The sequence below is a fragment of the Hyperolius riggenbachi genome, chromosome 8 (genome assembly GCF_040937935.1).
Source record: "Hyperolius riggenbachi isolate aHypRig1 chromosome 8, aHypRig1.pri, whole genome shotgun sequence".
NCBI classification, from domain to species: Eukaryota; Metazoa; Chordata; class Amphibia; order Anura; family Hyperoliidae; genus Hyperolius; species Hyperolius riggenbachi.
Window position 1 is genome coordinate 59,278,544 of NC_090653.1, and position 72,089 is coordinate 59,350,632.

A 72,089-nucleotide genomic window follows, 5' to 3' on the forward strand; every position below is an offset into this window, starting at 1 on the left:
ACAAAAACCTGTTTATTTGGGCTATTTCAATGGTAGTGATGCTGACGTACATAAATCTCAGCCATGGCCGTTAGCAACGTCTGAATCTCACGAAATGTCTCATGCAGGTAGAAGACATATTGTTAGACTTGGATTCCAAAGATGGGGTCTCTACATCTCTGCAAACCAGAGTTACAGGGCTCCAAAATTGGTAAAATCCCCCATAGGCTTTCATTGGGCCTACTATTTACCGTTCCAAAATCTCACACCATTTCAAAGGGCAATGGCTCAGCAGTGGCAAAACTCACCAGTCATGACCCCCTTAAGAGTCCCTACAATGCTAGAAAATTTGGTACTGCTGAGCCATTGCCCTTTGAAAAGATGTGAGATTTTGGAAAGTGAAATAAGGAGGCAATGAAAGCCTATGGGGGATTTTACCAATTTTGCACCCCTGTAACTCTGGTTTGCAGAGATGTAGGGACCCATCTTTGGAATCCAAGTCTAACAATATGTCTTCTTCCTGCATGAGACATTTCGTGAAATTCAGACGTTGCTAACGGCCATGGCTGAGATTTATGTACGTCAGCATCACTACCATTGAAATTGCCCAAATAAACAGGTTTTTGTGACCCTAGGCTATGACCTCTTTGGCCTAGGGGCCCGAAACTTACCAGTCATGTTCCCCCTAAGGGTCCCTACAATGCTAGAAAATTTGCCACTGCTGAGCAATTGCCCTTTGAAAAGATGTGAGATTTTGGAAAGTGAAATAGGGAGACAATGAAAGCCTATGGGGGATTTTACCAATTTTGCACCCCTGTAACTCTGGTTTGCAGAGATGTAGGGACCCCATCTTTGGAATCCAAGTCTAACAATATGTCTTCTACCTGCATGAGACATTTCGTGAAATTCAGACGTTGCTAACAGCCATGGCTGAGATTTATGTACGTCAGCATCACTACCATTGAAATAGCCCAAATAAACAGGTTTTTGTGACCCTAGGCTATGACCTCTTCGACCCAGGGGCCCGAAACTCACCAGTCATGTTCCCCCTAAGGGTCCCTACAATACTAGAAAATTTGCCACTGCTGAGCAATTGCCCTTTGAAAAGATGTGAGATTTTGGAAAGTGAAATAGGGAGGCAATGAAAGCCTATGGGGGATTTTACCAATTTTGGACCCGTGTAACTCTGGTTTGCAGAGATGTAGGGACCCCATCTTTGGAATCCAAGTCTAACAATATGTCTTCTACCTCCATGAGACATTTCGTGAAATTCAGATGTTGCTAACGGCCATGGCTGAGATTTATGTACGTCAGCATCACTACCATTGAAATTGCCCAAATAAACAGGTTTTTGTGACCCTAGGCTATGACCTCTTCGGCCTAGGACTGCATTGAACGCGACCCACGCATTGTGCGCATTCTGGACAACACCAATTACTGGGTTTATACCCTTCTGGAGCCACGGTACAAACACAATGTTCCAAAACTGCTTGAAGAAAGAGTCAGACAGGTCAAAATGGAAGAATACCAGCAGGCCCTTGTGGAGACTTTAGAGAGGAGATTGACATCCTCCCCCTCCTCTAGCCAGTTGTACGCCGACAGACTGACTTTCGCAAACCCAGGACGACCAGGAGGGCAGCAAACAACACAAGCCGCAGCTAGTGCCCAAAAGGGAATGGTATCGGCAGTGTCCTTGGAGTGGGAAAATTTTCTGACACCCATGCAGCAGCACACAGAACAGCAAGCGTGCAGATCCACCTCCAACACTGATCGCCTGGAGAAGATGGTCAAGGACTACATGTCAGATGGCATAGCTGTGTTGAACAATCCATCTGCACCCTTCAACTATTGGGTATCGAAGCTAGACACCTGGCACAAACTGGCAATGTACGCAATAAAGGTGCTGGCTTGCCCGGCAGCCAGCGTTATGTCGGAACGCTGTTTCAGTGCTGCCGGAGGCATCGTCACAGATCGGCGTATCCGCCTCTCCACAGAAAATGCAGACCGTCTGACTCAAATTAAAATGAATCAATCCTGGATTGGAAACGACTACGCAACACTCCCGGACCCCAACCAAGTAACATGAACAATGAACATCTGTGATAGGTTCGCGTTTCCGGTCCCTGTTTATTGAACCTCTCATCTGTATTACATTTATGACTGCATGGCGACAAAATGCAAATTGCTATCCGCACGCTTCTTGTCCTCATGCAAGGCCTGGGTTGTTGTGTCTCAAAGCGTGGCCTTCTCCTCCTGCGCCACCCTCCTCCTGTTCCATCACGTGTGCTGCTGCTGGGTTAGCGTTACCGGTCCCTTTTCCTGGAACCTCTTATATGTATTACATTTATGACTACATGCCGACAAAAAGCATGTTACCTGTGCAAAGAAAACAGACATTTCCCGCATTTAAAAGACAGTTTTCCCTTTGAAACTTTAAAATCGATTTTCTCAAAAACTATAAGCTCTTTTCGCTAAATTTTTTTTCCTCTTGTACCCACTCCCAATGTGCACATACCCTGTAAATTTGGGGTATGTAGCATGTAAGGAGGCTTTACAAAGCACGAAAGTTCGGGTCCCCATTGACTTCCATTATGTTTGGAGTTCGGCTCGAACACCCGAACATCGCGGCCATGTTCGGCCCGAACCCGAACATCTAGTTGTTCGCCCAACACTACACGTGACCCGTTCGGCCAATCACAGCGCTAGCCGAACGTTCGGGTAACGTTCGGCCATGCGCTCTTAGTTCGGCCATGTGGCCGAACGGTTTGGCCGAACACCATCAGGTGTTCGGCCGAACTCGAACATCACCCGAACAGGGTGATGTTCTGCAGAACCTGAACAGTGGCGAACACTGTTCGCCCAACACTAGTCAAGAGGCCCATGGTGACTCTCGGCGAGCAGCAGAGATATACAGCTCAGGTGGGGGAATCTGTCCAAAGGACAACTATTAGTCGTGCACTGCACAAAGTTGGCCTTTATGGAAGAGTGGCAAGAAGAAAGCCATTGTTAACAGAAAAGCATAAGAAGTCTTGTTCACTGTTTGCCACAAGCCAAGTGGGGGACACAGCAAACATGTGGAAGAAGGTGCTCTGGTCAGATGAAACCAAAATGGAACTTTTTGGCCAAAATGCAAAACGCTATGTGTGGTGGAAAACTAACACTGCACATCACTCTGAACACACCATCCCCACTGTCAAATATGGTGGTGGCAGCATCATGCTCTGGGGGTGCTTCTCTTCAGCAGGGACAGGGAAGCTGGTCAGAGTTGATGGGAAGATGGATGGAGCCAAATACAGGGCAATCTTGGAAGAAAACCTCTTGGAGTCTGCAAAAGACTTGAGACTGGGCGGAGTTTCACCTTCCAGCAGGACAACAACCCTAAACACAAAGCCAGGGCAACAATGGAATGGTTTAAAACAAAACATATCCATGTGTTAGAATGGCCCAGTCAAAGTCCAGATTTAAATCCAATCGAGAATCTGTGGCAAGAGCTGAAAACTGCTGTTCACAAACGCTGTCCATCTAATCTGACTGAGCTGGAGCTGTTTCGCAAAGAACAATGGGCAATGATTTCAGTCTCTAGATGTGCAAAGCTGGTAGAGACATAGCCTAAAAGATTGGCAGCTGAAATTGCAGAAAAAGGTGGTTCTACAAAGTATTGACTCAGGGGGCTGAATAATTACGCACACCCCACTTTGTAGTTATTTTAAAAAAAATGTTTTTAATCATGTATGATTTTCGTTCCACTTCTCACGTGTACAACACTTTTTTTATTGGTCTTTCACATGGAATTCCAATAATATTGATTCATGTTTGTGGCAGTAATATGACAAAACGTGGAAAACTTCAAGGGGGCCGAATATTTTTGCAAGCCACTGTAGGATCTTATTGTTCTTATTTGTACCTATGTCATGGTTAGGTATTTTTATGGTGGTAGCACAGTTAATTTCTATTACAGAGCAAAGGTTATTGGGGAGTGTAGTATCCAGTTAATGATTTGGTATTCATTTGTATGCTTGGGCCTGCTTTCTGGCTCAGATACAAATATACTGTATGTTTTATAAGAATTAAATTTAAAATAAAAATATAAAAAATATGTCTTACCTCGAGAAAGAAAACCTCAAGAAAACCACGATGTAGTAATTTCAAATATTCCTTAAGGTCTATCAGTTGTTTAAAAAAGTTTTAATTTTTACCTTGCTAATATTTCATTTTTAAAACATCCACTTTCTGCCAATTTAAAGAATTTACATCATGGCATGAGCTTAATTGAACTTTTGTTGGCACTTCTACCATCTTCAGCTGTGTGAGCAGTGAAAAATACTTTCTAATCAGTCTTATGCTTTTTGTAATTGTCTATTTCCTCTTTCACTGTCAGTTAAGAGATCTGTCTATCGATCTCTAATTACACCAATTTTCAGGACATGAGTCTGACAACTGGTGAGAGTGAGAGAGAAAGAGAATTTGAAAAACAGTGAACACTTCGGCAAATTAATATTTCAGAATAATAAAAATTCTTCAAATGCAGTAAAAAATAAATACTATTAAATAATTTTTTTATACGCTGTTCAACTCCTTTCACATACATTTATGACAAAGTTAGATAAAGCAAATCTTTATAGAGTAATGCTGGTGAAATGTCCAATTCTAGCAAAATATTCACATTTTAAAGTTGTATGTGTGCAAATAAAGACAAGTTTTGTTTTTCAATATAACATAAAATAGCTTCTTCAAAAAAACAAAAACAAAAAAAGAATAAAAAAAAAAATCAAATATATGTATAAAAGAAAATAGATTTTTTTTTTTTGTAGAATGCAGTGAGAAATTAGTGCCATGTGTTAACAAATAGCACACTGTTAGTTGTTCTTAGATTATATTTCTGCACATTTTAAATTGTGCCCCAGTCCTTGCATACTAATTGTTGTCCATTTCTATAATATGTACTCAGTAGAGAGGAGGGCTTTTATAATCTGCTAACTCGTGTATAGATGCACTGCAGACTCAGAAAATCTCCAGAGATCAGTCCTTCTACCACCTTCCAATTAAGTTAAATGAATGATTATAATTAGCAACACTGACGCATGTCACATTCTGAATTGTTAATGTTGTGACTTATATTAAAAAAAACAAGTTATATTATAATGTTTAAATACACCTGGCAAAACGACATGCTTTGTAACTTTCAAACGTACATACAAACTGAGTATTGGGGCAGTGTATGTAAAAATAGATACATCAACAGCTAATCCTACCTAATAAAACCTAACTGTCGCTGCGTCCAGCAGCCAGCTGTCCCTGTGTCCAGGGTTTTTTGTTACTGCGCATGTGCGCAGTAATGGACAGCTGGGACCAGGGAGCTGGGAGGACGAGCAAGGTAGGCGGGTGCGGGCGAGCGAAGTGGGGAGGTGCGGGCATGTGCCTGCGTGGGGCGGGTACGGGCGTGCGCCTGCCTCAGGCGGGTGCGGACACACGCCTGCGTCGGTCGGCTTGCGGCGGTTGCATGCGCACGCATGCCCAGCCGCCAGAAAAAGACCTAGAGCCCGTTTTTAAACGGGCTTGGGTCTACTAGTTAAGTAAATAAACACTATAAATAATGTAAAAAAAAAGACACAATGCAAAAGGATCCTTGGTGGGCGGACAAAGTCAGTGAGCTGTGAAGATGGTCAGCATTAGAGATGGCCCGAACCTCCGATTTTCGGTTCGTGAACCAGGTTCACAAACTTCCGCAAAAAGTTTGGCTCGCCCGAACTTCCGCAAACCACAATAGACTTCAATGGGGAGGCGAACTTGGAAAACTACAAAAATTTATGCTGCCCACAAACATGATGGAAAAGATGTTTCAAGGGGCCTAACACCTGGAGGGAGGCATGGCGGAGTGGGATACACACCAAAAGTCCCAAGGAAAAATCTGGATTGGACGCAAAGCAGCGTTTTAAGAGCAGAAATCACATTGAATGCTAAATTGCAGGCCTAAAGTGGTTTAAAACATCTTGCATGTGTTTACATCAATCAGGGAGTGTAATTAGAGTACTGGCTTAGAAGAATACAAAAACGAAAAAACCGAGAGCCCAATATAGTGTAGTATGTTATATAAAGGAAATATGACAAAACGATTACGAGTATTATACTCACAAGTCTGGGTTACCACAAAGGCAACCACTGGAAGTGCAGGTGGGGAGAATTATGACCTGACCCCACTCAGGTATTAAGAAGTCGCTCTCTGTAGATAGAAGTGGGGATGTACCCCTCCACCAGGGGTGGACTAGATCAAAAGATAACTAATAGTAACAGAGGCGCCAAATTAGAATAAAATAATTAAAAAACCGTTTAAAAGGAGGGGGGTTGGTGGTTACCACCCTCAGATATATAATGACCAGCCAATAAGTCGTTATACATAAATAATAAAATTTATTATAAATTCTCCAGGCATGCAACGCGTTTCACGGGCACAATCCCGCTTCATCAGGCATTCACATGTGCAAGTTCAGTATACGCTTGGCACCTCTGTGCTAGAGTACTGCTTCACACTGACACACCAAACTCACTGTGTAACGCACCGCAAACAGCTGTTATTGGTTTTCAAGCCCATATGGTCGCCGGGCTGTGGTAGCTCAATGGTAGAACAACAGTGACTGTCCAGCTGATCAAATTTGGTCTGTCCACAATGAAGCAACAACCTTATTATCTTTGGTGTGCCACCCCCCGAGACACTCATATAGCCAGCGGTCATTGCTTCATTGTGATACGCAAGCCCCTCACCGCGGCAAGGTAATGATCACGAAGGGGAATGGGCACATGTACATGCCTTTTGTTTTGCTGTTGCAGCTGCAGTTCAGCCAGAAAAATTAAGCAGGCATGTACACACTTTTGTGACTTAGGCGACTTCTCTTCTCAGTGACAATGCCTCCAGCTGCGCTGAAGGTCCTTTTTGACAGGACACTTGAGGCAGGGCAAGACAGAAGTTGGATGGCAAATTGGGACAGCTCTGGCCATAGGTCAAGCCTGCGCACCCAGTAGTCCAAGGGTTCATCGCTGCTCACAGTGTCTACATCCACACTTAAGGCCAGGTAGTCGGCTACCTGCCAGTCCAGGTGTTGGTGGAGGGTGAATCCAGAAGCGCTAAGTCGAGGCGTTGGACTAAAGAATGTCCGCATGTCTTACATCACCATGAGATCGCTGGAGCGTCCTGTCCTTGCCTGTGTGGACATGGGAGGAGGATTACTGGCAGTGGTACCTTTATTGCGTTGTGCTGTGACATCACCCTTAAACGCATTGTAAAGCATAGTTGCCAGCGTGTTCTGCATGTGCTGCATCCTTTCTGCCTTCTGGTGAGTTGGTAACATGTCCACCACTTTGTGCCTTTACCGAGGGTCTAGTAGTGTGGCCACCCAGTACAGGTCATTCCCCTTGAGTTTTTTTTTTTTATATATATGGGGGTCCCTCAACATGCTGGTCAGCATGAAAGACGCCATCTGCACAAAGTTGGATCCAGACGTACTCAGTGACAGCAGGTAAGTCCTCCTCGTCCCCCAGCCACGAACAACACCACAGGAACGTCGAGCAGCACAAGCCCTCTGCGACGCCTACTGCAGTTGTTGTTCTTCTGCTGCCACCTCCTCCTCCTCCAAAGAAACGCCTTCCTCATCATCCAAGTCTGACTCCTCTTCCTCACACGACTCTTCCTCCTTCTTCCCCCTCTGTGCTGCAGCAGGTGTTGAGGAAACATCTGATTCTGATGAAAATTGCTCCCACAACTGTTCCTGCCATAACTGTTCCTCTTCACGCTCCTCCACAGCTTGATCCACCACTCTACGTACGGCACGCTCCAGGAAGTAGCAAGACAGGTGAAGTGAGGAGCACCTTAGCAAAAGCAGGTGTGCCTCGACCCCGTCCCAGTGCCTCTTGGGACAAATGCAGTAGAAGAAATGGATGGGTCGGCACCACCAAGTAGTACAAATAGCTCTTTTATTAGGTCACATAACAGCAGTAATTTATTAGGTCACATAACTGCTGTTATGCGAATTAATAAAAGAGCTATTTGTACTACTTGGTGGTGCCAACCCATCCATTTCTTCAGCTCCAGGAAGTAAGCGTATGGGATCAAATTGCTGATGATGCCTTCACTGCGACCCACCAGGTTGGTCACCTCCTCAAACAGCTGCATGAGCCTGCATGCATTTCGCATCAGTGTCCAGTTTTTGGGCCACAACATTTCCATTGTGTCCTTCTACTGTAATTGTACAGGTACTTGGTGACAGCTTTCTCCTGTTCTAGCAGGCGAGAGAACACGACCAGGGTCGAATTCCAGCGAGTCGTGCTATCACAAATCAAGCGTCTAACCAGCAACTTATTTCTCCGCTGAATGTTCACAAAGCGTGCCATGGCCGGGAAAGACCACCTGAAATGCCCACACAACTTCCTGGCCTGCTTCAGGATGTCCTCTAAGCCTGGGTACTTTGACACAAATCTTTGAATGACTAGATTCAGCACATGTTCTATGCAGGGTACATGTGTCAGCTTTCCCAAATTCAAAGCGGAAAAGAGATTGCTGCCGTTGTCACACACCACGTTGCCGATCTCCAGCTGGTGCAGGGTCAGCCACTGATCCATCTGTTTGTTAAGAGCAGCCAGGAGAGCTGGTCCAGTGTGACTCTCTGCTTTGAAGCAAGACATGTCTAAGATGGCATGACACCATCGTACCTGGCATGCAGCATAGACCCCTGGGGAGATGGGGCTGTGTAGCTGGAGAGGAGATCGCAGCACCAGTAGAGTAGAACTTCCACTCAGCCAAGGAGGAAGAGGAGGATGACAGTGAAGAGGCTGTAGTAGGAGGAGAAGAGGTGGCAGGAGGCCTGCCTGCAAACCGTGGAGGTGTCACAAGTTGGTCCGCTGCACAGCCAAGTACTCCCTACTTGCCATCGGTCACCAGGTTGACCCAATGGTCTGGTCCATGCTTGACAGACCAGGCATCCGTGGTCAGGTGGAACCTTGACCCAACGCTGTGTGCCAAAGATGACACCACTTGCCTCTCCACTTCATGGTACAGTTTGGGTATCACCTTTGTAAAAGAAATAATTGCGGCCTGGCATCTTCCACTGCGTTGTCCCAATGGCCTCAAATTTACGGAAGGCATCAGAGTCCGCCAGCTGGTATGGTAACAGCTGGTGAGCTAACAGTTCCGCCACGCCAACTGTCAGACGCCGGGCAAAGGGGTGACTGGCAGAAATTGGCTTCTTCTGCTCAAAGATTTACTTCACGGACACCTGGCTGCTGTGGGCAGAGGATCAGGAACCGCTCAAGGGCAGAGGCAGAGTGGAGGAGGGTGGCTGTGAAGGTGCAAGGGAGAAAGCGGCTGAAGATGCTGCATCTGAAGGAGGAAGAGGAGAAGGAGGGTGGCTTTTCTTTTGTGTGCTGCTTTTGTTCAGGTGCTCTTCCCATTGCAGTTTGTGCCTTTTCTCCAGGTGCTTTCGTAATTGAGCGTTGGCCTTTCCACGGCTCAATTTTTGGGGGCACAGAGAACATATATCATTGCTCTGATCTGAGCCCCCCTGAGGTGATGGCACTATGGTGGCCTCAGCAGCTAACATTGAAGGGCATGTTGGCTGGCTGTCCATAGGTGGCAATACACTGCCACCAGCTGTTTCTGATTATGAGCTCACCCTGCTTCTTTTAGGAACTCATCTCCTCCTACTCCTCTCTGACTCCCCCTCTGAACTGTCGCCTTGGTCATCTTGTCTCTTAAGAACCTATGTGGGATCTGTATCATCATAATCATCATAATCATCCTGCCCAGCTTCGCTTGCCTCAGACACCTCCAAAACTGCACCAACAGCAGGTACTTCATCATCATCCTCCTCACACGTTACGTCCATAGTGTCGCCTAACTCACGCATATTAGGTGGTGTAACTTGCTTAGCGCCTTCATCTTGTTGTTGCAGTAGTGACTGTGAATCAGTGATTTCACCACCAAATAACTCCTGCGAAGTTTCAAGTGCAGCGGATGTGGTGCTTGTAGTAGCACTGTTGGCTGCGGAAGATGAGGTGTTCTGTGTTAAATAGTCAACCATGTCCTGACAATCTTGGGAGTTGATGGCATGTGCCTTCTTCTGAGCACTGTACATTGGGCCAGGGCCACACGAAATCACATCAACACGACCTCGCACAGACCTGCCGGGTGGCCTTCCTCTGGGTCTGCTTCTACCTCTTCCTCTATCTGGTTTGTTTGTTTTGTCCATATCGGGGGGGATGAAGTGAAAGGTATGCATCAATTTGACTAATACAATGTGCAGTCACACAGGTGCAGTTAATAGGTAGGCACGGAGTGGTATATCACACTGCATGCAGTCATGTAGGTAGGTGTATATGCCACTGCGTGCACTCGCATAGGTAGGTGTATATCACACTGCGTGGACTCATGTAGGTAGGTGTATATCCCACTGCGTGCACTCACGTAGGTAGGTGGGTGCACTGAACACAACAGGTAGGTATATGCAGTGATGAGGAGGGTTCACTGAACACAACAGGTAGGTATATGCAGTGATGAGGTGGGTGCACTCAACACAAAAGGTAGATGTATGCAGTGATGAGGTGGGTGCACTCAACACAACAGATAGGTATATCTGTTGTAGTACTGTCACACACACATGTAGTCACTGATTGTGCTGGGCCTGGCAGTGGCACTCAAACAATATAAATTAGCAAGGCTGTCTATGCAACACAAGTTCAGTGGACACAAAATGTATTACAAAAACAAGATTAGCTCTCAAAAAAGCTGTTGTGGGGTGCTATTTTAGCAATAAGAAATCAGCAAGGAGCAAGCTAACAAGCCTACAACAGCCTAACTATTCTTTCCCTATGAGAGTCTGCCAGCAGCTGTCCCTTCTCTCACTAATGCAGGCACATGAGTGAGTGTAATGGACGGCGCTACCTGCCTTATATAATGGGGGAGTGGCTCCAGGAGAGAGTGTAGCCTGATTGGCTACAATGTGCCTGCTGGCTGTGATGTAGACGGTCAAAGTTGACCCTAATGGTGCACTATGGGGGCGAAACGAACTTCCGGAAAAGTTTGCCTTACATGGCCAACGCGAACCACCGGACGTTCGCCTGGAACCATTCGCCGGCGTACGCCGTTCGGGCCATCTCTATATGTAATATGTATGATAAAAAGATATAATATATTCTATTCCATGTAAAACATACTCCAACATAGGGATACTTCAACAGTCAAGTAACCAGCAAACATTAATACACTAATAAGTCATATATAACCAGACTGAAAACCAGTGGAACTGACAAAAAGGGGCAAAAAGTCCAAAAAGACGTTAGCCCATATGTAATCAACTTTTTCTCCTGAGTTTTCTCCTAAGGGATATTTTAAAACTAGTCAATAAAATACCCTTTAAACAACCAGCAAGCAAGAAAATACTTAAAGTAGTGTTTTTTCACCTACTTTTTCCTACTAGTGTTAATTGCAGTGCTGGGAAAAGTTATTCTAAATTGAAGATTAAAAATTATCTCCTAGGAGAAAACTCAGGAGAAAAAGTGAATGGCATATGGCCCCTTGTAGTTTTTCAGAAAATTACAGCTAAAGTGACAGCAGGCAAAGTGGAATTTTGCACGATGGACAGCGTACAGAAGGAAGTGGAAATATTAGTCTATGGAAGTGGAACATGATATTGAGAAATAGTAGTGCTAAATGGAAAGATGGAGTGGAAGAAAAAAGAAAATCATACTAGGACAGCCGAAATGTATTCAGGGTTAATCAAAGTATATGTAATTGAGGGTATATGTATATCCAAGAAGACTGATTTAACTGAATCAAAAGGTACTTCAGCAAAATATTAGATTGAAAGTGTGCACACTTATGCAACCAGCTTATTGTACCCTATTATTTTTACTTGTTTCTCAATCGCATGGTACAGTTTACGTGTGTGTGTGTGTGCGTGCGTGCGTGCGTGTGTGTGTGTGCCGCGATCACGCGAAAATGGCTTGACCGATTTGAACAAAACTTGGTATACAGATCCCCTACTGCCTGGGGTGAAATGTTCTGGGGGTCTCGAGGTCCCCCTGCACACATGGGCGGAGCTACAAACAGAAAATCAGATTTCACCCATTCATGTCAATGGAAAAAATGTAAAAGGCTGCCATTCTCATAGTAATCAAGCCAGAGTCCCCACACTTGGCACAGTTGGTCACTTGGTGACCAAGATTACAAATCCAGGAAAAGTGAGCGGACCATAAAACAGCCAATCAAATTTCAGCCATTCATTTTAAATGGGAAAATGTAAACTGCAGCCAATCAGATTTGTTAGATTGATTTCAGCCATTCTGTTATTGGCAGGGTTCTCAAACTTGACACAGTTGGTCACTGGTTGACTGGTACTAATATTTAGGATAGTGGGTGGAGCCTACAGCAGCCAATCAAAATTCACCTGTTTATTTTCAAGTGGAATATTTACATTGCTGCAATTCATGCACTCTTAATTGCAGAGGCCTTAAATCTGGTACAGTCAGTCACTGGGAGACTGGGGTTTAAATTCTGAAGGGGGTGGGCCAAAAACAGATTTGTTTAATTTCAATAGTAAAATACAACTTATCGATGCCAAAGACCCCACAGCTCATAAACTTGGTCATCGAGTGACTGTATGTCAAGGTTAGAAATCGTGGGCGGAGCCAAAAACAACTAACTTTTTACATGGGAAAATATAAACTGCACCTATTCTTACACTGTTAATGGCAGGGTTCTCAAACTTGAAACAGTTGGTCACTGGGTGACTAGGATTAATATTCGGGAAAGTAGGTGGAGCCTACAAGAGCCAATCAAAATTCACCTATTGATTTTAAAGAGGAATATTGAAACTGAGGCCATTCTTACACTGTTAATGGCAGAGGCCTCAAACCTGCTACAGTCAGTCGTTAAAGAGGAACGTCAGCCTAAACAAACATATTGTCATTAAGTTACAATACTTATGTTAATTAAAATAGATAGGTAATATAATCTCTTACCCACCCTGTTTTAAAAGAACAGGCAAATGTTTAATTTCATGAGGGCAGCCATCCTTTTGGTTGAAAGGAGGTGACAGGTAACATGCGACACAGTTCCAATTGCCCTGTGTGCTGATCACCCCTCCCAGTTGCTAGGCAACATGAATAACAACATAGGAAATCCTATCATGCTTTGCACAGCATCAGGGAAAAAAAGCCCAGGCAGTTTTCTTTGATGGGTGGAGCTTAGCTAAAAATGCAGCTACAAATGATGCTTTGGTAAGAAAAACAAAGTTCTAATGCTGTGAAACTGAACACCAAGCCTTTTCAGTTCTGCTGAGTAGATTTTTAGTCCAGAGGTTCACTTTAAGTGTCTGGGGTTCAAATTCAGTAATGAGGCGGAGCCAAAAACAGCCAGATTTCTTTGCTGGATAAACTGCTTCCATTAGCACAATTTTGATGCCAGGAACCCAAAAGCTCACAAACTTGGTCATTGAGTGACTGTGTGTCCAGGTTACAAAAAGTGGGTGGAGTTAAAAACAGATTTTTCTGGGAAATTGTAAACTGCAGCCTTTGTTCACTGTTAATGACAGGGTTCTCAAACTTTGCACAGCTGGTTACTGGGTGACTGGGATTAATATTCAGGAAAGTGGGCGGAGCCTAAAAATTCCAGTCAAAAATCACATGTCGCTTTTCAAGGAGAATATTAAAATTGCTTCCATTCTTGCACTATTAATAGCACAAGCCTCAAACCTGGTACAGTTGGTAATTGGGTCACTGGGGTTTAAATTCAGAAAAGGGGACAGAGCCACAAACAGTGAATCAGATTTGTTTCATTTCATGGGGAAATACAAATTATTGATGCCAAGGACCCCAAAGCTAACAAACTTGGTCATTGAGTGACTGGGTGTCCAGGTTACAAAAAGTGGGCAGGGCCAAAAACAAATTTCACTGGGAAAAATGTAAACTGCAGCCATTCTTACACTGTTAATGGCAGGGTTCCCAAACTTTGCCCACATGGTCACTGGGTGACTGAGATTAATATTCAAGAAAGTGGGTGGAGCCTAATCAAAATTCACCTGTTGATTTTCAAGGGGAATATTTAAATTGCTGCCATTTTTACACTGTTAGTAGCAGATGCCTCAAACCTGCTACAGTTGGTCATTGGGTGACTGGAGTACAAATGCTGGAGAGGGGTTCGGCCACAAACAACCAATCTGATTTGTTTAATTTCTTTGGTAATATACAAATGATTGATGCCAAGGACCCCAAAGCTCACAAACTTGGTCATTGAGGGTTTGTGCATTAGGGTTAGAAAAAGTGGGCAAAGCCAACACCAGTCAAATACCTACGCGGGCAACGCCAGGTCATCAGTGGCTGGAGACAAATACAAATTTTACTGGAAAATGTGAACTGCAGCCATTCTTACACTGTTAATGGCAGGTTTCTTAAACTTTGCACAGTTGATTACTTGGTGACTGGGATTATTATGTAGAAAAGTGGGTGAAGCCTACAAAAGTGAATTAAACTTCACCTATTGCTTTTCAAGGGGAATATTTAATTACTACCATTCTTCCACTGTTAATGTTAACCTGGTCATTGGGTGACTCAGGTTCAAATTCAGAAAAGGGGGTGGAGCCACAAACAGTTAATCAGATTTTTTTCATTTCAATGAAATTATTGATACCAAAGACTGCACAGCTCACAAACTTGGTCATTTAGTAATTGTGTGTTAGGGTTAGAAAAAGTGTGTGGAGCAGACACCAGCCAAATACATACCCGGGCAACGCCGGGCAATCAGCTAGTTTTCAATAAAAGTGGAGAAAATCATCACATCAGCTCTTCTTTTATGTATGTATAAGGATACCTCTGATTTTTTTGGAGAGGGTGTAGGGGGACAATAAACATGTATTTTGGTACGTCCTCATATAGGCCCCATTTGGATGAAAATCTGATTACAACAGTTTCGTGAGTAACGCAACCTTATACTTCTAGGCAAACCCCTTCCTGACTTCAACAAATATGGCAAAATATATTCTACTTAAAGGATAAATTAGGTAAAATAGGGCAGTAAGGCTTTACTCACCTGGACATTCTTCCAGCCCCCTATAAGTTTATCTGTCCCACCCTTAACCCTCTGGGTGATAATCCTGAGCTGAGCTCGGGGTAAGCCGCCGCAGAGGATTTCTCAGGCCCTGGTGGGCCGATTTGCATAATTTTTTAGTTTTTGTTGCACGCAGCTAGCACTTTGCTAGCTGCCTCTATATACCGATCGCCGCCGCTCCACGCTGATTCGCCGCTACAAACCTTGCTGTGCAGCCCCCCCGACCTTGGTGGAGGGTTGGATCAGGACTCCCTCTGACGTCATGATGTCGATGACGTCATCCAGATCGTCGCCATGGCGGAGGGGTAGCCAAACAGGAAATCCCGTTCTGAAAAGGATTTCCTATTTGCTTTGATAGTCGGAGGCGATCGGAGAGGGTGGGGGGATGCCGCTGCACAGCGGCTATCATGTAACTAGCGCTAGGCTAGCTACATGATTAAAAAAAACAAAACAGTGCAGTGCCGCCCCCCCTGGCGATATTATTGTATCGCCCAGGAGGTTAAAGAAAAACTCCAGTGAAAATAATGTACCAAAAAAAGTGCTTCATTTTTACAATAATTATGTATAAATGATTTAGTCAGTGTTTGCCCATTGTAAAATCTTTTAAATCCCTGATTTTCATTCTGACATTAATTACATGGTGACATTTTTACTGTTGGCAGGTGATGTAGCTGCTGCATGCTTTTTTGGCAGTTGGAAACAGCTGTAAACAGCTATTTCCCACAATGCAACAAGGATCACAGACAGGAAACTGCCAGGAGTACCACGGTCCTCAGAGTTTCTTGTGGGAGGGGTTTCACCACAATATCAGTCTTACAGTGCCCCCTGATGGTCTGTTTGGGAAAAGGAATAGATTTCTCATGTAAAAGGGGGTATTAGCTACTGATTGGGATAAGGTTCAATTCTTGGTCTTTAAGTTCTGCCACTGTCCCCTTCATAAGAGTCATGGTCTTCTGCACATGCTATGCACCTCTCGTGATTGCATTCCCAAGGCCCAGGCTGTGCGCAATTCACAAGTAGTGTTGGGCGAACAGTGTTCGCCACTGTTCGGGTTCTGCAGAACATCACCCTGTTCGGGTGATGTTCGGGTTCGGCCCAACACCTGATGGTGTTCGGCCAAACTGTTCGGCCATATGGCCGAACTAAGAGCGCATGGCCGAACGTTACCCGAACGTTCGGCTAGCGCTGTGATTGGCCGAACGGGTCACGTGTAGTGTTCGGCGAACATCTAGATGTTCGGGTTTGGGCCGAACATGGCCGAACTCCGAACATAATGGAAGTCAATGGGGACCCGAACTTTCGTGCTTTGTAAAGCCTCCTTATATGCTACATACCCCAAATTTACAGGGTATGTGCACCTTGGGAGTGGGTACAAGAGGAAAAAAAAATTAGCAAAAAGAGCTTATAGTTTTTGAGAAAATCGATTTTAAAGTTTCAAAGGGAAAACTGTCTTTTAAATGCGGGAAATGTTTGTTTTCTTTGCACAGGTAACATGCTTTTTGTCGGCATGTAGTCATAAATGTAATACATATAAGAGGTTCCAGGAAAAGGGACCGGTAACGCTAACCCAGCAGCAGCACACGTGATGGAACAGGAGGAGGGTGGCGCAGGAGGAGAAGGCCACGCTTTGAGACACAACAACCCAGGCCTTGCATGAGGACAAGAAGCGTGCGGATAGCAATTTGCATTTTGTCGCCATGCAGTCATAAATGTAATACAGATGAGAGGTTCAATAAACAGGGACCGGAAACGCTAACCCATCACAGATGTTCATTGTTCATGTTACTTGGTTGGGGTCCGGGAGTGTTGCGTAGTCGTTTCCAATCCAGGATTGATTCATTTTAATTTGAGTCAGACGTTCTGCATTTTCTGTGGAGAGGCGGATACGCCGCCGATTTGTGACGATGCCTCCGGCAGCACTGAAACAGCGTTCCGACATAACGCTGGCTGCCGGGCAAGCCAGCACCTCTATTGCGTACATTGCCAGTTTGTGCCAGGTGTCTAGCTTCGATACCCAATAGTTGAAGGGTGCAGATGGATTGTTCAACACAGCTACGCCATCTGACATGTAGTCCTTGACCATCTTCTCCAGGCGATCGGTGTTGGAGGTGGATCTGCACGCTTGCTGTTCTGTGTGCTGCTGCATGGGTGTCAGAAAATGTTCCCACTCCAAGGACACTGCCGATACCATTCCCTTTTGGGCACTAACTGCGGCTTGTGTTATTTGCTGCCCTCCTGGTCGTCCTGGGTTTGCGGAAGTCAGTCTGTCGGCGTACAACTGGCTAGAGGAGGGGGAGGATGTCAATCTCCTCTCTAAAGTCTCCACAAGGGCCTGCTGGTATTCTTCCATTTTGACCTGTCTGGCTCTTTCTTCAAGCAGTTTTGGAACATTGTGTTTGTACCGTGGATCCAGAAGGGTATAAACCCAGTAATTGGTGTTGTCCAGAATGCGCACAATGCGTGGGTCGCATTGAATGCAGTCCTAGGCCGAAGAGGTCATAGCCTAGGGTCACAAAACCTGTTTATTCGGGCAATTTCAATGGTGGCGAGTCTGACGTACATAAATCGCAGCAATGGCCGTTAGCAACGTCTGAATCTCACGAAATGTCTCATGCAGGTAGAAGACATATTGTTAGACTTGGGCTCCAAAGATGGGTTCCCTACATCTCTGCAAACCAGAGTTACAGGGCTCCAAATTTGGTAAAATCCCCCATAGGCTTTCATTGGGCCTCCTATTTACAGTTCCAAAATCTCACATCTTTTCAAAGGGCAATTACTCAGCAGTGGCAAATTTTCTAGCATTGTAGGGACCCTTAGGGGGAACATGACTGGTGAGTTTCGGGCCCCTAGGCCAAAGAGGTCATAGCCTAGGGTCACAAAAACCTGTTTATTTGGGCTATTTCAATGGCAGTGATGGTGACGTACATAAATCGCAGCAATGGCCGTTAGCAAAGTCTGAATCTCACGAAATGTCTCATGCAGGTAGAAGACATATTGTTAGACTTGGATTCCAAAGATGGGGTCCCTACATCTCTGCAAACCAGAGTTACAGGGGTCCAAAATTGGTAAAATCCCCCATAGGATTTCATTGCCTCCCTATTTCACTTTCCAAAATCTCACATCTTTTCAAAGGGCAATGGCTCAGCAGTACCAAATTTTCTAGCATTGTAGGGACCCTTAGGGGGAACATGACTGGTGAGTTTCGGGCCCCTAGGCCGAAGAGGTCATAGCCTAGGGTCACAAAAACCTGTTTATTTGGGCTATTTCAATGGTAGTGATGGTGGCGTACATAAATCTCAGCAATGGCCGTTAGCAAAGTCTGAATCTCACGAAATGTCTCATGCAGTTAGAAGACATATTGTTAGACTTGGATTCCAAAGATGGGGTCCCTACATCTCTGCAAACCAGAGTTACAGGGGTCCAAAATTGGTAAAATCCCCCATAGGATTTCATTGCCTCCCTATTTCACTTTCCAAAATCTCACATCTTTTCAAAGGGCAATGGCTCAGCAGTACCAAATTTTCTAGCATCGTAGGGACCCTTAGGGGGAACATGACTGGTGAGTTTCGGGACCCTAGGCCGAAGAGGTCATAGCCTAGGGTCACAAAAACCTGTTTATTTGGGCTATTTCAATGGTAGTGATGGTGACGTACATAAATCGCAGCAATGGCCGTTAGCAAAGTCTGAATTTCACGAAATGTCTCATGCAGGTAGAAGACATATTGTTAGACTTGGATTCCAAAGATGGGGTCCCTACATCTCTGCAAACCAGAGTTACAGGGGTCCAAAATTGGTAAAATCCCCCATAGGATTTCATTGCCTCCCTATTTCACTTTCCAAAATCTCACATCTTTTCAAAGGGCAATGGCTCAGCAGTACCAAATTTTCTAGCATTGTAGGAACCCTTAGGGGGAACATGACTGGTGAGTTTCGGGCCCCTAGGCCGAAGAGGTCATAGCCTAGGGTCACAAAAACCTGTTTATTTGGGCTATTTCAATGGTAGTGATGGTGGCGTACATAAATCGCAGCAATGGCCGTTAGCAACGTCTGAATCTCACGAAATGTCTCATGCAGGTAGAAGACATATTGTTAGACTTGGATTCCAAAGATGGGGTCCCTACATCTCTGCAAACCAGAGTTACAGGGGTCCAAAATTGGTAAAATCCCCCATAGGATTTCATTGCCTCCCTATTTCACTTTCCAAAATCTCACATCTTTTCAAAGGGCAATGGCTCAGCAGTACCAAATTTTCTAGCATTGTAGGGACCCTTAGGGGGAACATGACTGGTGAGTTTCGGGCCCCTAGGCCGAAGAGGTCATAGCCTAGGGTCACAAACACCTGTTTATTTGGGCTATTTCAATGGTAGTGATGGTGACGTACATAAATCGCAGCAATGGCCGTTAGCAACGTCTGAATCTCACGAAATGTCTCATGCAGGTAGAAGACATATTGTTAGACTTGGATTCCAAAGATGGGGTCCCTACATCTCTGCAAACCAGAGTTACAGGGGTCCAAAATTGGTAAAATCCCCCATAGGATTTCATTGCCTCCCTATTTCACTTTCCAAAATCTCACATCTTTTCAAAGGGCAATGGCTCAGCAGTACCAAATTTTCTAGCATTGTAGGGACCCTTAGGGGGATCATGACTGGTGAGTTTTGCCACTGCTGAGCCATTGCCCTTTGAAATGGTGTGAGATTTTGGAACGGTAAATAGGAGGCCCAATGATTTTACCAATTTTGAACCCCTGTAACTCTGGTTTGCAGAGATGTAGGGACCCCATCTTTGGAATCCAAGTCTAACAATATGTCTTCTACCTGCATGAGACATTTCGTGAGATTCAGACGTTGCTAACGGCCATTGCTGCGATTTATGTACGCCACCATCACTACCATTGAAATAGCCCAAATAAACAGGTTTTTGTGACCCTAGGCTATGACCTCTTCGGCCTAGGGGCCCGAAACTCACCAGTCATGTTCCCCCTAAGGGTCTCTACAATGCTAGAAAATTTGGTACTGCTGAGCCATTGCCCTTTGAAAAGATGTGAGATTTTGGAAAGTGAAATAGGGAGGCAATGAAATCCTATGGGGGATTTTACCAATTTTGGACCCCTGTAACTCTGGTTTGCAGAGATGTAGGGACCCCATCTTTGGAATAATTAACATGTATAAATACATTAGAGGGCAATATAATAGCTTGGCGGATGAGCTTTTTGTCCCTAGGCCTTCTCAAAGGACTAGAGGACATGAGCTGCGCATGGAGGAAAAACGTTTTAGCCATTTATTTAGGAAAGGGTTCTTTACAGTAAGAGTGGTTAAGATGTGGAATGCATTGCCACAGGAAGTCATTATGGCAAACTCTATACCTGCATTTAAAGGGGGCTTAGATGCTTTCCTTGCGTTGAAAGACATCCATGGCTACAATTACTAGGTTATGCCTAATGATGTTGATCCAGGGATTTTATCTGATTGCCATCTGGAGTCAGGAAGGAATTTTTCCCATTTGGGGCTAATTGGACCATGCCTGGTGGGTTTTTTTTCGCCTTCCTCTGGATCAACAGGGGTATGTGGGGGACGGGCTGGAGTTGTGCTTTGTACTGGTTGAACTCGATGGACGTATGTCTTTTTTCAGCCAAAATAACTAAAAGAAAAAAGGAAAGAAAAGGAATCCAAGTCTAACAATATGTCTTCTACCTGCATGAGACATTTTGTGAGATTCAGGCTTTGCTAACGGCCATTGCTGAGATTTATGTACGCCACCATCACTACCATTGAAATAGCCCAAATAAACAGGTTTTTGTGACCCTAGGCTATGACCTCTTCGGCCTAGGGGCCCGAAACTCACCAGTCATGTTCCCCCTAAGGGTCCCTACAATGCTAGAAAATTTGGTACTGCTGAGCCATTGCCCTTTGAAAAGATGTGAGATTTTGGAAAGTGAAATAGGGAGGCAATGAAATCCTATGGGGGATTTTACCAATTTTGGACCCCTGTAACTCTGGTTTGCAGAGATGTAGGGACCCCATCTTTGGAATCCAAGTCTAACAATATGTCTTCTACCTGCATGAGACATTTCGTGAGATTCAGACTTTGCTAACGGCCATTGCTGCGATTTATGTACGTCACCATCACTACCATTGAAATAGCCCAAATAAACAGGTTTTTGTGACCCTAGGCTATGACCTCTTTGGCCTAGGGGCCCGAAACTCACCAGTCATGTTCCCCCTAAGGGTCCCTACAATGCTAGAAAATTTGGTACTGCTGAGCCGTTGCCCTTTGAAAAGATGTGAGATTTTGGAAAGTGAAATAGGGAGGCAATGAAATCCTATGGGGGATTTTACCAATTTTGGACCCCTGTAACTCTGGTTTGCAGAGATGTAGGGACCCCATCTTTGGAATCCAAGTCTAACAATATGTCTTCTACCTGCATGAGACATTTCGTGAGATTCAGACTTTGCTAACGGCCATTGCTGCGATTTATGTACGTCACCATCACTACCATTGAAATAGCCCAAATAAACAGGTTTTTGTGACCCTAGGCTATGACCTCTTTGGCCTAGGGGCCCGAAACTCAACAGTCATGTTCCCCCTAAGGGTCCCTACAATGCTAGAAAATTTGGTACTGCTGAGTAATTGCCCTTTGAAAAGATGTGAGATTTTGGAACTGTAAATAGGAGGCCCAATGAAAGCCTATGGGGGATTTTACCAAATTTGGAGCCCTGTAACTCTGGTTTGCAGAGATGTAGGGAACCCATCTTTGGAGCCCAAGTCTAACAATATGTCTTCTACCTGCATGAGACATTTCGTGAGATTCAGACGTTGCTAACGGCCATTGCTGTGATTTATGTACGTCAGACTCGCCACCATTGAAATTGCCCAAATAAACAGGTTTTGTGACCCTAGGCTATGACCTCTTCGGCCTAGGACTGCATTGAACGCGACCCACGCATTGTGCGCATTCTGGACAACACCAATTACTGGGTTTATACCTTTCTGGATCTACGGTACAAACACAATGTTCCAAAACTGCTTGAAGAAAGAGCCAGACAGGTCAAAATGGAAGAATACCAGCAGGCCCTTGTGGAGACTTTAGAGAGGAGATTGACATCCTCCCCCTCCTCTAGCCAGTTGTACGCCGACAGACTGACTTCCGCAAACCCAGCACGACCGGGAGGGCAGCAAACAACACAAGCCGCAGCTAGTGCCCAAAAGGGAATGGTATCGGCAGTGTCCTTGGAGTGGGAACATTTTCTGACACCCATGCAGCAGCACACAGAACAGCAAGCGTGCAGATCCACCTCCAACACCGATCGCCTGGAGAAGATGGTCAAGAACTACATGTCAGATGGCGTAGCTGTGTTGAACAATCCATCTGCACCCTTCAACTATTGGGTATCGAAGCTAGACACCTGGCACAAACTGGCAATGTACGCAATAGAGGTGCTGGCTTGCCCGGCAGCCAGCGTTATGTCGGAACGCTGTTTCAGTGCTGCCGGAGGCATCGTCACAGATCGGCGGCGTATCCGCCTCTCCACAGAAAATGCAGACCGTCTGACTCAAATTAAAATGAATCAATCCTGGATTGGAAACGACTACGCAACACTCCCAGACCCCAACCAAGTAACATGAACAATGAACATCTGTGATGGGTTAGCGTTTCCGGTCCCTGTTTATTGAACCTCTCATCTGTATTACATTTATGACTGCATGGCGACAAAATGCAAATTGCTATCCGCACGCTTCTGGTCCTCATGCAAGGCCTGGGTTGTTGTGTCTCAAAGCATGGCCTTCTCCTCCTGCGCCACCCTCCTCCTGTTCCATCACGTGTGCTGCTGCTGGGTTAGCGTTACCGGTCCCTTTTCCTGGAACCTCTTATATGTATTACATTTATGACTGCATGCCGACAAAAAGCATGTTACCTGTGCAAAGAAAACAGACATTTCCCGCATTTAAAAGACAGTTTTCCCTTTGAAACTTTAAAATCGATTTTCTCAAAAACTATAAGCTCTTTTTGCTAAATTTTTTTTCCTCTTGTACCCACTCCCAAGGTGCACATACCCTGTAAATTTGGGGTATGTAGCATGTAAGGAGGCTTTACAAAGCACAAAAGTTCGGGTCCCCATTGACTTCCATTATGTTCGGAGTTCGGGTCGAACACCCGAACATCGCGGCCATGTTCGGCCTGTTCGGCCCGAACCCGAACATCTAGATGTTCGCCCAACACTATTCACAAGGCTTGAACCGTTCCTGTCAACAAGATCAAGTGTGATTCCTCTCTTAGGCTGGGTACACACGGTGCGTTCCTGCACTCGACGCCCCGCTCGATTCCCGGCCGCTCGATTATTTCTGTCATGTCCGATTCCCGTTTCGATGGATCGTTCGGTCTCTTTGGCATACTTTACATGGGAATCGACCTAACAATCATCGAAATGCACTCACAAATGCTCGTAAATAATCGAGCGGCCAGGAATCGAGCGGGGCATCGAGTGCGGGAACGCACCGTGTGTACCTAGCATTACTCTTTAATACACAGTGTAGTAATGTGGTATGACATAAAAGCAGCATTTTAATGCAGGCTTTCACACAGCAATGCACCACCTTTGTGACGTTTACAGTGCAACCGGTGTGATATAAAGGCCTGCGTTATCATCCTATTGTATTACAGATAGGCCTCAATTCACTAAGCTTTATCAAACACTTTATCGAACGTTTGATTCGAACGTTTGATAACTGACCTCATGAGTAAAATCTAATTTTGAATTCACTAAGGGGTTATAGATTTATTGAACATTTTATCGATAAAACGTTCAATAAATCTATAACACCTTAGTGAATTCAAAATTAGATTTTACTCATGAGGTCAATTATCAAAGGTTTGATAAAGTGTTCTACAAAACTTAGTGAACTGAGGCCATAGTGCGTTACCACAAGATGTGCATTCACTGTAGGCCTCACTACATGTGATGTAACGTGTGTATAACACACAGTCCAACTTTTTTCTTTGCATTGTTTTCCTGCTCTTTCAGGGAATGCAATAACTACTGTGAACATGGCCTAAAACGTTTACCCCTTAATAGAAATAATGCAGGACACAAAAAAAAAAAGTCGAATTCTGATCAGTGTTGAACCCCATACAGTATGCTCTCCAACCTTACTAAATGAACCCAACAAAAATTGATGTGGGGTGCAAAGCAGAAATATGCAAATTATCTGGTGCGTACATAAAGACAGAACTTAGATACCTTTCAAGAAGTACAAACAGATAAGAATGTGTTGCATTATTTTAACCACTTCAGCTCCACAGGGTTTTTTGCTTAAAATCCAGAGCAATTTTCACATTTCAGCGCTCCTCCCATTCATTCACCAATAACTTTATTGCTACTCATCAGATGTAAATGATCTATATCTTGTTTTTTTTTGCCACAAATTATGCTTTGTGAGGGTGATATTTGCTTTAAGTAATTATGCTATTATCTGTGCATTTTAAAGGGAAAAATTAGAAAAAAAAAGAAAAAATACACTATTTCTCCATTTCCATGCACTATAGTTTTCAAATAAACAATGTTACCATAGGTAAAACCCACACATTGTATTTGCTAATTTGTCCTGGTTATCTCAACATTTAAATAATGTTCCTAGTACAATGTATGGCGATAATATATTAGTTTCTGGTTTGTGTTTCTTGTTTTCTCATTGTACTCTATCAGTAATTAAAAAGCCCTTATCTTCATGATTAACAGTAATACACTCTCATGGCATACATATTTTAAAAGCTAAGTCCCTAGGGTAACTATGTATTCTCTTTTCAATGCTGTCACTTTTGTTTTTTTTTACTAGTATTTATTTAGGGGTATAGAGTACATGTAAATAACAGTTTTATTGCTTTTCATTCAGTTTTCTGGTAAAAAAAATCACATGACTTATCCCTCAGTTGTCAAACACCACAAAATCTATTCTCTCACTTGTCACGGTTAAAATGATACCCTATATACATAATCAGATAGCTTATTGGGCATACAGCACACTGTTTACCACAAGTACGCCTATCTACTCCCCTGAGATTCAAGTAAAGTTTTGTGGGGAGTAGATAAGCGTAGCAAGGGAGGTAAAGTGGTTAATTGCTTATCATTAGTATTGTTGTTGTTGTTAGTAACCATATGAAGCTGGCTTTATATCTTTATTTTTTGACTGTAGTAAAATGATTTCCTTTGAGGATATAGTACAGTAGTGCAAGCTGCATTAATCTTCTTGCACTCTCTTTCAGCCAAATTAGGGTTCAAATATTTATTCGGAGAGAACTGGTTTTTATCCCATAGGAAAAATGTAACTTTTTAAAGGCTGACTTCACATCCTTATTTTTCAGGCTATAGATAAGAGGATTTAATAGGGGGACAGCAGCAGTATTAATCAGGGAAAGAAGCTTATTGTACTCTACACTATCTGCTGAGATTGGTTTCATGTACTGGTAGATTAAAGTGGTATGAAGAAGACCGACAACTGTCAGATGGGAAGAGCATGTATAGAAAACTTTACGTCTTCCAGTTGTTGTACGAATCTTTAGAATGGTGCTTATAATAAAAATGTAAGGTAGAATGGTTAGAAGCAATGGACCAAGACCCACTATTAACATTCCTTCAACCAAGAATACAGTCTGAAGAGCACTAGTGTCACTGCAAGACAACTGTGTGATAGGTATGGCATCACAGTAGAAATGGTTGATCGTATTGGATCTGTAACAAGATAATGCACTCAACAGTACAACATAAGGAATTACTTCTATGAAACCAAGCAACCAACAGACAGCAGCAAGAAGAATACATAATCTCTGATTCATGATAGCTTGGTATCCTAAAGGGTTACAAATGGCCACATAGCGGTCATAACTCATAGCTGTAAGGATCAACATTTCATGATTAGCAAAACATGCAAAAAAATAAAACTGAGCCAGGCAGTCCACATATGAAATGACATGATTCCTGGTTAGAAAAATGAGAAGGATCTTGTGTAGAGTAGTAGTCGTGGAGCTCATATCAATGATGGAGAGATTTACTAGGAAGAAGTACATAGGAGTATGGAGATGAGGGTCCAGACAGACCAAGAGGAGAATGGTCAGGTTTCCACCAAGAGTGAAGAGATAAATGAGAAGAATCAAAAGAAATAATGGAACCTGTAAGTTTGGAACATCGGAGATTCCTTTGATAATGAAAAATGTCACCGCAGACTGATTGGTTTTGTCCATGTTATAGTATTTTTTGTAAGAGGTCTCTGCGTTTAAAGAAGTTTGTGTATATTTTTTTCTTGACTAAACTGATCCTAATGCAACAACAAAAACCTATATAAATTAAAGAATTTAAATAAAATAGGTAATTGTCCACATTTTTTATTCTGATTATGTAAAAGTAGAAGGGCCTATTCTTTGCAGAAAGTAGGTGAGAATGTTGTCTTTCCTTTTCTTTCCCAACCATGCTTTTATACTATAACTAGAGATGGCCCGACCGTTCCCCCAGCGAACGGTTCCCAGTGGTTCTAGATCGCGGAGAACCGAAAACTTTTCAGGAAGTTTGGTTCGCCCCCATAGCGCATCATGAGGGTCAACTTTGACCCTCTACATCACAGTCAGCAGGCACATTGTAGCCAATTACGCTACACTTCCTCCTGGAACCCTCCCCCCCCCCCCTTATAAAAGGCAGGTAGCATCAGGCATTGGACTCACTCGTGTGCCTGCATTAATTAGAGAAGGGATAGCTGCTGCAGACTCTCATAGGGAAAGCTTAGTTAGGCTCTTGTAGGCTTGTTAGCTTGCTCCTGGCTGATTGTAATTGCTAAAGAAAAAGGCATCCCTCAACAGCTCTTTTGAGAGCTAATCTTGTTCTTGTGATCTTTTCTTTCTTTTTTTTTTTTTTTTTTGTGGCCCACTTGCATTATATACAGCTCTGTCAGTCAGTCACAGCTGGCCTTTGGACCCTTGGTGGTATAACTACTGCTGTGCCAGGTGCACATTGTAATACCCATCACTGCATACACCTACTAACTGTTGTTCACTTCAGTGCACCCACCTACCTACGTGAGTGCACGCAGTGTCACTGTGCCTGTCTGGTACCTGTGTGTGTGTGACAGGTGCACATTTTAATACCCATCACTTCATATACCTACTACCTGTTGTTCACTTCAGTGCACCCACCTACCAACGTGAGTGCACGCAGTGTCACTGTGCCAGTCCAGTACCTGTCTGTGTGTGACAGGTGCACATTGTAATACCCATCACTGCATATACCTACTACTGCATATACCTACTACCAGCCCGGCCACAGCATCACCACAAGGCCTTTCAGCCCACACATCATACACCATTCCAGCCAAAAACAGTATTGCCAGGCACAGCAGCCAGTAGAGGAGAATTCAGAAGCCAGGTGAGAGGTGTCTACCATATTAAGGGGGCATTCTGCCTATTTATGTGAAATGCTGTCTATTTATGTGCCTCATGACTGCTGAATTTGTCTTGTTGGGGGCCTCATGATTGATGAATTTGTCTTGTTGGGGGTCTCATTATTGTTGAATTTGTCTTGTTGGGGGCCTCATGATTGCTGAATTTGTCTTGTTGGGAGCCTCATGATTGCTGAATTTGTCTTGTTGGGGGCCTCATGATTGCTGAATGTATCTTGTTGGGGGCCTCATTATTGCTGAATTTGTCTTGTTGGGGGCCTCATGATTGCTGAATTTGTCTTGATGGGGGCCTCATGATTGCTGAATTTGTCTTGTTGGGGGTCACATGATTGCTAACAGCGAGACTATGGGAAAAGCTAAATCATCATAATGTGAGAAAACAGCATTAAACCTACTTTTTTAGCTTTTTAAAATAGAAAATAAAACTGGGCGGTTCTAAAAAAATGAATACATTTTTCAGGAGTAGGATGGATGAAATTGTTTATCTTCACAGTTTATTCTCACCTTGGATTTTCCATAATGTTTATGTATTGTAACGATTGTGGGATAATCTCCACGAACAGCACACAACGTGTACGCTGACACTGAGGAGATCTCCCACAAGCGCTCAGACAGAGGACCCCAGTTATGGTGCAAATACACCTGTGGAGGAACAGACCAGCCAGGAAAATAACAAACTCTCGAGTATGCATAAATATTGGCAATGAACCAATATTTGACGCAACTACTAGCAAAATAACAAACGCTAACTAAACGTGGTCTCCGCACGTTAAGCGCAACACAGACAAGCTCGTTGGAAGTACGGTCACCGCACGTTAAGCGCAACAATGACAAAGCGTACCAACTGACTAACAGATGAACACGGAAAATACAAACAAACAGATAACAGGAACGCTTGCTAATCGGTTACCTTACCTCAGGCAACAGCAAGCATTTGCTCCAGACAGACAGACAAACAGATAACAGGAACAGGTCAGATAGGATCCACTACTCTTCCGCAAGAGCGAGTGTGAACCGTACACAGGAACATGACTGATAGGATCCACTGCTCTTCCGCAAGAGCGAGTGCGATCCGCATGGCAAGACAGGCCGAATGAACGCTTGCACAGCAAGCATTCACAAGCAAGACAGGTAGGAACAAAGTAGCCAATCGCAACAGCAGCGATGGTTTCCTTCGCAAAACAAGACTGGAAGGATCCACTGCTCTACTGCAAGAACTAGTGCGATCCACACGGCAAGACAGACAGAATGAAGGCTTGTGTAGCAAGCGTTCACAAACAAGACATGCAGGAACGAAGTAGCCAATTGCAACCGCAGCAATGGCTTCCTTTGCAAAACAATACTGGAAGGATCCACTTCTCTACCGCAAGAGCTAGTGCGATCCACACGGTAACACGGAATCAGGGACAGGGGTCCAGAAGCAGCAGCCAGACAAGCTAAGTCTGAAACTATGTCGGACAAGGAACACAGCAGGAAGCAACTCTTTATGCTGAGGTCATCCAGAGGGAGTGGACATGCAAATTCCCACACAGGTGAATGGTAATCAATCACAGGCTGACAGCAAAGAAAGGCAGGCAAGACTAGGCCATTTGCATGAAAAGACATCAGGCATTGCTTGGCTGCAGTACACTTGCAGCCAGCAATACATGCTGCAGAGGAGATCCTAACATGTATGAGTTAAAACGTTTGTATTTAGTTTAAATTGCTGTTGCCATTTTGCGATAGATAAGTGACTTTTGGGTTGCAGTTTGGGCACTCAGCCTCCAAAAGGCTACGAGCGCCGCACAACTTCAGCCTCATATTTTTTGGCACTGCACAACTTCTCCTAGAATCTTGCAATGGGATGACCACCTGAGGGAAAGCAGCACACAAAAGCAAATCCACACACTGCAGTGGAAGTTATGCAATTATTTCTCAAAAAATGCGATACCCAAACTGTACCGTGATGTAGAAAGGCAAGTGGTGTCATCTCTGGCACACAGGGTTGGGTCAAGGGTCCATCTGACCACGTGGTCTGCAAAGCACGGTCAGGCCTGCCCGAAGAAACTAAGTCAGTCCCCACACACAGCATCTCTGCCTGCACGCCATTTGACTGCCTGCCCCAAGACTAAGTCGCTCCCCACACAGCACCTCTGCCCGCAGGCCGCTTGACTGCCTTCTCCGCCACCACCAACAGGGTCCAGGACTCCAGGCGGATTCCTGAATTTTTAAGCGGTTGCTACTGTATACTACTTTTTCTTGTGCATGTACATGCCTGCCTATTTTTTCTGGCAACAACAAAACAAAAGGCATGTACATGTGCCAATTCCCCTTCGTGATCATTATCTTGCCGCGGTGAAGAGGCTTGCATATCACAATGAAGCAATGACCAACGGCGATATGAGTGTCTCGGGGGGGGGGGGGGGGGGGCACACCCACGATAATACGGTCATTGCTTCATTGTGGACAGACCAAATTTGATCAGCTGGACAGTCACTGTTGTTCTATCATTGAGCTACCACAGCCCAGCGACCATATGGGCTTGAAAACCGCCACGGCCTGCACTCTCGCCATGGTGCGCACCAGTCTAGCATGGCCGTCACTACACAAATAGCTGCTTGCATTGCATTACACAGTGAGTTTGGTGTGTCAGTGTGAAGCAGAACTCTAATTACACTCCCTGATTGATGTAGACACATGCAAGATGTTTTAACCCTTTAAGGACGGTGCTGTTTATGTCTGATCTGTGCTGCATGGGCTCTCCAGCCCACAACACAGATCAGCAGGCAGGCAGGGCGATCAGACTTCCCCCCCTTTTCTCCCCACTAGGGGAATGTCCTGCTGGGGGGTCTGATCGCTGCCGCTCTGTGTGGTTGAGCGGGGGTAGGGTCTCCTCAAAGCCCCCTCCGCAGCAATTCCCAGCCTCCCAGTCCTTCCCTCCCCTCCTTCGTATGGGCAGCACAGGACAGAGATCCGTCCTGCGCCTCCTCTGACAGACTTCAGGCTCACAGGTGGTTCACGGAGACACCCTCCGTGAATTGACATGGAACGGCCATTTCCATGTAAAACCACAAACGACCAGCTGCCGCCTATCGGCGTTAGGCAGTCGTTATGTGGTTAAAGCACTTTAGGCCTGCAATTTAGCATTCAATGTGATTTCTGCCCTTAAAACACTGCTTTGCGTCAAATCCAGATTTTTCCTCAAGACTTTTGGCATCCATGCCACTCCGCCATGCCCCCCTCCATGTGTTAGACCCCTTGAAACATTTTTTTCATCACTTTTCTGGCCAGCATAAGTGTTTCTAATTTTCAAAGTTCGCCTCCCCATTGAAGTCTATTGCGGTTCGTGACAGTTCGCGGAACCGAACTCGGAGGTTCGGGCCAGCTCTAACTATAACATCCTAACTAGCCTAAAGTGTACCTGAGACATTGAAAGTAATAAGATTTATACTTACCTGGGGCTTCTTCTAGCCTCCTGTAGACTATCTGCTCCACCGCAGTCCACCTGGTTTCTTCTGTTGCACTGCTGTCAGCTCCGGTAAACTCCACAACTGAGCCAGTCAGGGACTACTGCAGGAAGGGGGTATTGGGCCTAGCGGCGGGGAGGGGGGTCGGACCCCCCCCTCCCTCACCTGGGTCCCTCGTCCTCCGCTCCCCTCCAGCTTTAAAAAGTTACGTCGCTGGCTGCAGCTATTGTAAGAGGCAACGGGCGGGGATCACTCACCTCTTCCTCGTTCCAGCCTGCGCTCCACTGACATCACTTCCTGCTACGTCGCAGGAAGTGACATCAGTGGAGCGCACACTGGAACGAGGAAGAGGTGAGTGATCCCCGCCCGTTGCCTCTTATAGCTGCAGCCAGCGACGTAACTTTTTAAAGCTGGAGAGGACGGGGGACCCAGGCGAGGGAGGGGGGGTCCGACCCCCCTCCCCACCGCTAGGCCCAATACCCCCTTCCAGCTCGCTATCCCCTCCAGCTCGGGTGGCCCCCCACACCCACGGCTTGGGGGCCGGTGCCGCCCGCCCGCCCCAAAAGTGCCGCCTGAGGCAAAAGTTTCACTCCGCCTCATGGGCGGGCCAGCCCTGCATAAATCCTTTTACTTTCAATGTCTCAGGTTTACTTGAATGGAGAAAATGTGTGCATGCTGCTGAGTCTGACAAGCTCCAGTCATCTTACCGACAGGAAGGCAAGCATCAATCTCCTTTCAGCAGTGAGATTTGCTGCTGTAGGTGAAAAAGCATTTTGAAACTGGAGACTGTCAGCAGATTTGCATATCTGTCACTCAATAAAAACCCAATCTGATTGGGACTGAGATAAGGCCAGTAGGTCAGGGAAGAAAACATGCCATGCTGGATGCTGGGAAGGTCAGGAGAAACTGTAACAGTTATTCAGTGAGATTTTGGCGGAAGGAAAGGAAAGGGACATCTATGTTTCATTATTTTTTCATTTGTTAGAATATATTCTTGTATTCTTGTGTAATGCCGCTGCTTTATACGTTGTACTTATACAGATTTGGCTTTTGACAAATATATAGTAGGTGGAGCTTCAGAGTAAGAGTACATTAATCATTCTGTCAGGAAAGGGTTCCTTTTATTTTTCACACAATGTTGCTTTACTGCTGTTTGTAAGCTTGTTCATTGGCTGTTCCCTACCTTTTTAGATGTGCAACCTAATCCATCTCATGTGTAAATGAATGGAGCCTGGAGTTATTAACCAGTTAATGTTTACAGTACAGTGTATCTACTCCCCTAAAAGCTTTATCTAAAGTCCAGGGGAGTGGATATTCGTACTCCTGCTGTGCGCGCTCTCGCTCACTTGTGCACATGCTCACGCACTGGTTCTAGCCACTGCATGTTAGCTTGGAGATCAATGAATGGGAACACAGTTCCCAATCTTTGTTCTAGTTCCCCGTGTCAACGATTGCAGCATCAATTAGATGTCTGAGGTCATTTGTAAACATTAGTTCCTGTTTGTGTAATAAAAGCATGCACAGGAAGCTAATAACTGAGAACATCTTGTGGCCATATAGTAAAATTACATCTACATTCATTTATTTTAATAAAAAGACCTACACATAATTTAAAATTAACCCCTTACCCCCCACACTCTCCAATAAATACCTAAATAAAACGTTTGCATAAAGAAAAAAATTCAATAAAAAGGAAAAAAAAAACATAAATAGTTACCTTAGGGACTGAACTTTTTTTTAATATGTATGTCAAGAGGGTATATTACTGTTATTTTTTAAATTATGGGCTTGTAAAACTGAACAAATGCACCTTTATTTCCAAATAAAATATTGGCACCATACATTGTGATAGGGGCATCATTTAAATGGTGTAATAACCAGAACAAATGGGAAAATAAAATATGTGAATTTTAATTATGGTAGCATGTATTATTTTAAAACTATTATGGCTGAAAACTGAGGAATAATGGTTTATTCTTTTCTTAATATTCCCGTTAAAAGGCATTTAGAAAAAAAAAATTCTTACCAAAAGGTACCACCTAAAGAAAGCCTAATTTGTGGCTGAAAAAACAAGATACATATCTTTTTGTTGTGATAAGCAGTGATAAAGTTATGCATTCAAAACAGGTACAGCAAAGGAGGGCGTTAGCTTTAGTATAAATAATATGTGCACAAATTATTTCCTACTAGACTTCCCCACATCATTGACAGGCCCTCAGGCTTAAGTCCTACCGCTAGTCTAACAATAAAAACAAAATGTTTTAACCTAGTGCAGCTACTCATAAATGGTATATACATTTCTTCAAACAGACATCAAACAAATGGCAGCGCTCCAGCCTGCAAACTGAAATGTAAGCCAACAGAAGCATGCAGAGCCCGGTAGGTCTTCCCCTGAGGGCCTGTCAATGCCATAGGGAAGTCTAGTAGGAAATAATTTGAGCACATATTATTTATACTGCAAGAAGTTTTGAATCAGGATGATACCATTTATTATTTATATTGAAACATTATTTATACTGAAACTATCTTTACTGTACCTGTTTTGAATGCATGTTGTATAATAGTGTCCATATTGTGGAGCTCTGCGCATCATTGAAAAACAGCTAACTCAGGTACAGCCATTGTCTGAAATAGAGATGGCCTGAACCTCCGATTTTAGGTTTGTGAACCTCCCGCGAAAGTTTGGTTCATGCGAACTTTCGCGAACCGCAATAGACTTCAATAGGGAGGCAAACTTGGAAAACTAGAAAAATTTATACTGGCCAGAAAAGTGATGGAAAAGATGTTTCAAGGGGTCTAACACCTGGAGGGGGCATGGCGGAGTGGTATACATGCCAAAAGTCCCAGGGAAAAATCTGGATTGGACGCAAATCAGCGTTTTAAGGGCAGAAATCACATTGAATGCTAAATTGCAGGCCTAAAGTGCTTTAAAACATTTTGCATGTGTATACATCAATCAGGGAGTGTAATTAGAGTACTGCTTCACACTGACACACCAAACTCACTGTGTAACGCACCACAAACAGCTGTTTGCGTAGTGACTGCCATGCTGGACTGGTGCGCACCATGGCCAGAGTGCAGGCCATGGCGGTTTTCAAGCCCATATGGTCACCGGGCTGTGGTAGCTCATTGATAGAACAACAGTGACTGTCCAGCTGATCAAATTTGGTCTGACCACAATGAAGCAACAACCTTATTATCTTCGGTGTGCCCACCCCCGAGACACTCATATAGCCGGCCGTTATTGCTTCATTGTGTTACGCAAGCCCCTTCACTGCAGCAAGGTAATGATCACGAAGGGGAATGGGCACATGTCCATGCCTTTTGTTTTGTTGTTGCAGCCGCAGTGCAGCCAGAAAAGTTAGGCAGAACCTTTATTGCGTTGTGCTGTGACATCACCCTTAAATGCATTTTAAAGCATAGTTGCCAGCTTGTTCTGCATGTGCTGCATCCTTTCTGCCTTCTGGTGAGTTGGTAACATGTCTGCCACTTTGTGCCTATACCAAGGGTCTATTAGTGTGGCCACCCAGTACAGCTCAATCCCCTTGAGTTTTTTTATACGGGGGTTCCTCAACAGGCTGGACAGCTTGAAAGATGCCATCTGCACAAAGTTGGATCCAGACGTACTATCCATCTCCTCTTGCTCTTCCCCAGTGACATCAGGTAAGTCCTCCTCCTCCCCCCAGCCACAAACAATACCACGGGAACGTCGAGCAGCACAAGCCCTCTGCGACGCCTTCTGCGGTTGGTCTTCTGCAGCCGCCTCCTCCTCCTCCAAAGAAACACCTTCCTCATCATCCGAGTCTGACTCCTTTTCCCTACGCGGCTCTTCCTCCTCCTTCCCCCTCTGTGCTGCCGCAGGTGTGGAGGAAACATCTGGTTCTCCCACAACTGTTCCTGCCGTAACTGTTCCTCTTCACGCTCCTCCACAGCTTGATCCACCACTCTACGCACGGCACGCTCCAGGCAGGGCCGGCCTTAGGTTTCACAGCGCCCTGTGCAAAACCGGATTTTGTTGCCCCCCCTCCCCATAAGTAGCATAGTTGTCCCAATATAGGTAGCATAGTTGCCCCCAGTGTAGGTAGTATAGTTGCCCCATATAGGTAGCATAGCTGCCCTCAGTGTAGCTAGTACAGTTTCCCCCAGTGTAGTAGCATGGTTGCCCCCAGTGTAGGTAGTATGCCCCCAGTGTAGGTAGTATGCCCCAGTATGCCCCCAGTGTAGGTAGTATGCCCCCAGTGTAGGTAGTTTGCCCCAGTATGCCCCCAGTGTAGGTAGTATGCCCCCAGAGTAGGTAGTATGCCCCCAGTGTAGGTAGTTTGCCCCAGTATGCCCCCAATGTAGGTAGTATGCCCCCAGTGTAGGTAGTATGCCCCAGTATGCCTCCAGTGTAGGTAGTATGCCCCCACTGTAGGTAGTATGCCCCCAGTGTAGATAGTATGCACCCAGTGTAGGTAGTTTGCCCCAGTATGCCCCCAGTGTAGGTAGTATGCCCCCAGTGTATGCAGTTTGCCTCCAGTGTAGGTAGTATGCCCCCAGTGTAGGTAGTTTTCCCCCGGTATGCCCCCAGTGTAGGTAGTTTTCCCCCAGTGTAGGTAGTATGCCCCCAGTGTAGGTAGTTTGCCCCCAGTGTAGGTAGTTTTCCACCAGTGAAGGTAATTTGCTCCCAGTGTAGGTAGTTTGCCCCAGGCAACCCCCCCCAGGCAGGCCTGACTCACCTGACATCCAGCTCCAGCGCCGACGTCACTCTTCCCTCCCCGCCTCCGCTCCATCTTTAGTTAGAGCAGGCTACAAGAAAATGGCCGCCGTTTGTCTGCATTTGTGGACATCGGCGGGCATTTTCTTGTAGTCCTGCTCTAAATATAGACGGAGAGGTCACAGGGAGACAGCGGGGCGGCAAGGGGCGACAGGGCGCATAAAGCCCTTGAGAGCATGGCACCCTGAGCGACCGCACAGGTCGCTCATAGCAAAGGCCGGCCCTGGCTCCAGGAAGTAAGCGTACGGGATCAAGTCGCTGATGGTGCCTTCACTGCGACTCACCAGGTTGGTCACCTCCTCAAACGGCCACATGAGCCTGCATGCATTTCGCAGCAGTGTCCAGTTCGGGGGCCAGAACATCCCCATCTCCTCAGTTGATGTCCTTCTACTGAAATTGTAGAGGTACTTGATGACGGTGACGGCTTTCTCCTGCTTTCAAACTCCAGTGAGTCAGGCTAGGCTATCACATATCAAGCGTCTCAACCTCAAGTTGTTTCTCCGCTGAATGTCCGCAAAGCGTGCCATGGCCTTGTAAGACCGCCTGAAATGTCCACACAACTTCCTGGCCTGCTTCAGGACGTCCTCTAAGCCTGGGTACTTTGACACAAATCTTTGAATGACTAGATTCAGCACATATGCCATGCAGGGTACATGTGTCAGCTTTCCCAAATTCAAAGCAGAAAGGAGATTGCTGCCGTTGTCACACACCACGTTGCTGCTCCAGCTGGTGCGGGGTCAATCACTGATCCACCTGTTTGTTAAGAGCAGCCAGGAGAGCTGGTCCAGTGTGACTCTCTGCTTTGAGGCAAGACATGTCTAAGATGGCGTGACACCGTCATTCCTGGCATGCAGCATAAGCCCTGGGGAGCTGGGTCTGTGTAGCTGGAGAGCAGTGTTGATCGAACAGTGCTCGGCACTGTTCGTTATTTCCCGAATATTGGCATGTTTGGGTTGAGCACAGCCGAGCACCACATGGTTCTCGGCCGCTCTGTTCGGTCTCCTTCCCTCGCTTATTGGTGCCTTTTCAGGCAGCCAATAAGCGGCAACAATGCTTTTTCCACAGCTATGGTCACACAGCCTAGATCGCTGTGACCATAGCTGTGATTTGCCGAGCGGGTCACTTGTTCAGGTATATAAATACCCGAAAACGCGGCTGGCTCCGCCATTCGCATAAGGGTTTAGCTTGGGGTAGGTAGGAGACAGAGCTAACGGTTAGGTGCCAGCACTGCCAGCCAGGCCAGCCACAGTGCCCCAGCCTCACCACCACTGCCAGCGGCAGCCACAGTGCCCCAGCCTCACCACTGCTAGCAGCAGCCACAAAGCCCCTGCCTCACCACTGCCAGCAGCAGCCACAGAGCAGGCATGCTCAGGTCCCCATTGACTTCAATTAGGCTCGATGTTCGTCCGAATATCCCGAACATCTGGACCATGTTCGGCCGAGCCGACCTGAGCCCAAATAACTGGGTGTTCGATCAACCCTACTGGAGAGGAGATCGCAGCACCAGTAGAATTGAACTGCCACTCAGTCAAGGAGGAGGATGACAGTGAAGAGGATGTAGCAGGAGGAGAGGAGGTAGCAGCAGGCCTGCCTGCAAGCCGTGGAGGTGTCACAAGTTCGTCCGCTGCACAGCCATGTACTCCCTGCTTGCCATCGGTCACCAGGTTGACCCAATGGGCTATGTAAGTAATGTAGCGGCCCTTACCAGGCTTGGCAGACCAGGCATCCGTGGTGAGGTGGACACTTGCCTCTCAACTTCACGGTACAGTTTGGGTATCGCCTTTTTAGCAACCTGGTATCTTCCATTGCGGTGTCCTAATATCCACAAATTTACAGAAGGCCTCAGAGTTAGAGATGTCGCGAACCTCCGCGAAAGGTTCGGTTTGCGAAAAAGTTCGCGAACCACAATAGACTTCAATGCGGAGGCGAACTTTGAAAATTTGAAAAAATTCTACCAGCTGGAAAAATGATAGAAAACATGTTTCAAGGGCTCTAATACCTGGAGGCCCTCCCTCCTCCCCTTCTACCCTTCTACCTATTCCCTCCTAATACTGTTGTGGTACAGCAGTTAGGGTGCTTACCCACCACACAGTAAGACCTGGGTTCGATTCCCAGCCAATGTGAGTTGGCTTTTATGCTACAAATCCTTAAAGGGAACCTAAACGGAGAAGGATTGGATTTTTCCTTTTAAAATAATACCAGTTGCCTGAATCGCCTGCTGATCCTGTGTCTCTAATACGTTTAGCCACAGCCCCTGAACAAGCATGCAGATCAGGTGCTCTGACTGAAGTCAGACTGGATTAGCTGCATGCTTGTTTCAGGGTGTGATTCAGCCACTATTGCAGTCACAGAGATCAGCTGGACTGCCAGGCAACTGGTATTGTTTACAGGAAACATCCATATCACTCACAGTTAAGATTCCCTTTAAGCAACCTAATGTTTTTATTGCATTGAGCATAAATAGTAAATGCTAGGCCAGCTTCAGTTAGTACGGTTGTGGTACAGCGGTTAGCCCACCACACAGTTAGACCTGGGTTCAATTTCCAGCTATGGTATGTAAACTGGTTTTTGAAATAGTATAATTCCCTGGCAGATGAGACCCTCCTCCCTCGTTTGGAGGGAGGAGGAAATAGGTAGAAGGGAGGAAGTAGCAGCTGTCCCTTAACTAATTAGTGTAGGCAGACAAGTGAATGAAATAACATATGGACCTTGCTTGGAGGGGGGGGGGGGGGGGGGGCTCGAGCAGTGTGTTTGGCAATAATGTGACTGCTGACTGTGATGTAGAGGGTCAAAGTTTTGCTCAATAGAGCTTTATGGGGCGAATCGAACTTCCGCAAAAGTTTGCCTGGTGCAGGCGAACGCGAACCCCCAAAGTTCGCATGGCCGGCGAACAGTTCGCTACATCTCTACTCAGAGTCCACCAGCTTGTATGGTAACAGCTGGCGACTGGCGAGCTAACAGTTCCACCACGCCATCTGTCAGACGCCGGGCAAGGGGGTGACTGGCAGACATTGGCTTCTTCCGCTCAGAGATTTCCTTCAAGGACACCTGGCTGCTGTGGGCAGAGGAGCAGGAAACGCTCAAGGGCAGAGGCGGAGTGGAGGAGGGTGGCTGTGAAGGTGCAAAAAAAAAGCGTCTGAAGCTGCTGCACCTGAAGGAGGAAGAGGAGAAGGAGGGTGGCTTTTCTTTTGTGTGCTGTTTTTGCTCAGGTTCTCTTCCCATTGCAGTTTGTGCCTTTTCTCCATGTGCCTTCATAAGGCACTTGTCCCTACGTGAGTGTTGGCCTTTCCACGGCTTAATAGAGATGGCCCGAGTGGTTCGCCAGCAAACGGTTCCCGGCAAACTTTTGTGAACCGGGGACTTTTCTGGAAGTTCGGTTCGCCCCCATAGTGCATTATGAGGGTCAATTTTGACCCTCTACATCACAGTAAGAGGGCACATTGTAGCCAATTAGGCTACACTCCCTCCTAAAGCCCCACCCTCCTTATAAAAGGAAGGCAGCGTCAGGCAATGGACTCACTCGTGTACCTGCAGTAATTGGTGAAGGGATAGCTGCCGCAGACTCTCATAGTAAAAGCTTAGTTAGGCTTGTAGACTTGTTAACTTGTTCGTGGCTGATTGTTATTGCTAAAAAAGCACCCCTCAACAGCTCTTTTGAGAGGTAATCTTGTTCTTGTGATCCTTTTTTTTTGTGTGTGTGGCCCACTTGCATTATATACAGCCCTGTCAGTCAGTGTCACTGTGCCTGTGTAACGGTTAGTGTCAGCTGATGACAGGATTCTGATTATTTAGTGATCTGCAGTATCATCAATAATGCAGAAGCTATATCTGATTATGTGGTGATCTGCAGAATCACCAATAATGCAGAGATAGTGACAGAACTGTCAGTATTTTAATCAGAGTGATCACACGTGATTAGGTGCACAGTGGTTCAGGAACACTCCCAAGTGATAGTCCCTGGCTGTGGGACTATCACCAGAACAGGAGAGGTCGTACAGGCAGGGTCGGTAACTGATCGGTCAGGCAGCCGTACAAAATCTGCAAACAGTACGTAGTCAGAGGATAGCAAAGGTCGGCAGCAATCAGATATGCGGAGGTACAGAATCAGAAGGCAAGAGCAGAGTCGAGGTCGGGCCGAGGTCGGCAACTAAACAGATAGGCAGAGCACAGAATCGTGAGGCAAAGGATAGTCGAGTTCAGGCAAGGTTCATACACATTGAGACAATAATATCAATTATAATTATAGCTATCAAACAATTCCTATCTTGTGTGCAATCCCCGGATCAAAGCACACCGGAACTATCTAAGGTCTGAGAGCTTAACCACAAAGTTTCAGCAACAGCAGACAATGTTGAACTGACAGCCCGGGACTTAAATGCAAGGGTAATCCCCGCAGTTCTGCCCACACCTCTCAACCAATCAGGCGGCAGAGGTTAGTTCCCAGGCATCAGCTGACCGGCCGGTCAGCTGACCTTTCCCCCCAGCGCATAAAGGTCCTGTCTCTGTGTGTGTGCGTGCGTGCGCCCTTCTGCTGAGATGCGCCCTTCTGCTGAGATGCGCCCTTCTGCTGAGATGCGCCCTGGAGAGACCTGACCTGGTAGGAAGCAATGCCGAGGAGGTGGTGGCGGTCGCGCCGCTCTCAGCTGCCGAGGTAATTTTGCTACTACTGACAGCCTGTCTGTGTGTGACAGGTGCACATGTAATACCCATCCTTACATATACCTACTACCTGTTGTTCACTTCAGTGCACCCACCTACCTACGTGAGCGCACGCAGTGTGAAATACCACTCAGTGCATACCTGCTAACTGCACCTGTGTGACTGATTGTACATTGTATTAGTCAAGTCAGTGCATACCTTTCACTTCATCCCCCCAATATGGACAAAACAAAAGGCAATGGCAGGCCACCTGGCAGGTCTGTTCAAGGTCGCATTGTCGTGATTTCATGTGGCCCGCGACCAAAGTACAATGTTCAGAAGAAGGCACGTGCCATCAACCCCCAATATTGTCAGTACGTAGTTGACTATTTAACACAGAACACCTCATCTTTCTCAGCTTCCGCAAGGAAGTGTGACATATCTTCCTCTTCCTGCTCTGATTCTGGCACCCCACTTAACACTCAGTCGGCCGCCACCACCAGAGTGCCATCACCCCAGGGCTCAGCGGTGGGGACATTTTTTTGTTTGTCTGCCTCAGATGAGAGCAATGCCATCTGTACTCTCTGCCACCGAAAATTTAGCCATGGAAAGACCAAGATCCGCATAGGGACAACTACCTTACGAAAGCACATGATTACAAAGCACAATCTGCAATGGGATGACCACCTATGGGAAAGCAGCACACAAAAGCAAATCCACAAACCGCAGTGGAAGATATGCAATTATTTCTCAAAAAAGGCGATACCCAAACTGTACCATGATTTTAAAAGGCAAGTGGTGCCATCTCTGGCACACAGCATTGGGTCAAGGGACCATCTGACCACGTGGTCTGCAAAGCATGGTCAGGCCTGCCGAAGACTGAGACAGTCCCCACACACAGCATCTCTGCCTGCACGCCGTGTGACTGCCTGCCCCAAAACTAAGTCGCTCCCCACACAGCATCCCTGCCTGCAGGCCGCTTGACTGCCTTCTCCACCACCACCAACAGGGTCCAGGACTCCAGGCGGATTCCTGAATTTTTAAGTCCGCTGCTAGAAGCAGCCGCTATAATAATTTTTCTGGTGCATGTACATGCCTACCTAATTTTTCTGGCTGCACTGCGGCTGCAATAACAAAACAAAAGGCATGTACATGTGCCAATTCCCCTTCGTGATCATTACCTTGCCGCGATGAAGGGGCAATATATCACAATGAAGCAATTACTGCCAGTTATATGAGTGTCTCAGGGGGGGCACACAGAAGATAATTAGGTTGTTGCTTCATTGTGGACAGACCAAATTTGATCAGCTGGAAAGTCACTGTCCTGTCACTGAGCTACCTCAGTCCCGCGACCATATAGGCTTGAAAATCGCCACGGTCTGCACTTTGGCCATGGTGCGCACCAGTCCAGCACGGCCGTTGGTGTTGTGTTTGTGTTGTGTTACACAGTGAGTGTGCTGTGTTAGTGTGAAGCAGTACTCTAATTACACTACCTAAATGATGTATACACATGCAAGATATTTTAAAGCACTTTAGGCAGGCAATTTAGCATTCAATGTGATTTTGGCCCTTAAAACGCTGCTTTGCGTCCAATCCAGATTTTTCCCTGGGACTTTTGGTGTCTCTCCCACTCCATCATGCCTCCATCCTGGTGTTAGACCCCTTGAAACATCTTTTCCATCACTTTTGTGGGCAGCATAAATTTTTCTAGTTTTCCAAGTTTGCCTCCCCATTGAAGTCTATTACGATTCGCGAAAGTTCGCGCAAACCCAGAGTCCCAGACTCCCAGAGTCTTCAGACACTCCCACTGAGGTGTATACTAGGAACTGCACTGTCTTCTTTTCTCCTCCAATACCTGAGTCAACTCAGCCTTGCTTGAAAACACAAGTGAGCAGGGGATCGTGTTTCAGATAGGCTAGGCAGGGAAATACATGGAAGAGAAGGAATATCATATGTTATAGATAAAAAGAACCCCCAGCATTTAACTGTTTTGCACTGACTACTAAAGGGTCAGTGCTCCTAAAGTATGTGATTTGAATCCAAGAGGTGGCACTCACGGTGTATATTCACAATAGTAAACACAATTACATTCACAATTCAGGTTAATAATCAAAATATATATTCATAGCACAGAGATCCAATCCTAAAATGTCCCTTAAAAAGTCCACAATAACTTCCAGGCTCCTTCAGATTCTATTAATTGCGTTAGCAGATGTATTGCTTCATAACACAAGGATAACCACCACCAGCACCCTTTGTGTGCCACACTCACCACATCCACTGACCAAAAAGCCAGTATAAGCCTTGGGACAGTTCCCGGGTCATCCCCCACCTCTCACATCAAATCAGCAGTAAACCTCCTCACAAGGAATATGCTTCTGTATTGAGCCACCTCAAAGAAAACTCCACATAGTATAATACCGTTTTAAAACTATTTATTAAAACATCCATTTACATTCACATGTTCCAGCAGAGTAAAACAGCTCAGAGTTTTTAAACGGGCTCTCCCCCGTATGGGTGGCCTAGGCTGGCAGGCTTCAGTCCCATCGGGCTCACTTCTACCACTGCCGCGCGCTCGGTGTGCTGAGGATTCCCTTCCGAAGCCCGCCTCGCCACCTCCACGGCACTCCGTTGTACACTAGTCCCGCTTCCGCATCAGGCTCCGCCCTATCAATTTCATCACACAGTGACTCATCAGGGGCATGTAAATGGGGAATTAATAAAATATGCATAGCTGACACAGGGGGTGCAGTCACGGCTAAGCACGACTTCTGACATGTACCAGGCCAGGGGAGACAGCAAGGGAGTGATTGGCCTGCAGAGGGCTGGAGGAAGCCCTAAGAAGTATATCTTAGTATCATTAGCTAGCAGGTTGAAAAGATAGTGTGTTGGAAACAAGAAACAAAGGGGGACGTGTATCAAGAGTGTCTGAGACAAAATATTAGTAGGTTTTTAAAAATCTGTGCAGAATTGTCCCACATAGTTTGCACATATTTTACATTTTACAGTTTTTCGCTGTAGTGCCCCTTTAATCTGTTAGGAGTAGGATGAGTTAGGGAGGTCTCTCAGGCAGTGCAGTGTGAGGGAAATTACTGTTGCTGAGGTAATCAACACATCTGATATCAGCAGGCTCTGAGTGAGGGGGAGGAGCCTTTCACAAATCATATATAGCCTGCACTGTTGCACAGGAGAACTGCTATGAAGCACTTCTTTAATCTGCCATGGTTTAGGAATGGATTTTCCCTTTTCTTAACTGTAGTGCAGCTCTAGAAATTCCTGCTAAACTGCCGCTATTACGTAGTATTTGAGAAGTTTCCTACTATCATGCAGAACTGTTCATCTGCTGGATAGAACAGTTTTAGAAGAAAACAACTGTTGGTAATGCTTTGACAAATCTAGTCCAAAGAGCTGAAATTATAAACATTCCTTTTATTTAATGCTCAAAGAAGTTAGACCTCTCCTTTAAGTTAACTGATGACATATTTACAGTGAGCAATAACTTTGTCAAAGTAAAATATTACTTTTGTACTACCTGATGGTGAAATTTGGTTTTCAGGAAGAAAAAGAAGGGGCTGTAGAAATGTACTTGTGAAAAATAATACACTTTTTTGCAAGAAATTAAAATGTTAAGCATATAGATAAAACAATCAAAACTAAAACCAGATTCTGGAAAAAAAAACGTATGTTCGTTAAACATGCTGTCTTCATAATAGTAACTCTAGATGTTTTTAGATATGCTGTGCTGCTGTTGTTGCACACTTGCTGTCAGCCATCTCTGTATTGTCATACTCATTGCAGAGCTTTTATAGTCTGCTAACTCATGAATAGATGCATCACAGATTCAGAAGATCTCTAGAGACTAGTTTTCCAACCAACCTCCAATTAGTTTTAATTGATGGATGACTAATTTCTTACTAGACATACTGATGTCACATTTTAAAATGTAAGCTTCTCAGACTGTAATGTGTTGACAAATTCAATGTAAACTACAATGTAGCTATAACATTTACTGTACAGTATATGCTCATGTGAGGTCTGGTAAAGGTCACAACAGGTAAGCTTTTCAAATAATGGAAGCAAGACATTTGGGCATCTGGGACTAATGGACTATTTGGGCCCCCCATAGGCTCTATTACAAAATATCGGCTATTGGGTGCTAAAAGCAGAAACCAGGGTGCCCAAATAGCAGGCACCCGGCCCGTCCAAACCAATTTTTTTGTTTTGAGAAATATCTTATAGTAGAAATTTGTTTTGAGAAATATATTATTTTAAAGCATTTTTTGAAATTCCTTGATTTTGAAATCTAATTTATTTGTATTTACGTTATTTGCTGAAGAGAAGGAGAGTTTTAGGGATTAGGCGTATGAAAGGGGGGGGGGGGGGTTAGGGTTAGGCATCAGGAAGGGGGTTTTAGTGTTAGGTGTCAGGAAGGGGGTTTGTAGAGTAAGGCATCAGGAAGGGGGGGTCTTAGGGTTAGGCATCAGGAAGGGGGGTCTTAGGGTTAGGCAACAGTAAGAGGGGTTTTAGGGTTATCATCAGGAAGTGGGGTCTTATGGTTAGGCATCAGAAAGGGTGGTTTCAGGGGGTTAAATGTTAGGCATCAGGGTGGAGGGTTCTGTGTGAGAGTAGGGTTAGGTTTATTTTGTAGTACAATATTGGTAATATTAACCAATGTGTTACTATCATCATTACGACTGCAAGTATTTTTTTCTTTGCAGCTTATTGCATGTGACATGCATTGAAAGCTACATGATGATTGGCTGCACAGTTCCAAGCTATACTGAAGAAGTGAGGAGCATGTATCCTGTCATTGGGAGCAGGTAATTTATGATGTGCCACTGCTGCTCCACACGCTAATAAAGGAGTGGGCCTCCTTAGTTCCTGCCCCCCCACCCTCCGCCATTGGTATGGGTTGCATAGGCTGTTGTTAGGCCCAGATAGTGTTGGGCAAACATCTAGATGTTCGGGTTCGGGCCGAACAGGCCGAACATGGCCGCGATGTTCGGGTGTTCGAGCCGAACTCCGAACATAATGGAAGTCAATGAGGACCCGAACTTTCGTGCTTTGTAAAGCCTCCTTACATGCTACATGCTCCACATTTACAGGGTATGTGCACCTTGGGAGTGGGTACAAGAGGAAAAAAAATATTTGAAAAAGAGCTTATAGTTTTTGAGAAAATTGATTGTAAAGTTTCAAAGGAAAAAATGTCTTTTAAATGCAGAAAATGTCATTTTTCTTTGCACAGGTAACATGCTTTTTGTTGCCATGCAGTCATAAATGTAATACAGATAAGAGGTTCCAGGAAAAGGGACGGGTAACGCTAACGGTTTCACGCCCTCTTGAACTACTATTCCCAGCAGCGACACAGAGCACAATGCTATACAGTGGTGGGTGAGCGGTGTACTACTATTCCCAGCAGCGACACAGAGCGCAATGCTATACAGTGGTGGGTGAGCGGTGTACTACTATTCCCAGCAGCGACACAGAGCACAATGTTATACAGTGGTGGGTGAGCGGTGTACTACTATTCCCAGCAGCGACACAGAGCACAATGCTATACAGTGGTGGGTGAGCGGTGTACTACTGTTCCCAGCAGCGACACAGAGCACAATGCTATACAGTGGTGGGTGAGAGGTGTACTACTATTCCCAGCAGCGACACAGAGCACAATGCTATACAGTGGTGGGTGAGCGGTGTACTACTATTCCCAGCAGCGACACAGAGCACAATGCTATACAGTGGTGGGTGAGCGGTGTACTACTGTTCCCAGCAGCGACACAGAGCACATTGCTATACAGTGGTGGGTGAGCGGTGTACTACTATTCCCAGCAGAGACACAGAGTGGCAGTAAACACAATGCTATACAGTGGTGGGTGAGCAGTGTACACAGAGTGGCAGTAAACACAATGCTATATAGTGTGGGTGAGCGGTGTACTACTGTTCCCAGCAGCGACACAATGACTGGGGGGACCCTGGCTAGCCTGGCTGGAGAGATAACTACCCTGCCTGCCTACCCAAACCTAATCCCACAGACAAATGGCGGAGAAATGACGTGGATCGGGTATTTATTTACCCGAACCACGTGACCAGTTCGGCCAATCAGAGCGCGTTCGGGTCCGAACCACGTGACCCGTTCGGCCAATCACAGCGCTAGCCGAACGTTCGGCCATGCGCTCTTAGTTCGGCCATATGGCCGAACGGTATGGCCGAACACCATCAGGTGTTCGGTCGAACTCGAACATCACCCGAACAGGGTGATGTTCTGCAGAACCCGAACAGTGGCGAACACTGTTCGCCCAACACTAGGCCCAGAGCAGAATCATCTACCAGGCAACCTAGGAAGGTTCCTAGGGCCTAGTGTCCCACCTGCCTCCTTCTGTGACCTCTCTCCCCTTTACACTCATAAGGATAAAGGAGCACAAGTGTAAAAATATCTTACAAATTGTAATAGTTAAAATAAGAATAAGAAGTAATTTCTTCCTTCTCCTAATGACAAAAACACCAGTAGTACTGGAAAAGTATTTATTCAAAACACAAAGGGCTTGATTCACAAAGCGGTGGTAACTGTTAGCACGTCTGTGAAAACCCCCTTAGCACGTCTAAACAAGCTTTTCGCGCGTAAAACTTTATGCGCGTACTGCACAGAGCGAAGGGCGCTCCGCGCGAAGTGCCCATTAAAGCCTATGGGACTTAGTGCGCGCAAAACTTTGCGCGCGCAAAGTTAGTGCGCGATCTGATTGAGAAATCCGGTGCTAACCTACTTAGCACCCTGGTTAGCGCGTCTAAAGACTTTAGACGTGCTAAGTAGGTTAGCACCGCTTTGTGAATCAAGCCCAAAATAGGCAATGCATTTCAGGGGTACTGGCCTAGGGCTGGTCGTAGTCAGCCAACTTTGCTACGCTGGAACTACGCGTAGTTCTACGCAATTACGCTTCACAAACTACGGCTATGGAGTAAGAAACTTCACTATGTTTGCATTTCGTAGACTACGCGTTAAAATATGGAAGCTTCGCGTAGTACGAAGCGTAGTTTATGGGGACGCTTATGCCCTTATGCGGAAAAATTTCTTTGCATCAGGTGCTTCATCATCCCCCCCTCACACGTTACGTCCATACTATCGCCACCTAACTCAGATGTATGAGGTGGTGTAACTTGCTTAGCGCCTTCATCTTGTTGTAGCATTATTGGCTGTGAATCAGTGATTTCCACACCAAATAATTCCTGCGAAGTGTCAAATGCAGCGCATGTGGTGCTTGTAGTAGTGCTGGTGGCTGCAGGAGACGAGGTGTTCTGTGTTAAATACTCAACCACGTCCTCACAATTTTAGGAAGTGATGGCACGTGCCTTCTTCTGAGCACTGTACTGTGGGCCAGGTCCGCACGACATCACATCAACATGACCTCGCACAGACCTTCCGGTGCCATGTGGCCTTCCTCTGGGTCTGCCTCTACCTCTTCCTCTACCTGGTTAGTCCATTTTGTCCATCTCGGGGGGATGCTAGGTATATGCAGTGAGGTGGGTTCACTGAACACAAAGGTAATTAGATACAGTGAGGTGGGTTCACTCAACACAACAGCTAGCTATATGAAGTGAGGTGGGTTTACTGAGCGCAAAGGTAGTTAGAAGCAGTGAGGTGGGTTCACTCAACACAACAGCTAGCGATATGCAGTGAGGTGGGTTTACTGAACACTAAAGGTAGTTATATGCAGTGAGGTGGGTTCACTCAACACTAAAGGTAGTTAGATGCAGTGATGTGGGTTCACTGAAAACTAAAGGTAGTTAGATGTAGTGGTGCTATCACGAATGGTCGTGATCACGGGTACGCGTGATTCACGGCCGTTTTTACGCATCACGAAGGCCGTGATCCGCATGCCGTGATCCGCATGGATCACGGCATCGCGTCAAATCCGAAACACGGCATGCGTACAAAAATACGGGTCACGACCTGTAATCACGGCCGTGATGCGGCCGTGATGCGGATTTTTCCCAAAACATGTCACTGGGCCAATCAGAGGCCCCTGACACAGGCTAGAGCAACCAATCACAGGAGGGGAGGCTATGCCCTCCCCTCCTGTATATAACCAGCGGCCATTTTCAGAAACTCAGTCCTTGCATAGAGACTGTGATCTGAGAGTATCTCCAGGCCATTCTGTCACAAAGCAAGGGCATTTTGGTGTAAAAACCCAGCGTTTTTGCTCATTACAGTGAACTCATATTGCTGATATTACTTGTATTTAGTTAGCTAGTGATTACACTGTCAGTTAGTGAGTGTAGTTCAGAGTGTACTGTGCTGCTAGTGTCTGCTGTTGTGCTACTGTGCAGGCAGGCACTGCACACAGGTTTCTGTACTGTACTGCATTAGCTAGCCAGTGATTATACTGTGTCAGTTAGTGAGTGTAGTTTAGAGTGTACTGTGCTGCTGCTAGTGTCACTGTCTGCTGTTGTGCTACTGTGCAGGCGTCAGGCAGGCACTGCACGCAGGTTTCTGTGCTGCTGTATATATTATATATGCTACTGTACTGTATTAGCTAGCCAGTGAATACTGACTGTCAGTTAGTCAGTGTAGTTCAGAGTGTACTGTCTGTGCTGCTAGTGTCTGCTGTTGTGCTACTGTGCAGGCAGGCACTGCATGCAGGTTTCTGTGCTGCTGTAATATACTACTGTACTGTATTAACTAGCCGGGAGCCACTGGCCAGTGATTACTTACTGACTGTCAGTTATATCAAAGAATGTCTGGAAGGGCACAAGGACGATCCAAGAAGAGAGGGAGTGGCAGTTCCACCGCTTCTGGGACTGTTCCACGGGCAGGAAGAGTGCGCTCAGCTGTAGGAGCACAAGGGGATGGATCCAGGAGTCAAACAGCATCATCACAGCATATGCCATTGCCAATGAGAATGGCATCCATTTTCAGCAACCGTGGTGCCAATGTGGAGAGGCACTCAGAGGCAGTGGTGGAGATGATGACGGAGGTTGATGTGCATGAAGAGCCCATTAGTTCACAGACGTCTGTGACCGCCAGCAGCAGCAGCAGCAGCCAATGCCCCCCGCTTTCTGTTGTGTCCACCCCAGCAGTCATTGAAAATCCCTCTGAGGACGACACCATTCCGCCGTTGAGTCCGGCGAGTGAAAATGTCTTGATGGGTGTGTTAGTCGATGATGCCATGATGGTTCCTGTTGTGCACGATGATGCACTTCAAGCAGAACATTCTTATGAGGAGGCGGAGGGGAATGTGATTATGTGTGTGGAGGAAGAGGTGTTTGGGTCAGGAGGAGAGGATTTGTCTATTGATGAGGAGGAACATTCACCTTATTTGCCTGATGACGAGTTCTCTGAAGGCAGCTCAGAGGAGGACGAGTTACAGCAGCGTGGGCATCGCCACATGTCAGGCACGGGCAGGTCCAGAAGTGGGCGTGGAAGGCAGGAGCCACAGCCTTCAGCTTCAGCCAGCACCACCATCACAAGCAGCAGCACCACCACGCAACTCTCAGGCAGAGCTGCCGCACCCGCTTCAAGCCAGAAGGGGAATCTTACATCCCCCATCTGGAATTTTTTTGAGGTGTCTCCAAAAGACAAGACGTTTGCAGTGTGCAACACCTGCAATAAAGTACTGAGCCGTGGGAAAAAGAGTACCACCTCATCCCTGCAGACCCACCTGAAGACGAAGCACAGAAATGATTATGTCATTTTTAAGAGGCTGCAGGAACAGAAAGCGGGTGGTGAGAGCACAAGAACCATCGTGCAGCATTTAGGAGGAGCAGCAGCATCATCCCTCCCTCATGGTCATCGGCAAGGGCAATTCATACAAAGAACATCCTCTCTCTCCAGTGCGGCCTCGGCAGCTCATGCCACAGACATTGAGGCTGGTGAGGCCAGCCAGCCCTCATTGTTCTCCTCTCCTCCTTCCTCTGCTCACTCCTCGGCAAGGCTTCGCCAGACCTTAGTAAGTGACAATTTTGGGCGTAACATCAAGCCTCTGCCTCCTAGAAACTTGCGCATCCGGAAGCTGAATGGTCTGCTGGCCCAAGCCATGTGCTCCCAACTCCTGCCATATTCCCTGGTCAATAAAGGGAGTGCTATGCGGGCCTTGCTCCAGTTTGGAATCCCAGAATGGGAAATCCCCAGCCGGCATTATTTTGCCCGAACAGCAATCCCGGCACTGCATGCTTTTGTGGTAAAAAATGTGGCCCGTTCACTCGAACACGCTGTGGGTGAGCGGGTTCACATTACTATGGATTCCTGGAGCAGCAGATTTGGAACAGGCCGCTACCTGTCAATTACTGCCCACTGGGTGACATTGATGGAAGTGGGTGAGAACTCTGCAGCAGCAGGCCAGTTAGTGGTGCCACCACGTGCGTTGAAGGGGGATGCAGCAGGCTCCTTGGATCCCATTCCTTCTACACCCTGCAAGCAAGCCTGCCTCAGCAGCAGCATGAAGCCTCAGCAGTGCCAAGCACTCCTAAAATTGGTCAGCCTGGGGAAGGAGAAGCTGACAGGGAAATATATTCTGGAAGTCCTCAAGGAGCAGGAGGAGAGTTGGCTGACCCCCAGAGGACTGAAAGTGGGGAACGTGGCGTCGGACAACGGCTCCAACCTACTGGCAGCTGTCCGCCTTGGAGACCTGGAGCACATCCCCTGCTTGGCCCACGTCCTCAATTTGGTGGTGCAGCGTTTCCTGCGCACCTACCCGGGGATGGAACAGCTGCTGGAAACGGCACGCAAGGTGGTGAGGCATGTCCGAAAATCTGCAACTGCCGCTGCAACCCTGGCCGACCTGCAGCACGACAAGGGCCTGCCATCACACCGCCTCATCATTGATGTACCCACTAGATGGAACTCAACCCTGGCGATGCTGCAGCGGCTGTTTCAGCATAGGGAGGCAGTCGACAAGTACATCTATGATGTAAATTATAAAAGGATCCCCCGGACGCAGACCTCCGCCTCCAACAGGTTGCCTGTGATTTCTGCTGATCAGTGGTCACAAATTCAGCAAGTGTGCCTGGTCTTGGGTCCCTTCCTGCAGGGAACTAAGATGGTGAGCCGAGATCGGGCATCGCTTTGCGAATGGGTGCCCCTGGTCTGCATGCTGGACAGGGCGTTGTGTAATCTGATGGAAGCAGGAGAGGAAGCTGTGAGCCAGCTGGAAGTGGAGCAGCTTCAGCAGGAGGAGGAGGAGGACTGTGACCTTCAGGCAGTGGGGGAGGAGTTGGAGGTCCCAAACATAGAGAATGAGGGGGAGCTGCAGAGTGCCGCTTCCGTTGTGCGGGGTTGGCGTCTTCAGGAGGACACTGCGCAGGAAGAAGAGGTGACTTCCAATATTATCTTGGAGGGCGACGAGCCACATTTTGCAGACACAGCCCGCCTCTTCCCCATGGCTGCCCACATGTTGCGGTGTCTTCGCAGGGACCCCCGGGTGAGACAGATGCGGGAAAGGGAGGACATTTGGATTTCCTTGATTCTGGACCCACGTCTGAAGGGGAAGCTAGGACAGTTTATGGAGCCATCCGCCACCGCAAGACGCACAAAGGAGTTGCAGGAAGCACTTGTGCGAAGACTGCAAGAAGCGTTCCCGCTGCCTTCCACCACCCCCACTGTTGCTGTTCCGCCATCCCAGCAACAGGCGCCTGCATCCACCACCACCAGCAGCAGCATCCACCGCCTTGGAGACCTGCTAAGCCTTACAAAAAGCTTATATGCAGTGGAGCTGCCCAGAGAAGAGGTGCCAGACACAGAATCCTCCTCCAACCAGCAGCAGCGACTTTCCCGCATGGTCTCTGAATACATGGGGTCATTTAGCGGGCTTGACACTGACAGCCCTGTGGAGCCCATGGAGTACTGGGTCAGGAGACTGACGCTCTGGCGAGAGCTTGCCCAGTATGCCCTCGAAGTCCTGGCCTGCCCCCCTTCGAGTGTCCTCTCCGAGAGATGCTTTAGCGCGGCTGGTGGCGTGGTCACGGAGAAGCGCTCTCGGCTGTCCACCGACTCTGTGGACAAACTTACCTTCCTCAAAATGAACCAGGCTTGGGTGGAAGGTGAGTTCCTGGCCCCTCCTGTAGGCGACAGGGGGAAATGAAGTGGCTGCCTGCCTGGGAATTTAAATTGTGTCAGACTTATAGTTACCATTACCAACTCTTAAAATTGTCTTGGTTCTTTTGAAATTTTTTATACTAATAATGGGATATATGTAGCAAACAACTGAAGAAACTTGAGGAGTTTATATGGAAAAATACAAAATATTTTTATTGAAGACAACAGTTGTGCAAAAATATTTCTAAAAAGTATCTGTCAGGAAACCTTTTCCATAGCAGAGCCAGAGAATGCCAAAAAAGCATCAGTTGTTGTTAACATCAAGATTAGTGCAGTTGTGCAAAATGAGGCGACAACGTCAACTTACTTCGGGATAGACCCTTCATCAGGCTTCCACAAATAGAGACAAATCTGTATAGTTAACACATGTTCTTAATAAACATCTGGACGAAATGAAGCCAGGTATAACCACTCAACCACTCATCCAATTTTCAAACCCGGGAACCGCACAAGGCAGGAGCTGGAGAGGAATTCCTCTCCAGCTCCTGTCTTGTGCGGTTCCCGGGTTTGAAAATTGGATGAGTGGTTATACCTGGCTTCATTTCGTCCAGATGTTTATTAAGAACATGTGTTAACTATACAGATTTGTCTCTATTTGTGGAGGCCTGATGAAGGGTCTATCCCGAAGTAAGTTGACGTTGTCGCCTCATTTTGCACAACTGCACTAATCTTGATGTTAACAACAACTGATGCTTTTTTGGCATTCTCTGGCTCTGCTATGGAAAAGGTTTCCTGACAGATACTTTTTAGAAATATTTTTGCACAACTGTTGTCTTCAATAAAAATATTTTGTATTTTTCCATATAAACTCCTCAAGTTTCTTCAGTTGTTTGCTACATATATCCTATTGTTATCAGTATAAAGTCTATGCAGGTGTTGTGGCACACCTGAAAGGATATTATTACTTTTTTGTTTCCCTGTATACGGAATATATTCAGATTTTTTGCCCGTGGTTCCTCCTGTCAGGTCCAATGGCCTCACATATGCTGCTAATGAATGCTGAACATTTTCTATTACTCAATTTTTTTGGGCAGAATTACAACCATGCTGTGGTCCCGTCAAAGGTGCCACAGTTCTCCCTTCTGCCGCATTTTCTCCTACTCAATTCTATGTTAGTGCTGACACCGCCAGGGTCCACCCCACACACAGATTCCTCCTCAATTTTTTTGGGCAGAATTACAACCATGCTGTGGTACCGTCAAAGGTGCCACAGTTCTCCCTTCTGCCGCATTTTCTCCTACTCAATTCTGTGTTAGTGCTGGACACCGCCAGGGTCCACCCCACACACAGATTCCTCCTCAATTTTTTTGGGCAGAATTACAACCATGCTGTGGTCCCGTCAAAGGTGCCACAGTTCTCCCTTCTGCCGCATTTTCTCCTACTCAATTCTGTGTTAGTGCTGGACACCGCCAGGGTCCACCCCACACACAGATTCCTCCTCAATTTTTTTGGGCAGAATTACAACCATGCTGTGGTCCCTTCAAAGGTGCCACAGTTCTCCCTTCTGCCGCATTTTCACTTACTCAATTCTGCCTAGTGGCATTGGCTACTGGCTGGGTAAGTATTTTTATGCCTACTAACCAGCCTAAATCCCCCCACAAATGTCCCCTTTTGCTGGGAATATATTGATAATTTTTTCTGCAGATTTACTGGTCGACTGATTTTCCAATCATTTTTTCAATCATTTTAATTGATCAGAAAAATGATCGAAATCAGATCGAATCTGCCAAAATTTATCTATCGAATCGATACCTAAATTTTGACAGATCCAATCTGATTTTGATCATTTTTCTGATCAATTTCCTGATAGAAGTTACTAGAAATTGATTGGAAAAATGATTGAAAAAATTATTGGTAAATCAATTAGCCAGTAAATCTGCAGAAAAAGGAGAGACATTGACAGAAATAACCACTCGGTACAACAGAAGTATACTGCAAAGCATTTATGATGCCACAAAAACAGAAATAAAATATAACTATTTACATAAAAAATAACAAAAACAAAAAAAAAATTAGTCACGCCTGCCGCCGGTGCCCCTTAGCTGGGCAATCTCCTCTCGCTGGCTCGCAGTCAGCTCCCGCAGCTCCATCACCTGCTGCTGGAGGATCGTGAAGTCCCTCGCTGGCACCGCCCGTTCATGCCTCCTCTGCCTTCGCCTCAGCCTCCGGACTTCGCGTCTCAATTGGAGGTGAGACGATAGAGAAACTGTAGAAAGAATGGGGAAAATAGGTTAACCTGATTGATACAATGATTATACATTTTACATGTAAAAAAAACAAAAAAAAACAAAAAAAAAAAACCTGTCATGTGTAAAGCTTATACAATAACATTTTGGGCCCTGTTCCACTATAGAAGTGATGCAATATAGATGATTATTTGATCAGTCTACACCGCTCCGCATAACCTGCACGCAATTGAAACTATTCCATTGAAGTGCAATGGATTCCGACACCGGCGGTGTGCCACATCGTACCGCATGTAATGGAAATGGAACTGGACTTCAGTTAACCTAATATATATGAGATATATTAATTATACAGTGCAAGATTTTTACCATATTGCAGGCTTGCAGGGCGCCTCCGCTCACTGTGGTGAGACGGCCCTGGAGAGGAGGAGCGGGAGCTGGGTCTGGCAGCGCGGCGTGGCTGTGGGCCCTGTGCTGGTGGAGGAGCATTTCCAGCTGTAATATAAAAAAAATAAATAATGTAATCGGAAGTAAATATGTCATAAAATGGGTGTGTCATAAAATAATTGTACTCAAACTACTATTATTTTGATTTTTTTTGAAAATAAGGTTTCAAAAAACCCTACTTAAAGTGAACCTTAAATGTGGCCAAAAAAAAAAAAAAAAAAAAATGAATATTTTTGTAATGGCGTCACAGTTCACTTTAAAGGGAAACCAGAGATTAAATAAACTAAAAGATTTACACACACATGGGGCTTCCTCCATCGCTTCCACGACACGCCATCCTCAGTCTCCTGCACATGGTCCAGTTACTTGGGCACGTCACGGAAAGTCTGACGTAGGACAAGTGCACTCTTGGCGTATCTCTTTGGGAGATACGTAGTGGGCAAATTTGACTTGCACAGACTTACGACTGTCCGAAGTAACGGGACCCGGTACAGAAGATGGAGAAGACTGGGGATGGTGGCGTGAGAGCAATCCGTGCCCATGGGGCTGTAGGAAGCCACAGGTGTGTCTCAAATCAATCCACACAGCAAAGATATCAAATGAGTGGCTTTGAGACAACTCTGTGTATGCCCTTGAGTGGCCCAGCAAGAGCATAAGCATCAATAAAACTGAATAACTGGCGAGATCTTAAAATGGCTGTGCACCAGAACCAAATCATCCACAAGGCAAACCTAGGCAGTTGCATAGGGCCTGGAGAAGATCTAGGGTCATGATGGATGATAGCACCTATCAAATCTTTCTAAAAAAGCCTGGTGATCGATCATCAGTGGTTATCAAAAACTAACAATTAGCAAATACTGCACAAATATCATCACTATGCCCATGCCCACACAGGAGCACAAAAAATAATTTAGGTAACCCATTTTGGGAGAAGTCCATAACAATAAAAAAATGTGGGAAAAGTGATGCGCTTTGATAATGAATACCTTACTGATCCTTTTACTGTATATACTACACAACTCTACTATTCACACAGCCCATGACATTTTTATAGGATAAATAGATGCAGCATATTAAGCCCAAGATACACGTACATCAACTAATAGTCTGCTGACTTACATCTTATTTCTTCCGTGACCCGGCGGATAAGGTCCTGGTCCCTCCTTTTCATATCCGACCACAGCATCTGGACCTGCCGGGTGGACATGACCCTGCGGTGTTCGGTCCGCAGGATCTCCCGGACCCTGCGGACTATGTCCCGCTTGGCAGGCCCAGTGCTGAGGTCATAATTTCCAATCCCAAAGTTCTGGAAAAGAAATATTAAAGTATTAAAGGGATTCCGAATTCAACTTAAAATAAAAAATTTCACTTACCTGGGGCTTCTTACAGCCCACCGTAGGCCACGAGGTCCCCCGGCGTCCTCATGGCTTCTCTTTGGGTCCTGATGTCGACTCTGGAAACCGACGACACTCGGGACTACTGTCGTCGGGACGGTTCATTCCTGGTCTGAGGCGTGCGCGGTTTTTATAACTGTAAACCCTGCAGAGTGTCAGGCCGCCAACCACTATGACGTGTCGTGTACTAGTGGCCAGCATCCTCAGAACAGGAAGTAACCATCCCAACACTAGGCCCGAGTGTCGCCGGTTACCGCAGCCGCCTGCGGGACACGAAGAGGAGCCAGGAGGACGTCGGGGGACCTCCAGGCCTACGGTGGGCTGTACAAAGCCCCAGGTATGACACACATGATACATTACACCAAGTTCAAAATGACAGTTATCGATCATTACCAGTGAACTCCCCGCTGAAACTTGAGTGAATATGCATTGGTTGGTACTGATATCACCCGACTTTCTCTGGTCCCCCATCCTTTGGCCAAATGTCATTTCCACACACTGTCATCATCCCAGTCGCAGCGGCCAGAGTGAGAGGAGAGGCGAGCCGCGAGAGGGACCGGACTTAAAGGGGCACTATGGCGAAAAATTGTGAAATGTCAAATATGTCCAAACATATACAAATAAGAAGTACAGTTTTTCCAGAGTTAAATGAGACATAAATTACTTTTCTCCTATGTCGCTGTCACTTACAGTAGGTCGTAGAAATCTGACAGAAGTGACAGGTTTTGGACTAGTCCATCTCTTCATGGGGGATTCTCGGGGATTTATTTATTTCCTAAAACACTTAGTGAATGTCAGTTGCTCTGTCCAACTGCCAAAAAAACTGTGTAGCGAACAGGGAAGCTGGCCATCATCATTGTTTAAATCCTTGCTGAGAATCCCCTATGAAGAAGAGATGGACTAGCCCAAAACCTGTCGCTTCTGTCATATTTCTACTACTTACCGGCTACCGCAAGTGACAGCGACATAGGAGAAAAGTAATTTATGGCTCATTTTACTGTGGAAAAAATGTACTTCCTATTTGTATATGTTTGCACATATTTTAAATTCCACAATTTTTTGCCCTAGTGCCCTTTAATGACGGTGGTCCGCTGGGCCTGTCCGACGCTGGTACCATTACAATATACAGTGGTGTGAAAAACTATTTGCCCCCTTCCTGATTTCTTATTCTTTTGCATGTTTGTCACACTTAAATGTTTCTGCTCATCAAAAACCGTTAACTATTAGTCAAAGATAACATAATTGAACACAAAATGCAGTTTTAAATGATGGTTTTTATTATTTAGTGAAAAAAAAAAACTCCAAATCTACATGGCCCTGTGTGAAAAAGTTATTGCCCCCCTTGTTAAAAAATAACTTAACTGTGGTTTATCACACCTGAGTTCAATTTCTGTAGTCACCCCCAGGCCTGATTACTGCCACACCTGTTTCACTCAAGAAATCACTTAAATAGGAGCTATCTGACACAGAGAAGTAGACCAAAAGCACCTCAAAAGCTAGACATCATGCCAAGATCCAAAGAAATTCAGGAACAAATGAGAACAAAAGTACTGTAATTGAGATCTATCAGTCTGGTAAAGGTTAGAAAGCCATTTCTAAAGCTTTGGGACTCCAGCGAACCACAGTGAAGAGCCATTATCCACAAATGGCAAAAACATGGAACAGTGATGAACCTTCACAGGAGTGGCCGGCCGACCAATATTACTCCAAGAGCGCAGAGAAAACTCATCCAAGAGGCCACAAAAGACCCCAGGACAACATCTAAAGAACTGCAGGCCTCACTTGCCTCAATTAAGGTCAGTGTTCACGACTCTACCATAAGAAAGAGACTGGGCAAAAACGGCCTGCATGGCAGATATCCAAGGCGCAAACCACTTTTAAGCAAAAAGAACATTAAGGCTCATCTCAATTTTGCTAAAAAACATCTCAATGATTGCCAAGACTTTTGGGAAAATACCTTATGGACCGATGAGACAAAAGTTGAACTTTTTGGAAGGTGCGTGTCCCATTACATCTGGCGTAGAAGTAACACAGCATTTCAGCAAAAGAACATCATACCAACAGTAAAATATGGTGGTGGTAGTGTGATGGTCTGTGGTTGTTTTGCTGCTTCAGGACCTGATAGGCTTGCTGTGATAGATGGAGCCATGAATTCTACTGTCTACCAAAAAATCCTGAAGGAGAATGTCCGGCCATCTGTTTGTCAACTCAAGCTGAAGCGATCTTGGGTGCTGCAGCAGGACAATGACTTAAAACACACCAGCAAATCCACCTCTGAATGGCTGAAGAAAAACAAAATGAAGACTTTGGAGTGGCCTAGTCAAAGTCCTGACCTGAATCCTATTGAGATGTTGTGGCATGACCTTAAAAAGGCGGTTCATGCTAGAAAACCCTCAAATAAAGCTGAATTACAACAATTCTGCAAAGATGAGTGGGCCAAAATTCCTCCAGAGCGCTGTAAAAGACTCGTTGCAAGTTATCACAAACGCTTGATTGCAGTTATTGCTGCTAAGGGTGGCCCAACCAGTTATTAGGTTCAGGGGGCAATTTCTTTTTCACACAGGGCCATGTAGGTTTTGAGTTTTTTTTCTCACTAAATAATAAAAACCATCATTTAAAACTGCATTTTGTGTTCAATTATGTTATCTTTGACTAATAGTTAACAGTTTTTGATTAAAAGAAACATTTAAGTGTGACAAACATGCAAAAGAATAAGAAATCAGGAAGGGGGCAAATAGTTTTTCACACCACTGTAACTGCATCATATATAACATCATCACTACCACTCTGCAATAATCACCTATTGTTACGGCCCTGCCACTCCCACAGTTAACACTCCAAAGAGTTCTGGGTCACCAATGAGCTTGCTGGTTAGTCTGTACAGTTAACATTAACAGCACCATTACAATGAAAGTGCATCATAAATCACTATCATTCAGCAATAAGCACCTATTGCTACGCCCCTGCCACTCCCAAAGTTATCAGTACCATTACAATATAAGTACACCATATATCACTTTCAATAACACTCTGCAATATGCATTATGTTAATCTTGATTACTTACAATAATCATGAGTCTCTTGATCTCTGGGGGGATCTTGGGAGCCATCCTGTCTGTCTGGGGGTCTCTGGAAGTCCTGGATCACCACCTTGCTGCCTTGGTCCAAGTTCCAGACACTTCTACGCCTGCCCACTGCGTATCACGTACGGGAACACGTACGTTTTTACGTGTACGAGCCGAACATACGCATGCGCATGCGCAGTTGGCGAGTATGGATGCAATGTACGTTCCGTACATACATGCGGATTTTCTGTGCGCATGACCCACAGATACGATTGACACGTACATTTCTACGCATGGCGGTACGCATGAAACAGTATGGGTCACGACAAACCACGACACGACATTACGGATTTTATGCCATACGTAACACGGCGAAAGACGGGTTGATCCGGTTGCGGCAAAAAATACGGGATGCGATCACGGGTTGATCCGGATGCGGCTCCAATAATAACGGCCGCATGCGGATTCGTGATTGAGGGGTATCCGAGCAACACTGGTTAGATGCAGTGAGGTGGGTTCACTCAACACTAAAGGTAGTTAGATGCAGTGAGGTGGGTTCACTCAACACTAAAGGTAGTTAGATGCAGTGAGGTGGGTTCACTCAACACAACAGGTAGTTAGATGCAGTCATACATCAAAGGTCAGCGCATGTTTAGAAAGTCATTGTATGTAGGGAATGATAAATTCTTCACCACAATATATCAAATGCTCAGAGGTAGGTATCCGCCAAACATCAAAACTAGAAAAGGCTTACCAGCTCCCAACAATACACTGTAACGAATGGGGAATTATATCCGTGGTCAGGAAATCCTCCACAAGCGTATAAATAACAGAACCCAGCTTTGGTGCAATGCACCTGTAGAGAGGAATTCCCACCAGCAGATGGAGCTGTGGAGTGCAGAGGAATAAATCCTCTGCACTGCCACAGATGCCAGATGGAAATTGTACGAGGTGAAGCAATACAAGGCCAGATAGCCCCTAGAGAGAGAGAGTGAGCACAGAGACAGAATGTATGTATGTCCACAAATCTAGTCGTCACCCGGCGACGTGAACACACAACAGCGAAAACTAAGTGAGAACGCAATCGCAAGAGTGGCGATTCCTAATAGCAACACAAGACTGAGTAAAGACAGAGCATAGGAAGAATAAAGACAAAACCGATAACAAACTGTAAACCAACACAAAGGAAGAGACAGGACTAGCTACACGCGGTCACCACACGTTAAGCGCAATAGCGACAAAGCGCGTGCCAGGCACGGTCACAGCACGAAAAGCGCAACTGCGACAAAACGTACCAACCCTAACTAACACATGAACCTAGCAATGACAACAGACAAATAACGCGAACGCTTGCTAATCGGTTGCCTCCCACCAGACAACAGCAAGCACTTGTGCTGGACAAGACATACTAAAGGAGTAACCAGTAGCAACCGCAGTTAAGGTTATACTCCAAGACAGACTAAGGAGATCCACCGCCTCTACCGCCAGGGCGAATGCGATCAAGGAACGAGACCAAACGATTTACTGCCAGCCGCCGCAGGCGGCAGTACAATCGCAGGAACAAGACAAAACAGCACAGGAATAAACAGTACAAATAATAGAAAGCATGACTGCACTATAGAGAATGCAAGATGCACTCCCCAATAATTAACTACACTAGAATATTATCAAACAATCAGCAGAGGGGCTGAAACTCAAGGTAAATCCAGCAGAACCAAACCTTTATGACCATGTAACGATCGGTGTCAGCACACAGAGAGAATCTGATAATTGATGATCTGCAGAATCATCAACAATACATATGTATACCTGATTATGGATGATCTGCAGAATCACCAATAATACAAGTATGACTAACCTCTGGACACCTAATAAAGTGTAAGTGTTTGGTGTGACAGTAGGCTAGCTCCCGAGAGGCGGGAGATACAGACAGCTTAACCAAGAACCACCTGAGGGGCAGGTGGCCCTGGGCAGTGCAGGAACTATCCCCTAGAGAGAGGGAATAGAGAGGACCTGGCAACCAGGGATATCTGGAGATTAGATATAGACTGTACTGCAGCCAGGGGACTCCAGGAGAAGAGGCCACTGGCTGCTAACAGGCCGGACTCCCTGAGGAGCAGGAGTCCTAGTTGCAACTGACACTAGGTGAAATTGTGTCACAGCTAGTACAGATAGACTGAGCACTCAAGGAGTGAGTGACAGCCTGGAAGGTCGGGCAGGCCAGGTCGGCAACACACGAGCAGATAAGGTACAGAGACAGAAGGCTGATTCGGTAACCGGGTAAAGGCAGGGTCTGGCAACAGGAAGACAGATATGCAGGGGTACCGAATCAAAAGGCAATAGAGAGGTCGACAGAGCAAATAGTCATAACAGAAATAGAGCAGAGTCCTAGTCTGGGGTGTGAGGTCTGTGGTCTCGACACCCACTAACTAGTCTAAAGTATAACACAGCAATGACACAGTAATCCTTAACTTGGGTGTGAGGTCCTTGGTCACAACACCCTGGAACTGGTCTAAAGTATAACACAGCAATGACATAGTAATCCTAAGCTTGGGTGTGAGGACCTTGGTCACAACACCCCGGAACTGGTCTAAAGTATAACACAGCAATGACACAGCAATCCTAAGCTTGGGTGTGAGGTCCTTGGTCACAACACCCCGGAACTGGTCTAAAGTATAACACAAGCGTAATCTGGCTAAGTGTGAATTCCCAGGTCCACCTGGTTCTAACACACTGTGGGATCTGACTATGGTCTGAGTGCTCACACATATGTATTCGCAACGGCAGACAACTTGAGACTGACCAGCAAGATCTATATATAGTGAAGCGCTCCTCAGCGCCACCCAGCTCTCTTCAGTTAATCAAAGCCTGCGCTGGGATCAGCTGATCAACCTGATCAGCGGATCTCTCTCCTACTGGCATAAAGGTCCTGCCTCCCAGCGCGCGCGCGCGTAGCTCTCCATCTGTGTGCACTAGAAGGCCCAGATAAACCAGACGCATGCTGCTGTGCGGAAACCGCCGGTCTGAACGCGAAGACAGCCGCCCCGCTGCCAGACCGCCTGGCGGCATCTCCGCAATCCATTACAGACCAGCAGGGAATTCTGAGAGGAAATGGTATTTATACTGCAAGCCTTCAAATGAAGCAGATAAGCAATTTGCATGACAAGTGGATGCAAATCCCTCAGCAGAACAGCAGCTCTGAAACTTGCAGAATGAAGACAGGTCTCCTTTCCAGGGACCTGCAGCATACAGACCTAAAAAAATGGTCAAAAAGCTGCCTGCCTGTGCAGACAGCAAAGCAGATCATTACAGTAACCCCCCCCCCCCTTCTAAACTGATATTTCCAACAAAACAGTCTGACTGAACACTCATGAAGGTCGGGGCAGACCAACAAGGCCCAATTCCAGAGTCAATCCTCCCGAAACCGAACTCATCGGAAGCAGGACCCGCCGAAACATGCCCATCAGTACTACAAGCCTCAGCGTAACACCCATCAGAACAGTGAGTGCCAGAGAAGAACCCATCAAAACTCTCCGAGCAAAACCCACCACCTTCCAGGGATCGTCCAAAAATACCAAACCTCCCACAATACCTATTCGAAGTGTCCCTATCAACACAGAAGCCACTGTTGATACCATCCAGGGTACCAAAAAAATTCTCCCAGAATCTCCCAGAACACTTTGAAGCTCCGCAGAGATCCCAAGAGGCCAGAATGCTCTTTAGGTTCACATGGAGAACTATCAAGAACCCCTATGGAACCTATGACAATTCAGGATTACCAGGACAACCATCAAGATCAGGGCTTTCAGGGACCACTTCTGGGCATGCAGGCAGGCAAGCAATATCAGAACATGTCTACACAGAGGAAGCATCTGAGCATGCTGGTAACCGAGACACACTTGAGCATTCTGCCTCACAGAGCGCATCGGGGTACACTAGTACAAGAGAAACTTCAGGAAATGTTGAGGAACTGCAAACCTCAGAGTCAGTCATGACAAGACCAAAACCAGGACCGGGCAGAGAATCATCACGAGTAGTGGTCACAAGTCTTTCAAAAGAAGAAGAAGAAGAAGAAGTGGTCTTTCAAAAGAAGACTTGGACTCAGACTTAGAAGTCTCTGTGACTGTAATTGTATCTAACCAAAACTCATCATTGACTACGGATGACTGAAGCTCCACAAGAGCTGCAAAAGTAGTCAGCATAACAGCAATGCCTACTGAAGTGGGCAATACCTCAAAAGGACCTGGGGGGAAGGAGGCATCTCCTAAAAGTTCTGCGCCCTTTGGGAGGAACTCAGAGATCTCCAGAACATCAAACAAAACCTCAGGAGCATCATTTCTCAAGTTTTCTGACAAAGTCATCAAGGATGCCCGATTATTTCGGGTAGGGGTTCCCTGACGGAAAAAATAAGTGTTTACGTGGACAAACACCTACAGCCGCATGTTCAGGGGTTGCCCTCGTACATTAAGGACACTACACACTTATTACGGGTGCTGGATGATATCATTGTTCCACCTAACACCATTCTGGTGTCCCTTGACGTCGAGTCCCTGTATTCGTGCATCCCCCATGACCCCGGGGTCCAGGCGGTGGCTATTTTTCTGGGTGAGCTGGGAGTGCAGGATGCTGCACACAACTGTTTCATTTTGGACTTGTTAAAGTTTTTGTTAATTAACAATGTCTTCACTTTTGACGGTGACCGGTATCTCCAGGTGCAGGGCGCGGCGATGGGCACGACTTGTGCCCCGTCGTACGCAAACCTGTACCTGGGGGACTGGGAGCGACTCGTTTTCTCTGACGATGGTCTGTCGGGGTACCTGTGCCACGTGATATCGTGGCACAGGTACATTGACGATATCTTGATTTTATGGACTGGTACGCCTGCGCAGATGACGGACTTCGTCTCCAAACTTAATTGTAATAATAAGAACCTTAAATTTACATTGGAGGTTCAGTTGCGATCAATCGCATTTCTTGATATTCGCATCTCGATTGAACAGGGTGGACGGTTGTCCACGACCCTCCACCGTAAGGCTACAGCAAGTAACGCGTTACTTTGCGCGGATAGTTTTCATCCTGCGCATACTATTAGAGGCATACCAGTTGGCCAGTATCTGCGAGTACGCCGTAATTGTTTGGGGGACGAGTCCTTCCTTACCGAAGCAGGCGACCTATGGCGTAGATTTAGGTCTAGGGGATACGGTGACAGCCACCTGCGCAGGGCTTTTAACCGCGCTTGGAGGAGTAAACGGGCTGACCTCCTTCGACCGCGGACTAAGACGTTTGGAGGTGCATCATCTGCACCATTACGTTTTTTCACGAGATATTGTGCGCAGCATCCTGCACTTAGGGGCATTGGTAATTGCTACAGAATGACCCTGTGGTTGGTCCTTTGACACCGGCATCCCCCAGTTTTACGTTCCGGAGGGCCAGATCCCTGAGGGACGCGTTCGTTCAGAGCCATTTCACAGGCATCGCCCTTAAGAAACACTGCCTAACCACGGGGATTTACACCTGTGGCGGTTGCGACTATTGTCAGTTTGTACAGGTTGGCAGGGTCGTGCCTATGCCTTGCGGCAGAAGAATTACGTTGTCCCATTTCTTTAATTGCAAGACGAAATTAGTGGTATATATTCTTTTATGCCACTGTGGCGCTTTTTATGTTGGTAAAACGAAGCGGCCACTCAGAGAACGCATGTCCGAGCATATTAAGAGTATTGAGAATCGGGACGCGAGTTCTCCTGTCGCGAGGCATTTTGAGTTGGAACACGGTGGCAGTACTAGAGGTGTTAAATTCATGGCTCTTGATCGGATACACCCCACCATCAGAGGTGGTAATCCTGATAGACTCCTACTACGGTGCGAATCCCGTTGGATCTTCAATTTACAGGCCTGTTTAACTCCAGGTCTCAATGAACAGATCAGCTATGCTCATTTCTTGCCCCTCTAGACCCTGTTCTTCGCCTTGATATGTGCATCTCTTTTGCCCTGGCCTGAATGTGTGATCCTTCTCGATTGTGCTGGCAGGGTTGTTTTGCTGTAATATTTTCCCTCCCCCACTTTTTAGCCCTCTGCCCTTTTGTATAGTGTCCCATACTTGAGACTGCTATCTTTTGGGCCTTTTTGGCTCTTGTAACATAAGTTCACCTGATGTATCATCGGGTCTTAGCATTGGTATGTTTATGGGCTATTTTTCTTTGCGGTCAATCTATCTAGTTACAATTACATTATATAAATGTTAATATTGTATGACCGCCATCTATATGGCGGAGATGTTTTGATTACGGTGCATGTGTGTGCGTTCGCGGTGAGCCTTTGCACATAGGCGGTTTTGCGGCGACGCGCAGGCTGTGCTCTCCACGCAGGGCCTTTCTTCCCTTCCTTTTCTTTTCTGATTTCATTTCGATTTTTGGCAGGGCTGGCTATAGGCGTTGCCAGCTCTGGTATCTAGGTGATAGGATCTGGGATCTGCCTTATCCTTTTTTTGTCCTATTTTTTGTTTTTTTGTTTTTGTTTTGGGTATGATCGACCCTGCGTGGCTAAAGCTCCATCCCCACGGGCACAGCAACTGCAGTATTAGGTCCGCCGCTGCCCCGCCGCCTGCATTGGCCTCCCCTCTCTGCGGCCGCGCACACTGCTCCCCTGTCGTCATGAGTGGGTGGAGAAAGAGGTGTGTTTGTTGGTCATTTTTAGTTCAAATATGGTCGGAATCAACGTGTTGGCAACCACGCCCCCTTGAGAAAGCCAGAAGCCGGCTAAACGTCGAGGGAGCCGCACGTTCCCTGCATGGGACGCCACGCCGTCCCAATCTCCATTCAGCCAGCATCCACTTGTCTGTCCGAGGGCCACTCGGCCATGCATGCTGCCCGGGTGAGCCTACCACCTACTACACTCCTTGGACTCTGAGCCTTTCCATCCTAAGGGCACACCATCCAGCAACGACCAGCAAAGTCCTGTGGCTGACATCAGGAGTCTGTCAAAACCCTCGGGTTCATTTGAGCAGACAGTCTGTCTACAGTGAGCGTCCATGGATTCGGTGAGCTAAGCTTGGCTTGACAGCACCACTCTGTTTGTTTGCTGCGCTCTGATGCGCCATTACAGTGGGAGCTACTGATGCTCGATGCTTGCTACTTGTGCTATTTGTGCTCACGCTGCCGTTGTATATAGCATTTGCTCTGCTGTTGACTTTGTTACTGCCTCACACCAGCCTGCATATGTCTGTCAGTCCTTACTCCCTTCGGATGACAACAGGTCCATACCTGTTTTTTTGAAGCATTGATGTTTTTCCTCCTATGCTGATGCTTATTTCTTGTCATAAAGTTAGTTGCCGGCGTATGGATGTGACTGCATGTGGACTGCCTGAGTGGATGAGTTGTGACGGGGTGGCCATCCCATGTGTTTTTAAAGTTTTCTGTAATTTCTTTAATAAATTTTTGATATGATGATTTGACATATTATTGTATTCACTAGCGTTTATTGACAGTTTTTTGGTTTTTCCTGGGCAACTTATGTCCTGCTCTCCCTAACCTCACTGCCACATTATCGATTATTATAGTTCTACAATACGCTGAGACTGAATTTCATCTTCATGAACAGGATGCACAGGAATATCTACTGGAACAAACACTGACTCCCTGACTCTAATTTCACTGCACGCAGAATCCTGCATAGCAGTCAAACTAGACTGCAATTCCAAACTGGCAGAAAAACAGGTGAGAGTAGTTGCAATACCTAAATGACCCTCTAGGTTCACTGCAGGAGATTTCATGCAAGGCAACATTGACTCATCCATAGTACAGGGTGGAGAGTCAGTACTTTCTTCAGAGCAAGAAAGGGACTCAGAAATGTCAGTGCGAGTAAACATCATAGTTTTATTCATGATACAGGGTAGACTCACAGAATTATTCTCTGGATATTATATAAATTAAATTATATCTCAAAGATCCCTCAGAACCAAGGTCGCAAAACAAAAGCGCTGTCTCACCCCTAGACTCGGCTAACAATGTCAAATCCGAGGAGTCAGAACGCAAATTTTGCAAAATCCAAGATCGCTTTTGGTTGTGAAACTGAGGCTTCTAAAGCGCAAGCCTCCCTAATCTGTGGACCAAACTGTAAAGTGTTCAGGACAGAAATATTGGAACAATTTTCATCTGGCAACGTGCTTTCACAGGTGTGAACAGAGTGAGACATAGATTTATTTGCAGAAGAAGTTGCGACAACAACTTGAGGAACTTTATTAGTCATGTTAACATTACTCTTGAAGTTGCATAGTTTTGGAACTTTTCCCATGGCAAGTTCATAAATGGAAGATCTTAGAGAACTGGGGGGAAAAACTCTGTTTTTGTTTGACAAGAGAACACACAGATCCTTTGCAAAAATACACGCGGTAGCGGCATCAGATCGCACCGATTCAACCTCCACACACGCAATTGCTTTGGGAAACAGGCTTTCAGAATTCACACAATCTGTTGCTTTGAGGAATGAAACACACTCAAAACTCACTTGCTTCATTTCAGGAAGATTGGAACAATCGTCTGCTGACAATGTGCCTTTGCATGAATTAACTGATTGATGTGTTTGTAATTCAGGCAAGATCGTTTGCCACACACAAATCATCGGGTTCACCAAGTACTCCTCACACTCACCAGATTCAACCAAGATGTGCATTGAGTTGATACAGTCATTTAAACACATCTCACTTTTTCCGAAATAGAAATCGCAAAATGATTTCCAATCGGTATCAAAGTCTTCAATCAGCGTCCCTATTTCCCAAGGGGCAAATGGAGGCTCCCACAACCCTGTATCCACAAAGCACTGATACGGATTGAGGTCAGGAACATAAAGGGAATCTTTTACACCTGTAAGGTAAGCAATAACATTGCCCATATCACCTATAGATGTGTCAGCAAAATCGGGGTAAAAAACTCCACCAGATTAAAATGGAGCACAGTTTTTACTTGTATCAGTTATATGTTGCTGCTGGCTAAAAGGAAAAGATCCTTTGGAACTTTCCCTTGCAAACGTTACAAGAAGCGTCTCTTTCCATTGAGAACGCTTCCTAGATTCTTTCCTTTTCATCCCCACAGCATTGGATTGCTGCTGATCAGATGAAAAAGAACCTTTGACCTGAATAGATCCGCAGGGAATTACTGAATCAACAGACTGGGCTACAACCAGCAACTCATTAGCATATGGTAATGACTGAGAGGTGCTGCATAAAGCAATCTGATCAGTATCTTGCACTGCAGGAAAAAACTCCTTGAAATAGCATGGCATAGGAATTTCAAGCTTACGAGAAAACAAAAAAGCACGAAATCTGCGAGAGTTATGCCTCAGATTCCTGTGTCTGGCATACTCATCAGTCCACACAAACAGATACCCTTGGAGAAGATTGTAAGCAATCTGAGCACTCCAAGTGGAAATTTTGGTGGCCTGGAATTCAGGATTCGCCAAGAATCTGGAACACTCTGATATAAAGTCATCTCTGGTTTCAGAGTTTAGTTACACTGGGAATTTCGGTTTGGCTGGTCATACTGTAACGAATGGGGAATTATCTCCATGGTCAGCGCACAAGATGTTCGCTGACACTGCGGAATTCCTCCACAAGGGTATAAATAACAGAACCCAGCTTTGGTGCAATGCACCTGTAGCTTTGGTGCAATTCCCACCAGCAGATGGAGCTGTGGAGTGCAGAGGAATAAACCCTCTGCACTGCCACAGATGCCAGTACGAAATTGTACGAGGTGAAGAAATACAGGGCAAGATAGCCCCTAGAGAGAGAGAGTGGGCACAGAGACAGAATGTATGTATGTCCATCAATCTAGTCGCCACCCGGCAACGGTGAACAGACAACAGCAAAGACCAAGTGAGAACGCAATCGCAAGAATGGCGATTCCTAATAGTGACACAAGACTGAGTAAAGACAGAGCATAGGAAGAATAAAGACAGAACCGATAACAAACTGTAAACCAACACAAAGGAAGAGACAGGACTAGCTACACGCGGTCACCACACGTTAAGCGCAATAGCGACAAAGAGCATGCCAGGCACGGTCACCGCACGAAAAGCGCAACAGCGACAAAACGTACCAACCCTAACTAACACATGAACCTAGCAATGACAACAGACAAATAACGCGAACGCTTGCTAATCGGTTGCCTCCCACCAGACAACAGCAAGCACTCGTGCTGGACAAGACAGACTAAAGGAGTAACCAGTAGCAACCGCAGCTAAGGTTATACTCCAAGACAGACTAAGGAGATCCACCGCCTCTACCGCCAGGGCGAATGCGATCTAGGAACGAGACCAAACGATTTACTGCCAGCCGCCGCAGGTGACAGTACGATCGCAGGGACAAGACAAAACAGCACAGGATTAAACAATACAAATAATGCAAAGCCTGACTGCACTACAGAGAATGCAAGATGCACTCCCCAATAATTAACTACACTAGAATATTCGCAAAAAATCAGCATAGGGGCTGAAACTCAAGGTAAATCCAGCAGAACCAAACCTTTATGACCAGCAGGGAATTCTGGGAGGAAATGGTATTTATACTGCAAGCCTTCAAAGGAAGCAGATAAGCAATTTGCATGACAAGTGGATGCAAATCCCTCAGCAGAACAGCAGCTCTGAAACTTGCAGAATGAAGACAGGTCTCCTTTCCAAGGACCTGCAGCATACAGACCTAAAAAATGGTCAAAAAGCTGTCTGCCTGTGCAGACAGCAAAGCAGATCATTACACCCACATTATAAGGTTGTAAAATGGCTCAGGTTACAAATAACGTCCAGGGAACATCAGACGCCGTGAAGATCCAGTGGACATCCGTATGGAGGTAAAGTTTCAGGAATTTATATAGAAAAACAAAAACGGCAATATCTAAGCGTAACCCATTTATTTAGATAAAATTTATTTAAAAGGCATAATGTAAAACTGTACCAGACTGCGCTTAGATTGGATAAATTGTATCTTTTTATTAGTATAAAATTGTAATAAAATCCGATTTTAATATTATAAAATCACTGGTCATGACTTTAAAATTGGCTAGTGTTAAACCGGCTGTTCTATCTGCTGGTATGATAATACCCACAGATCTACTTCTATAGGGGATCAATGTCCGTCTTGAGTGATCTTATCACTTGCTTAGCAGCCAATATTCACCCCTCATAAAAGTTAAATACTAATGCTATGTGCAAGAGGTCTAAAATAAATGCCTATGCAGGTCGTAATGTGAACAGTATTAGTTGAAGGAAATTCTCCCTAGATGATATTAATAGACCGACTCTTACTGCTTAATAAGCTTGCCTTCCATATCTTGCTCACGAGCAGTCTTTAACTTAAAGTCCAGGAGAGACTGCTTTGTGTATTGCTAAGTCCTGGATTTCCGGTGTGTTAGGGCAACAATAGCATTAAGTGATCACATAACAGGGGTACCCCTGGCTGATAACTCACGGTCCCGGCGTCTTGTAGTTCTGACGTCTTGATAGGATGCGTGTATAGCAGCACCGCTAGAGTGATAGGATGCGTGGATGCGTGTATGGAGCCGCTCAATCCCACCGGCCCCGGCCGGCGGCTCGCAGTGGGAGAGTCTGGACGTTGGTTTGTAGTTATTACGTCGGGCTAGCAAGCCCGGCTCCAGTAACAGGCGAGGCACCGTACAGATCTGGATTTCTCCGCCAGAGTTGTATTGTTGGACGGCAAGTTTCCGTGCTCCGCACTGCAGCCACACCTCCTCCCACGTGATGAGTGACGTCACTACTCAGGAGCCAATTGCTGACGCGTTTCGAGAGGTCCGCCTCTCTTTCTCAAAGCTAGCTCCGTGGGATGAGGGGATGGTATATGTAGCCGCTGGTAGCGTTCCTTCATGTTGTTATAGCAACGCCTTCATAGATAATTTAAATCTACACGCATCCTTAATTATTTCCAATTCCTCACATATTTCATCTTGAGGCAATGATTAAACATATTATTGAAAAGCATACAGTTCCAAATCCTTATTTAATCCATGTGGTACTAATGTGTTCAATTTGAATATCCACATTGTCTCTTGACGTGACATTTCCTTCAAATAGTCGCCACCTCTCCATGATTTCCTTACTTGTGCGATTGCACAGAACTTGGATCCTCTAAACGAACAGTTGTGCATTAGTTGGTAGTGTGCTGAAAGGGGATGTTTTTTATTTCCCTTACTGATGTTTGCACAATGTTCTCCCAATCTTTCTTTAAGTGGGCGTTTGGTCCTGCCCACGTATTGTTTATTACACGGGCACATAAGGACATATATTACACCCCTGGTGTCGCAGTTAGATTCCTCATATATGTCAAAGTTCTCCTTATTAGACATAGATTGTACTTCATAAATTCTTTCTACAGGTGACCCCGATTCCTTGCACGCCCTGCAGAACCCACACTTCTTAAAGTAGCCCCTTTTCTTCACTTTAATAAACGGTTCCTTCACTGTCGGAGCTAATATATTCCCTAGATTTTTTGATTTTTTAAAAATAATTCTTGGGTTTTGTGGTAATATAGGGGTTAGAATTGGATCCTCCCTTTAGAGGTGCCAG

The 72,089-nt window shown here is 45.8% G+C and overlaps 1 protein-coding gene across 1 annotated transcript; it reads right to left on the reverse strand.

The window, feature by feature from the left end:
- Positions 1 to 17,408: 17,408 nt before the first annotated feature.
- Positions 17,409 to 26,303, reverse strand: LOC137528173 (olfactory receptor 5V1-like; the record flags this gene model as incomplete). The annotated part of the gene is made up of 2 exons (XM_068249438.1): positions 25,393 to 26,303; positions 17,409 to 17,427 (listed from the first exon to the last, which is right to left on the reverse strand). Coding segments are annotated over exons 1-2 (930 nt in total), but the record flags the coding sequence as incomplete, so codon positions are not given.
- Positions 26,304 to 72,089: the final 45,786 nt, after the last annotated feature.